Source organism: Lolium perenne, chromosome 5, assembly GCF_019359855.2.
Source record: "Lolium perenne isolate Kyuss_39 chromosome 5, Kyuss_2.0, whole genome shotgun sequence".
Classification (NCBI taxonomy): Eukaryota; Viridiplantae; Streptophyta; class Magnoliopsida; order Poales; family Poaceae; genus Lolium; species Lolium perenne.
In genome coordinates this window covers 239,549,015-239,621,103 of record NC_067248.2, presented here as the reverse complement: position 1 = coordinate 239,621,103, position 72,089 = coordinate 239,549,015, and the positions used below count along the sequence as shown (strand labels likewise).

The 72,089-nt window shown below is 43.5% G+C and overlaps 1 protein-coding gene and 2 long non-coding RNA genes across 5 annotated transcripts; all 3 read right to left on the bottom strand.

The window, feature by feature from the left end:
- Window positions 1-25,279: 25,279 nt before the first annotated feature.
- Window positions 25,280-36,157, bottom strand: LOC139831385 (uncharacterized). The gene is made up of 4 exons (XR_011746111.1): window positions 35,677-36,157; window positions 35,432-35,508; window positions 25,776-26,424; window positions 25,280-25,685 (listed from the first exon to the last, which is right to left on the bottom strand). It is a non-coding gene; the product is annotated as an uncharacterized lncRNA (long non-coding RNA).
- Window positions 36,158-36,940: 783 nt separating this feature from the next.
- On the bottom strand, window positions 36,941-50,671 carry LOC127302407 (uncharacterized). 3 transcript variants are annotated; one of them, XR_011745710.1, is made up of 8 exons: window positions 50,375-50,671; window positions 50,137-50,241; window positions 46,100-46,468; window positions 45,316-45,466; window positions 41,474-41,937; window positions 40,686-40,825; window positions 40,471-40,580; window positions 36,944-37,703 (listed from the first exon to the last, which is right to left on the bottom strand). It is a non-coding gene; the product is annotated as an uncharacterized lncRNA (long non-coding RNA). The 3 variants fall into 3 exon arrangements; XR_007852889.2 differs by having other exon boundaries at window positions 36,945-37,703; window positions 50,392-50,671; XR_007852888.2 differs by lacking the exons at window positions 50,137-50,241; window positions 50,375-50,671 and having other exon boundaries at window positions 36,941-37,703; window positions 46,100-46,596.
- A 1,974-nt stretch (window positions 50,672-52,645) lies between these two features.
- LOC127302406 (protein farnesyltransferase/geranylgeranyltransferase type-1 subunit alpha) lies at window positions 52,646-55,440 on the bottom strand. Its single transcript, XM_051332856.2, has 5 exons — window positions 55,092-55,440; window positions 54,376-54,485; window positions 53,999-54,119; window positions 53,632-53,727; window positions 52,646-53,306 (listed from the first exon to the last, which is right to left on the bottom strand). Exons 1-5 carry the CDS (start codon window positions 55,335-55,337, stop codon window positions 52,881-52,883), a joined length of 999 nt encoding a protein of 332 aa, XP_051188816.1. The 5' UTR covers window positions 55,338-55,440; the 3' UTR covers window positions 52,646-52,880.
- Window positions 55,441-72,089: the final 16,649 nt, after the last annotated feature.

Sequence of the window (72,089 nt, the reverse complement as noted above, 5' to 3'; positions counted from 1 at the left end):
AAATACATAGAGCTTGCTAAAATCTGATTTGCATGTTTGGTTTCTCTAAGGTCTAGATAATTTCTAGTATTGAGTTTGAACAACAAGGAAGACGGTGTAGAGTCTTATAATGTTTACAATATGTCTTTTATGTGAGTTTTGCTGCACCGCTTCATCCTTGTGTTTTTTTCAAATAAACCTTGCTAGCCTAAGCCTTGTATCGAGAGGGAATACTTCTCATGCATCCAAAATCCTTGAGCCAACCACTATGCCATTTGTGTCCACCATACCTACCTACCACATGGTATTTCTCTGCCATTCCAAAGTAAATTGCTTGAGTGCTACCTTTAAAATTTCCATTCCTCTACCTTTGCAATATATAGCTCATGGGACAAATAGCTTAAAAACTATTGTGATGTTGAATATGTACTTATGCACTTTATCTCTTATTAAGTTGCTTGTTGTGCGATAACCATGTTCCTGGGGACGCCATCAACTACTCTTTGTTGAATATCATGTGAGTTGCTATGCATGTTCGTCTTGTCTGAAGTAAGGGAGATTTACCACTCATTTATTGGTTAGAGCATGCATAATGTTAGAGAAGAACATTGGGCCGCTAACTAAAGCCATGATCCATGGTGGAAGTTTCAGTTTTGGACATATATCCTCAATCTCATATGAGAACATTAATTGTTGCTACATGCTTATGCATTAAAGAGGAGTCCATTATCTGTTGTCTATTTTGTCCCGGTATGGATGTCTAAGTTGAGAATAATCAAAAGCGAGAAATCCAATGCGAGCTTTCTCCTTAGACCTTTGTACAGGCGGCATAGAGGTACCCCTTTGTGACACTTGGTTAAAACATGTGTATTGCGATGATAATCCTGGTAATCCAAGCTAATTAGGACAAGGTGCGGGCACTATTAGTACACTATGCATGAGGCTTGCAACTTGTAGGATATAATTTACATAACTCATATGCTTTATTACTACCGTTGACAAAATTGTTTCTTGTTTTCAAAATAAAAGCTCTAGCACAAATATAGCAATCAATGCTTTCCTCTTTGAAGGACCATTCTTTTAATTTTATGTTGTGTCAGTTCACCTATCTCTCTCCACCTCAAGAAGCAAACACTTGTGTGAACTATGCATTGATTCCTACATACTTGCATATTGCACTTGTTATATTACTTTACATTGACAATATCCATGAGATATACATGTTATAAGTTGAAAGCAACCGCTGAAACTTCATCTTCCTTTGTGTTGCTTCAATACCTTTACTATGAAACTATTGCTTTATGAGTTAACTCTTATGCAAGACTTATTGATGCTTGTCTTGAAATACTATTCATGAAAAGTCTTTGCTTTATGATTCAATTGTTTACTCATGTCATTTACCATTGTTTCAAATCGCTGCATTCATTACATGTGCTTACAATAGTATTGATCAAGATTATGTTGGTAGCATTGTCACTAAGAAATTATCTTTGTTATCGTTTACCTACTCAGGACGAGTAGGAACTAAGCTTGGGGATGCTTGATACGTCTCAAACGTATCTATAATTTCTTATGTTCCATGCTACTTTTATGATGATACTCACATGTTTTATACACATTATATGTCATTATTATGCATTTTCCGGCACTAACCTATTAACGAGATGCCGAAGAGCCGATTCTTTGTTCTTCTTGTTTTTGGTTTCAGAAATCCTAGTAAGGAAATATTCTCGGAATTGGACGAAATCAACGCCCAGGGTCCTATTTTTCCACGAAGCTTCCAGAAGTCCGAAGATGAAACGAAGTGGGGCCACGAGGTGGCCAGATGATAGGGCGGCGCGGCCTGGCCCCTGGCCGCACGACCCTGCCATCTGGGCCCCTCGTGACGCCCCTTGACCTACCTCTTCGCCTACTTAAGCCTCCGTCGATAATAACCCCAGTACCGAGAGCCACGATACGGAAAACCTTACTGAGACGCCGCCGCCGCCAATCCCATCTCGGGGGATTCAGGAGATCGCCTCCGGCACCCTGCCGGAGAGGGGAATCATCTCCCGGAGGACTCTACACGGCCATGGTCGCCTCCGGATTGATGTGTGAGTAGTTCACCCCTGGACTATGGGTCCATAGCAGTAGCTATATGGTTGTCTTCTCCTCATTGTGCTATCATTGTCTGATCTTGTGAGCTGCCTATCATGATCAAGATCATCTATCTGTAAAGCTACATGTGCGTTTGTTGGGATCCGATGGATAGAGAATACTATGTTATGTTGATTATCAATCTATTATCTATGTGTTGTTTATGATCTTGCATGCTCTCCGTTGCTAGTAGAGGCTCTGGCCAAGTCATTGCTTGTAACTCCAAGAGGGAGTATTTATGCTCGATAGTGGGTTCATGCCTCCATTAAATGCAGGACAATGACAGAAGGTTCTAAGGTTGTGGATGTGCTGTTGCCACTAGGGATAAAACATTGATGCTATGTCCGAGGATGTAGTTATTGATTACATTACGCACCATACTTAATGCAATTGTCTGTTGTTTGCAACTTAATACCGGAAGGGGTTCGGATGATAACCTGAAAGTGGACTTTTTAGGCATAGATGCATGCTGGATAGCGGTCTATGTACTTTGTCGTAATGCCCAATTGAATCTCACAATACTCATCATGTCATGTATGTGCATTGTCATGCCCTGTCTATTTGTCAATTGCCCAACTGTAATTTGTTTACCCAATATGCTATTTCTTATGGGAGAGACACCTCTAGTGAACTGTGGACCCCGGTCCATTCTTTTACATCGAATACAATCTACTGCAATACTTGTTTTACTGTTCTCTGCAAACAATCATCTTCCACACTATACATCTAATCCTTTGTTACAGCAAGCCGGTGAGATTGACAACCTCACTGTTTTGTTGGGGCAAAGTACTTTGGTTGTGTTGTGCAGGTTCCACGTTGGCGCCGGAATCCCTGGTGTTGCGCCGCACTACATCTCGCCGCCATCAACCTTCAACGTGCTTCTTGGCTCCTACTGGTTCGATAAACCTTGGTTTCTTACTGAGGGAAAACTTGCTGCTGTACACATCATACCTTCCTCTTGGGGTTCCCAACATCACAAGGAAGCTACTACGCCCACATCAACTGTGTGCAAGCAGTAACCCTAGCCAATTTAGCATAACCCTAGCTTATGCCCATATACAAATAATAGTTGTGTATCACATGGGTGATCACAACTAAAACCCTAAGATCACATTTGAATATCAATCCAAATATTCCTTTTGAATTATAAGTAGAACCCTGCCATACCTCATGCCTATTTTATAATTCAACTAGTGAAGTATTACCCAAAACCCTAAACCTTTCACATAGGTTCCACTCCACATAAAATAATATGTCCTAACTTGTGCATCATGGATCACAACTATAAACTAAGCCATATGTACTTAGGACTAAATATCATTTGGTGAGTAGAGTGAAACCAATATCCAAATCATCTTCTTAAACCCTTTGAAATAACTATCCACATAAAATCCAACCTCATTACCAATTATATGAAACTCTAGCCATAATTAAAATATGTGAACAATCCATATTACTAAGTACTAGTAAAACCTAATCATGAGTTTATCATGTAGATGTTATAAATTTTCAAACCATTGAACTATATTTGGTTTCTAAATAAAAGTAATTGAGACAAACACTTAACCAATATCAACTTGAAATATTCAATACCCTTCATAACAACACAATTTAATCTAAGGTTACATATTTGTTTGAACAAAACAACACAATGAGTATCCTTATCAAATGGTTTTGATGTTCAAATAATTTAGAACCTGCAACACAAACCAGAAATCAATTTGAATTCAAATAGCAAATTCAAAACAGAAAATAGAAAAGAGAGAAAAAGAAAAGGAAGCTCACCTGGCTTACCTGGCCGTGCAGCCCACCAAACCAACCCAAGTTCCAGCCCATCCCACGAACTAACTCACCCACCATCGCCACTTACCGTTTCGTCGCTGTCAAAATACAAACGAAGGGCGTCGTCTTCCTCCTCTTCTCCACGCTCGATAGCGAGCCGGCGCAGCTCTGCCACGTCCTCGACGAGGATAAGAACGCCGCGGACGCCACTCACCACTCCTGAGCCGAGGAGAATTTCATCTGCATCCGCTGCTAGTCGGAGCATCAAGATTCCCGCACAGAAACCCTAATAGAGAGCACCGCCGTATCTTGACCGCTCGTCGCCGACACTCGTCGTCGTTTCCGAGTACCTCCAGCCCTATAAAGACCACCAGGAGGATCGCCGTGCTCCTGTTGTTCACCTCCGCCACTCCAATCCCTCGCATTCACTCTCTATCTCCCGATCTCTTCCACAGCATCTCGCCGGAGTCGATCACGAAGCCAGCAATGGAGACCACCCCAGGATCTAGGAGGTGGCTGAGCAGCACCACCGTGTCTCAGGGAGCCTTCTGGCAGAAGGAATCGAAGAGGGGAGCTTCCTATCAGCGCAATCGACTCGATTCTTTCCGCTCGGGTTCGCCCGAATCCATGTCCTTGTCGTCGTCTCCGACCATCTTCTTCGCCTCCGACCACTGCAATTGACTCAAGGTGAACCAGCGCATCTCTGAAGCCCTTAATTACATCCTTGCGCATCCCGTAGCCACAGTTCGTTAGTTGGCCGGAGTTCTCTGCCGCGGAAGTGCTCGTCGGAGCTAGCTCCGGTGATCCTCTCGCAAATCCATGACCACCAGCAGCTTCAGCGAGTCGAGGGGAGTCGAAAAATCCTAGTCGCGCGTCCCGGGAGGTCATAAAACAGCGGCGCCATCCTCAGCAGACCGCCGGCGGTTAAACGCCGGTGAGGTCAAACACGCGGTCAAGGTTGACCGGTCCTTGCCGCGTGGCTGCTGAGGTGGACACACAGGTCTCACCTGTCTGTCTCTGTGTGTGTAACTTGAATCGGTACGATTAGTATTTTTGCTTTATTTTCAAATTCCAGAAAATGCTGAAACTTTGTAAAATCATACAAAATTCATTTCAACTCAGAAAAATATGAATAATATATCAAAATGCTCACAAAAATAAACTCTATTCAAATAAAATGTAAAACAAAAATGTGTGACAAAATAAAAATTCACTTATTTTTATCTTTATTAATTATGTCCTTTTCAATTGTTTAAAATGCAAATTGAATTCAATAAATAATTAAGTTCCACAATTAAATTTTAACTATTCAGTAACTAAGTAAAATGTTAAGATTAATTTTCTTTACCATAATAACATTCACTTAAATATTAGTGATAATTCATAAACCCTAATTGCAAATTACTATTTTCTATTTTCTTTAAATAACAATAAAGCAAGAAAATATTAAAATCCAATAATATTTTGGTAGCTCAACAATTATTTACTTAAACATTCTTTAGTTAACAGGTTATTATTTTTGAACCTAATAATCATAAAACCCTAGTTTCTAATTAAACCCTAATTGTTAAACCCTCTAAAAATTAATAGCATGTTAAAATTTTTAATAACTTTATTTCAAGTACTTAATCACATTAATTCTACTACCAAGTATTACTTTAAGAATTGGATCATAATTTAGAAACCCTAGTTTTATTATAAGTTAGAATGTGGATCCCATTACTTTATGTGATCATTTGAAAATGCTTTACACCTAAAACCCTAGTTGCTTATCACATGTGATCATATGAATTTCCCCTTACATAGAGAACCTTATTATGTGACCAACAAATACAAGTCATGATCCACCAACATAGAACCAATTCACATGAGACTATCATTTCATGTTACTATTCTTAATTAAAACCTATATGATCCACTAATGTAACATAGGTATAAACCCTAGCTTGCTAATCCCACATTGACACCATTGATCACCATACCATACCATTGAAATCAACCTCAATCATCAAACCCTAGTAGAACCATAAGATAAACCCCAGTACCAACCTTGTGTAGTAATTCACATTACATGCTCCTATCCAACTAAACCCTATTTAAGAAATAATAAACCATCTAGTTTAGAAGCCATTAGAAGTTACTTAGTGAAGCAATTGTGAGATCTTAGTAAACCCTAACTCATAGCAACACCTTGATAATCATCCTTTGATATGATGCTTAGAAGAAACCATGGTAATAACCCTACCAATACTTGTTACATAGAAACCCATTCCAAGTTAAGAACCAACTAGTTCCTATTAGTGAAACTAAATGAATCCATTAGTAAACCCTAGAAAGCCATAGCTCCTATGTATAGTAGTTCATATTCTTATTTAACATGTTCTTCAAAAGTTATTCTTTTGAAGTACAAATGTTAATCAAACCTTAGAAGCCCTAATCCTTCTTTGAAATACTCATCATTTCTTAAACAACATGTTCTTCAAAAGTTATTCTTTTGAAGTATAATACAAGTAATCATCAACCATGTTCTGTAGAACTTAAAATTGACAAATGTTCTTTACATATTGTTCCACCATTATTCTTTATGTGTATGATTGTTATGATGTATTATATCACTTAATTATGATGCTAATATAACCAAACCCTAATAAGAACCTTGTTTGAGAACCATTCTAAAAGTGCAACACACCCTAAATAAATCTTTACAACTCATCAATCCTAAATCATCAGGATTAGGTTACGCTCGGGACGATTGCATCTCATACTATGCATTATAGCATCTTTGCCAGTTCTTTAAACATTGTCCTTACCGGACGATGATGGTATTTCAGAATTTGGAGTTCTCACGTATCGAAGCTTTTGCCTGCATAATCTTGCAGTCAAGAAAGGCAAGTTCATAGCTTGCTCATGTCATTTGATTATGTTTATCAAACTATATGCAAAGTACTATACTTATCACTCATGCATTGAAAAGCAAAGTATTATTTTGTAATTATGAATATGACTATGTGGTGGGCAATGTAACCATGGTATGTGTTGATATGGTGGAGGTTCCATTGCACGGGTTTTATTAATCTAGGATTAAGTACCAATGTCGTCCAGTGATTCTAGCGCCGTACATATCGCGTTGACCATAAGATCTATAATGGCTCTGGGGAAGCCAGCCGTATCTTTTCCCTTCTGCACGCCAACGGACTGGTAGAGCTGCGGGGTGTTGGAGGCACTGCCGTATGTTTGGATAGCCTTTTAAATCCCCATCCATTAGTGATGTTAGCTCTACGGTCTATGATGGATTGTCCGGAGTACACCGTGAGTAAAGCCGTATTATCGGAAGAAGTCTACTGGGGGTGTACGGTCGGACAAAAGGGTGGGTTTGCAGTCGCGGAGAAGGCGGTGTGGGCTTGGATCTTACACCTGGCCTCACACCAAAGGAAGTGTGGACGGGAGAGTATACGCCTGGTTGGCAACAAGGATAAGGTCTCTTATGGGAAAAGTAACGCACCTCTGCAGAGTGTATCAAATTGTGGCTGTCACTCCCTGTTCCGGGAAGGGAACTGCGAACGCGGCAGGAAAGGAACTCCATGAAGTTCTGGTCAACCTGTGAAGACTGACGGGCATAGTTTTCAGAATAAAATAAACCATTTGAAAAAATGTTTGTGAAAACTTGCATTCGCCTATGACTTTCTGGTCTATGGTTGTATCTAGTGCATGATACACCTATTTCCTAATATGGACTTGCTGAGTACGCTCGTACTCATTCCCTCCCATTTGAACCCCCTTCTTAGATCAAGGCACCGAAGGAGAAACTACCGTGGAACTCGAAGACAACGGAGTCAACTGCAAAAAGATGAAGAATCCAATCAACGGAGTCAATGGAGTCAACTTCTGCATCAACTATAATGGAAACCTAGATTAGTAATAGAAGGGAATCTTTTCCCTAATTCTAGCACCTAAGTAGCTAGATTTCTATAGCAAGCCAAGTAGCTCTCAAGCTTGGGTTAGCAATAAGTTAGACTACTAGTCGTTCTTCTGGAGATTTATTTGAAGTTTTACCTCACTGTAAAGTAGGAGGCTGTGTTGATCTTATGTAAGCAGTTTGTGTATCCTTCTATAGACATACCTTGGACTCGCATATGTTTCTGTTGTACCACTCTGAGGGATGTAATGTGAGTGGAACGGTGTTTCACTTGTGTTATGTCAACGACTTGTGTACTACATCATGCAGTGGTACGCTGGGTCACCACAACCGCCTGCACTCAGGCGCTCTAGCTTGCTCGGCTGCTTGGTGATCTCCTCGGTCGAGACATTGGAGTTGTGAAGCTCATGGTGGACAACAAGTCCGCTCTAGCCCTGGCGAAGAACCCTGTTTTCCATGAACGGAGCAAGCACATTCAGTTGAGACATCACTTCATCCGAGGCTGCTTGGAGGATGGGAGCATCAAGGCAAGCTACATCAACACCACGGATCAGCTCGCAGATCTGCTCACCAAGCCTCTTGGGAGGATCAAGTTCCTCGAGCTCTGCCCCCGGATTGGGATGGCTCAGCGCTCCCGCAAGACTGCTTACAAGACTTAGGGGGAGAATGCTGAATAAGTCATTGTATTCTGGTCTCTGTGGAGAGGCTGTTGCACATGGTCCTGTGGAGGACTGCTGCAGCATACATGGTCCTGTGAAGGACTGCTGCTAGGATAGGAAAGTATCTTTGACTGCCTTTAGGGCATCAAGTACTTGCAGTTAGCAGCACCCTTTAGTGCTTTTAGGGGTATCAAGGACTGGCAATTAGACTAGCATCTTAGCATATTCGTGGCTGGCTAGCAGCTATATATCTGTATCCCCAACCCTCAGGATGGTTATGGCATTGTGTGAGACAGTGTGGCTCCTCTCTTTAGATATAGATGAATGACATCTAAGGAAGTGAATAGTGCAAACTTTCACACCTCCACATTTTGTCAGATTTTATCATTTTTGTTAATCCTAGAATATAACGTATTTTGGAGTCCAGATTTGGTATGATTGTCGAGTACAACTTTATCTACATCAAGATTTTTTAGAACTTTTTGAAACTTTGAAATGTTGCAAAATTTTGTTTGAAAAATACTGGGCTACCTTTAGCCCGGGATCCAACGTGATTTTTTGATGGATGGTGTGGCTCCTCTCTTTAGATATAGATGATTACCCCTAACACTAGGATTTAATATTAACCGGCTCATCCTTTCCTGACAATAAGAATATACTTAACCTAGTAAGCTTCTTTTAATTAATCTAAAATTATTCTTTTTTTAAAGGGGAACAACCTTAGATTATTCATACTACAAAATCCAGTAGCCGGACAACTTTGACCTAGAAAGAAAATCGATCGTATACCTGACGATACTAAATCCACCAGGCAATCAGTTGGCCTATGGTAAAAGGCAAAAACAAACGAAAATTACACAGCTCCTAGGCTTCCCCCCCTCATCCTAATCCCTAACACAAGAAGTGTGTACCACACTTTCCAAAACATTCACGTGGCAACAAGTGGTAGCCTAAAGCAGATGCCCCAAGACACTGGTAGAAAAAGAGGCTTCCGTCCAGCCCCATTAGTCGCGAAACTGTAGGAACCGCGACTAATGGAGTCTTTAGTCGCGGTTCGGCAGGCGAACCGCGACCAAAGGCCTGGGCCCAGAGCGCTCGGTGGCCAGCTGGTGCACGTGAGGGGCTTTAGTCGCGGTTGGCCAGGCCAACCGCGACTAAAGCTCCTCCCCTATATATACCAGTTCAGCACACTCACTTAGCCATTTGGTGCCACTTCTCTTCACAAACTTCACAAGGGGTATTAGGTTTGCTTTTGGCTCTTCTTATGCACACAAAGTGTTTGATGAAATGCCCCAAGAGCATGAAACAAACATGATATGAAGTGTCGGAGCCACACTTGAGCTTCCTCATTTATTTTTTCCTCCTCGATCGCGGTTAGCAAGTTGAACCTTTCATATGTGTCATTGATAAAATATGCATGTGTGTAGTTTATTGTTTAATTTCTATTGTTTATAGTTAGTTAGTTTAACAAATACATGATGGTTAATTATATATTTTATATTATAATAATGCAGATGAATCGGCAATGGATGTACGGTAACCGACTCTCCGGCGAGTTCACTACGGGTTTGAAAGATTTCCTCTTAGTGGCTAATGCGAACAAGCAGAAGGGTTTTGTTATCTGTCCATGTGTTGACTGTAAGAATCAGAAGGGTTACTCTTCCTCAAGAGAAGTTCACATGCACCTGCTTCGTCACGGTTTCATGCCAAGCTATAATTGTTGGACCAAGCATGGAGAAAGAGGGGTTATAATGGAAGAAGATGAAGAAGGGGATGATTTCATCGATGAAAGCTATCTTGCTCATTTCGGTGATACTTTCATGGAGGATGCTGAAGGTGAAGGGGAAGGTGAAGGTGAAGAAGAGGCACGTGATGAGCCCGTTGATGATCTTGGTCGGACCATTGCTGATGCACGGAGATGCTGCGAAACTGAAAAGGAGAGGGAGAATTTGGATCGCATGTTAGAGGATCACAGAAAGTCGCTGTACCCCGGATGCGATGATGGTCTGAAAAAGCTGGGCTGCACACTGGATTTGCTGAAATGGAAGGCACAGGCAGGTGTAGCTGACTCGGCATTTGAAAACTTGCTGAAAATGTTGAAGAATATGTTTCCAAAGAATAACGAGTTGCCCGCCAGTACGTACGAAGCAAAGAAGGTTGTCTGCCCTCTAGGTTTAGAGGCTCTGAAGATACATGCCTGCATCAACGACTGCATCCTCTACCGCGGTGAATACGAGAATTTGAATGAATGTCCGGTATGCACTGCATTGCGTTATAAGATCAGAGGCGATGACCCTGGTGACGATGTTGAGGGCGAGAAACCCAGGAAGAGGGTTCCCGCCAAGGTGATGTGGTATGCTCCTATAATACCACGGTTGAAACGTCTGTTCAGGAACAAAGAGCATGCCAAGTTGTTGCGATGGCACAAAGAGGACCGTAAGTCGGACGGGGAGTTGAGACACCCCGCAGATGGAACGCAATGGAGAAAGATCGACAGAGAGTTCAAAGATTTTGCAGCTGACGCAAGGAACATAAGATTTGGTCTAAGTACAGATGGCATGAATCCTTTTGGCGAGCAGAGCTCCAGCCATAGCACCTGGCCCGTGACTCTATGATCTACAACCTTCCTCCTTGGTTGTGCATGAAGCGGAAGTTCATTATGATGCCAGTGCTCATCCAAGGTCCGAAGCAACCCGGCAACGACATCGATATGTACCTAAGGCCATTAGTTGATGAACTTTTACAGCTGTGGGGCAGACCTGGTGTCCGTGTGTGGGATGAGCACAAAGAAGAGGAATTTTACCTACGAGCGTTGCTTTTCGTAACCATCAACGATTGGCCTGCTCTTAGTAACCTTTCGGGACTGTCAAATAAGGGATACAATGCATGCACGCACTGCTTACATGAGACTGAAAGTGTACATTTGCCAAATTGTAAGAAGAACGTGTACCTTGGGCATCGTCGATTTCTTCCGAAAATTCATCCAGTAAGAAAGAAAGGCAAGCATTACAACGGCCAGGCAGATCACCGGCCGAAGCCTGCAGAACGCACTGGTGCTGAGGTATTTGATATGGTCAAGGATTTGAAAGTCATCTTTGGAAAGGGTCCTGGCGGACAATCAGTTCCGAAGGGAGCTGACGGGCACGCAGCCATGTGGAAGAAGAAATCTATATTCTGGGAGCTAGAATATTGGAAAGTCCTAGATGTCCGCTCTGCAATCGACGTGATGCACGTTACGAAGAATATTTGCGTGAACCTCCTGAGCTTCTTGGGCGTGTATGGGAAGACAAATGATACAAAGGAAGCACGGCAGGACCAGCAACGTTTGAAAGACCCTGATGACCGGCATCCGGAATGGTTTCAAGGTCGTGCCAGCTACGCTCTGACCAAAATGCCTGAGCAGTATGAAGGTCCCGTCTGGATTCTCGTCCAATATAAAGGGAATAATAAACATGGTGGAGAAAAAGTTCCAAAACCTGAAGTCTCACGACTGCCACGTGATTATGACGCAATTGCTTCCGATTGCTTTGAGGGGGCTCCTGCCGGAAAATATTCGAGTAGCCATTGTGAAGCTATGTGCATTCCTCAATGCAATCTCTCAGAAGGTAATCAATCCGTAAGTTCTACCACGGTTACGTAACGATGTGGTCCAATGTCTTGTCAGTTTCGAGTTGGTGTTCCCGCCATCCTTCTTCAATATTATGACGCACCTCCTGGTTCACCTAGTCGAAGAGATTTCCATTCTCGGTCCTGTATTTCTACACAATATGTTCCCCTTCGAGAGGTTCATGGGAGTATTAAAGAAATATGTTCGTAACCGTGCTAGGCCAGAAGGAAGCATCGCCAAGGGCTATGGAAATGAGGAGGTAATTGAGTTTTGTGTTGACTTTGTTCCTGACCTTAAGCCGATTGGTCTTCCTCGATCGCGGCACGAGGGGAGACTAAGTGGAAAAGGCACGATCGGAAGGAAATCAACGATATGTATGGACGGCCATTCTATGACTGAAGCACACCACACAGTTCTAACCAATTCCAGCTTGGTGGCTCCGTACTTTGAGAAACACAAGAATATTTTACGCTCGGACAACCCGGGGAAGCCTGAATCCTGGATTAGGAAGGCCCACATGGAGACTTTCGGCAGTTGGTTGAGAAAACATTTAATGAATGACAATGATGTTGCAGATCAGCTGTACATGTTGGCCAAGACACCATCTTCGACTATAACGACTTTCCAAGGGTACGAGATAAATGGGAATACATTTTACACGATCGCCCAAGATAAAAAGAGCACCAACCAAAACAGTGGTGTCCGCTTTGATGCAGCAACCGAGAATGGGCAAAAGGTCACATATTATGGTTACATAGAGGAGATATGGGAACTTGACTATGGACCCTCCTTTAAGGTCCCTTTGTTCCGGTGCAAATGGTTCAAGCTAACAGGAGGTGGGGTAAAGGTGGACCAGCAATACGGAATGACAATGGTGGATTTCAACAATATTGGTTACCTTGACGAACCATTCGTCCTAGCGAAAGATGTCGCTCAGGTTTTCTATGTCAAGGACATGAGTAGCAAACCGAGGAAACGGAAAGATAAGAAAACGATCAGTACATCATGCGATGATCCAAAGCGCCACATTGTTCTTTCAGGGAAAAGAAACATCGTGGGAGTGGAGGACAAGACAGACATGTCAGAAGATTATAATATGTTTGCTGAAATTCCGCCCTTCAAAGTGAACACCGACCCAAGCATTAAGTTAAATGATGAGGATGCTCCATGGATACGGCACAATCGTAAGCAAGCAGGGACACAAGGGAAGAAATAATGTGTAATAATTTTTTGTACCAAACTTTATTGAATGGATCATGTGAATTATATTACCCGTGATGTGTTTGGTGTCCATTTTCGAATGATTCGATTGATTCGAGAAACCACACTGATGATACATGAAATTTGGAGTGATTTAGTCATACTCCTGCCTAGGCGTATAATATGCATACTCGCAGTCTTCATAGCCGCCGCCGTTGTACTGGTAGTCGTCGCCTTCTAAGTTGCCGCCGTCGTCGTCGCTGTTGTCGTCGCTGTAGTCGAGCGGCGCTCGTGGCTCGAACTGAGGGTAGCGCAGGCGGGGGATATCGCCGGCCGTGATGTAGTCCATGACGCTCTGCAGAGTCCGACCGTACAACCATAGCCGACGGCCGGCCTCGTGGAAGTTCCCAGGAGGCAGACCGTCCTCCTCATACCTGGCGAGCGCCCTGTCACGCCGATTGATGAAGAAGGCGTCCCAAGTATGCTGGTTATCGGGATGCCAGCGGGGATTCATCCGCTGCTCCGGCGTGAGGTCGAGGTAGTAGTGGTTCGTGATGGCCGCCCGGCGCGCAGTACCCTGAGGGACGGGAGGGACCGGCACGCCTCCGGCGCTTAGGCTCCAGCCGGCGGGGACACGGTAGCCCGGTGGGCAAGGGTAGTTCGAGGCGCAAAGCTCCTCCACCTGCTGGTAGGTTAGAGTGGGTGCGGTGGAAGCCATGTGAGAGTGATGAGAGATTGTAGAGATGTGATAATGCTGGCCAAGCCGGGCGACATATATGTAGTGAGAAATGGCGGGAAAAATGGGAGCGGGAAGACAGGAGGCGGGAAGAAAGTGGTGGGAAGAAAGAGGCGGGAGGAAAGTGGCGGGAAGAAGAGGAATCCAGAGCTGGTCATCTAACCTTTAGTCCCGGCTGGTGGGTGCAACCGGGACTAAAGGTGGTTTTGTATCATCTAACAAAACTGTCGGTGGGATAAGGACGTCTGGGTAAGCTTTAGTCCCGGCTGGTGGGTGCAACCGGGACTAAATGTGGTTTTTGTGTCATCTAAGAAAACTGTCGGTGGGATAAGGACGTTTGGGTAAGCTTTAGTCCCGGCTGGAGACTGCAACCGTGACTAAAGCTGTCGGCAGGATAAGGACGCGTGGGTGGACGCACTGCTCGATGAGATAAAGCATGTAGCGCACGACACCCTGTCGGAGGAACAAGACAAAACAGCAGCGGCACCGTGCCTATAAAAGGAGCATCGATACGCCTTGGCAAGCAGACCAACAAGCCAACCTAGCAGGTAGGGAGAGTTTCATCCCCATGGATGGAGTAAAGGGTTGGAAAATCTCCCGTGGCGCAACTTCTCGAAGATGTCGTCGGTGCACACGCCCTACGACATCTTCGGAAGTTGCTCCTCGGGAAAATTTTCCTGCAAACCCGTGAAAGACTCCATCTCCTCTAAAAGAGATTCAAAAAGGGTTGGAAAATCTCCCGTGGCGCAGCTTCTCGAAGATGTCGTCGGTGCACACGCCCTACGACATCTTCGGAAGTTGCTCCTCGGGAAAATTTTCCTGCAAACCCGTGAAAGACTCCATCTCCTCTAACAGTGCTGGGTAAAGGGTTGGAAAATCTCCCGTGGCGCAGCTTCTCGAAGATGTCGTCGGTGCACACGCCCTACGACATCTTCGGAAGTTGCTCCTCGGGAAAATTTTCCTGCAAACCCGTGAAAGACTCCATCTCCTCTAACAGTGCTGGGTAAAGGGTTGGAAAATCACCCGTGGCGCAGCTTCTCGAAGATGTCGTCGGTGCACACGCCCTACGACATCTTCGGAAGTTGCTCCTTCGGAACTGCTAGGAAGAGGGGCGGGAAGACAGAGGCGGCCGGGAAGAACTGGTGGGAAGAGGGGGCGGGAAGACAGCGGCAGCAGGAAAGAACTGGTGGGAAGAACTGATGTATTATCTGTATTTTTAAGATTTTGAAATTAATTAGTTCTATTTTCTGAATTTTTTGATATATTATTTGTATTTTTAAGATTTTGAAATTACTAGTTTTATTTTTCTGAATTTTTTGATATATTATTTGTATTTTTGAGATTTTGAAATGAATTAGTTTTATTTTTCTGAATTTTTTGATATATTATTTGTATTTTTGAGATTTTGAAATGAATTAGTTTTATTTTTCTGAATTTTTTGATATATTATTTGTATTTTTAAGATTTTGAAATGAATTAGTTTTATTTTTCTGAATTTTTTGATATATTATTTGTATTTTTGAGTTTTTGAAATGAAAAGTATTTTGAAAAAGGGCCTTTAGTCGCGGTTGGCCTGGCCAACCGCGACTAAAGGTCCTTTCCGCGGGAACCGTGGAATTCGGGCGAAAAGGCCTTTAGTCGCGGTTGGCCACACCAACCGCGACTAAAGGTGGATCCCTATAAAACGCCGCAGCGCCAACCGCCACGCTCATCTTCTTCCTCCGCCCGACGATGCCGGCCATCTCGCCCGACGAAGACGATGCCCAGACACGCCGTGAGGCTGCCCGACGCGCCCTCGCCGACCGCCGACCGCCGACACCGCCCTCGTCGTACGTCGCCGCGCCGTCGGCCGCGCCTCCTCCTCTTCTTCTTTCCGCGCCGCGCGCGCAGAGACCGCCGCCACGGCCCAGACCGCCGCCGCCGCGCAGACCGTCACCGCCGCCCAGACCGTCTCCGCGCGCACCCCGGACCGCCACCGCGCGCCCGCCCAGACCGCCGCCCGCCCAGACCGTCGCCGGCGAGATTCCGGCCGGTGCCGCCCCGTTATAAGGCCCCAGGAGGCCGTCCATCTGGACCGTCCAGATGGCATACGATCTGACGGCCACGGCCTTTCTAGGGGCGATCCGCGTGATCCCCCTAGCAGCCAATGGCATTGCGCCACGTCGCCTGCACAGTCAGCCCCCTAGGCAAAAGCAGTTTCAAATCAAATTCAAATTTCAGATTATGTCCCTAACTTGTAAAATCTATATAAAATCAACCATAGACCCAAATTTAGCAAATTTTATATGGTTGGAAAGCTTGAAATCTGTAGAATGCAACCATGCCATAATACAGTATATGTTCTGTGATTAATTTTGCACCATAATTCAAAACAGAAAATTAACCCTTTGACACTATAAAAATTGTTTAAATTAATTCAGTGGGCCAAAATTTACAAATTTGTAGTCTCTGAAATCCTTAGAACATGTAGTTCATCATGGACCCATAGTTGACCAAAGTTAACACGTGCACAAACTTGCTTTTACAAATATGCTCAAATTAGTAATCTGACAATAATTCAAATTCTATAAACTATTTTTGAATGAATCCAATTGATATGGTCATGTATTACTGTACCCCATCCAGAGATGTTGGGTTTAGATTTTTACAAAAAAATAATTACAAAAACCTTTAATCGCCGTCAACGCGCTCGTCCTCGCCTCCCTCTCCGTGACGCCGTTAAAAAAACCTTTAATTGCCGCCAACGCGCTCGTCCTCGCCTCCCTCTCCACAGTACACGGGCGAGGGTTATGTGTCCTCGGCACCGCCACCGCCCTTTCGCCACCGCCCTTTCGCCACCGCCACCGGTCTCTCGGTCACGCGGTCACTGCGTCCCCCCTCTCGCCTCCCTCGTCGCCCTCTCTCTTTATATGTAGAAGAGTTGTGATAATGCTGGCATATACACAATTAATTTGTTTTTACTACATGTTTTCAGGACTGACATATGGCGGACGATAGAGCTGACCCGATTATGGACAACTATGATCCGGACGGTGAAGCCCATATGTTCGGCATCATAAATGGCGATATTCTATATGTGCCGACCGGACAAGAAGAAGATGATATCTCTTCTTATCTGAACCTTGACGGTGAAGATGAATGGCGCCGTCAGCAAGATGATGCCGAACAAACGTCAATAAACGACGATCTTCAAATGGAAGTAGCAACCACCTCCGGCGCCGAGGTATATATATACATTGAGCCTCTGGTGATACAAACTAACTGATTTGAATAAATATGTGTGTACTAACGCGCGCGACTCTCTTTCTTATTTTAGCCCTCGGCCGGATCGTCGAAACAATCGAGTACGTCGTCAAAGCGTGGCGCAACCAAGACGATGAAACAAGGAGAAACATGCACCATCGAGGTTGTCGACAGTGCAACCGGCAGGCCGCTGGAGCCCCGCAAGAACGCCACCAAGTTTGTCAGCCAATGCGGAGCCGTTGTAAGAGACAACGTCTCGATCACCGTCCAGGAGTGGAATGCGCCAAAGAAGGCACGTGTTGGTTTCACTTTTGTCAATAAGAGAACAAAAAAAGATTGCTTCAACAAGCTTATGGAACATTTCGTTCTACCTCCGGAATACAACAAATTTGATGAGGAGGGTAACAAGATTGAGGAAAACAAGGAGAGGAGGAGGCTAGTCAAACGGTTCGCTCTTCATAAGATGGCCGACGCATTCCGAAAATTCAAGCAAAATCTAGCCCATGACTTTGTCAAGCAGAACAAGACTCCGGATTTCAAAGGACAATATGAGAAACTGAAACATGATTGGCCAAAATTTTTGAAGCAAAAGAAATCGGAGCAGTTCATTCAAATATCGAAAAAAAATAAGGAAAATGCGGCTAAGAAGGAGTACAATCATATTATGGGGCCAGGAGGGTATCGCCTTTGGGAGCCTAGGTGGGAGAAGATGGAGAACGAGCTGAGGGCGCGAGGAATCCGTCCAGGTACGGAGGGATGGGACCCAAGGGCCAAAAGCTGGTGGTACGGGCATGGGGGAACGCTGAACCCGGAGACAGGGGAGTGTGTTTACCGGGGCAAAATAATTAAACCCACCCAAGCCCTTATTGACGCAATGAGGGATGCTCAAGAGGGGAAGATCAAGTTCAACAGAGAGAACGACGCGCTGACAAAAGCCCTCGGGAATCCTGAACACGCAGGACGTGTACGAGGCATGGGGCACGTTCCGTGGAAAATAGGGTTCCCCCAGAACGATGACCCGTACGGTTACAGAAGCCGTAAGAGAAAGATGGATCGGGAAGCAGATGTTGTGGTGCGGTTGGCATCGCAAATGGATGTATTGAAGAAAACCGTGAATGTACTAGTAGCCGAAAGAGATGCAGCTCGGGCGCAGCATGAAGATCATCCAGTGGATCTCGGAAGCCAGCAGCGGAGAAGCAGCGTGGCTTCCACGGAGGCCCCACCGGCTGGTGCAGATGCACCGACGATCGAAATTACTGCACCGGAGCCTCTTGAGGTCGAAATTACTGCACCGGAGCCTCCTCGCTACCCCGTGGACGATATAAAGGAGATGAAAGAATGTCATCTGTATTATCCTATCGGGAACATGTCCATGAAGGTAGCCATCGGCAGTGCTTTACCATGTTTACCTGGAGCACTCCACCACAACAACCCCATTCAAGATGGCTATGCTCGTGTCACGGTGGAGGACATAGTTAAAGGGTTTGAGGACCTGGACATTGACATTGCTACACCTGAAGGGGAGAAAAGACTTGGAGATGTCAAGCGCCAGTTCATTCTATGGCAAAAGAAGTTTATCAAGTTTCCAGGCGAGGCGCCAAGGACAACAAGTCCACCCCCCTACGGTGGTGGTGGTGGTGGTGGTGGTGGTGGTGGCGGTTCACCTACACCTCCGTCACGTCAGCCGACGCCGCCCCCCAGTCCACAACGTCCGGCGGGTGATCAGCCGCCGCCCCCCAGTCCTCGTCCGGCGGGTGATCAGACGCCGCCCCCCAATCCACCTCCGGCAAAGAAGCAGAAGCAGTCCTGGATTATTAACCCGGACCCTTATGTACCTAAGACCACAAAGGTACCGGAGCCATCACTAAAGCCTCTCCCCACAAGGCCTTGGGAACGTAGTGCCGAGGAAGTCGACGCGGCCGCGGCTGCTGATTTGGAGAAATGGAAGGCGGCCTGCAAGAAGAAAAGAGAGCCCGAGCCCAAGCCAGTATTTTCTGATGAGCAAAAGAAGTGGGCTAAGTCATTTTTGAGCACACCGTCCCAAGCCGCGAAGAATCTGCCTGACGACTATGCACGTGAACTTCGCAGGCAGACACTCATGTTCAAGGAGAACAAAGAGCGGGAGAAGGCCGAGAAAACGGAATTAGAAAGTAAAAAAGCGGGAAACGAGTTGCCCAGCTCGGGGAACAAAGTAAACAATCGATTGCCCCGCTTATAGTGAAAGCCGCCGGTCCGGATGCCCCCGAGATCATAGAAGCTGCGGCGGCACAGGGATTGACTGTAACGAGTGCCAGAGAACAAGCGGCCAACTTAGGTATTACTCTTCGTGAACTGTTAGGCCTTGATGAGGCGCCAGTGAAGGAGGTAGTAATTACATATGTGAAGAATGGGCCTCTCGTCGAGCCTGCGCAGGAAGAGGATCTACCTCCACAAATGAAAGGTCTGCTGAAATGGTACAAGGGTTACATACAAAATAAAAACGCCAAAGAATATATTTATGCGGAAGTTAGACATGAGCATCACTTCAAACATTACTATGTAACAATTCATCTGAGTGAATTGTTCCAGCTTTTCAATCTGCGCGAGCTCGACAAATCTATCATCAGTTGCTACGTTCTGTAAGTGATTTATTTCTACCCCATCTCGTTCATATTGCCTGCACTATATATATGTCCTAACTATATTGTTGTGTCCGCTATTATACATGCAGAATGAAGATTAAGGAATGCAGAGTAAGGAACATCCATGATGTTGGGTTCATTGACCCACACATCGTTAATAGATATGTGTTAGAGCATCACCCCGCCGACGTGGAGGCAGATCTGTGGCAGTTTCTTACAAAGCAGGAACTCAAAAGTGATATTCTATTTCCTTACCATTTTGGGTGAGTGTTTCTGTCTTGAGCACATTCTCTTTTGTTTACTCCATGCATGGTATGTGGCCGGCTAATCGATGAGTTATGCATGACGTACTGTGCATGTATCGTGTCCGCAGGTTCCACTGGATTCTGCTAGTAATTAAATTTGACACCTCAGAATGTCTCGTCCACGACTCTCTGAATATGGATCCAAAGCTTTGGGGCGGCATGAGAAAAACCCTGCAGAAGTAATTATTTTCATTCATTTGCGCTCTATATCGATCGACCTATTTCGTTCATTTCCTAATATCAAGTAACTAATAACTCTCTTGTTCATTTAATTTTCTTTGCCTCGTAGGGTTTGGAGACGGTTCGTAGATACAAAGGTCGGTGAATTCAAAAAAGAGCTAGAATTCAAAAGGTCAAAGGCTAAGAATGGTGGGGATATTCAGCCAGCGGGGACCAATCTATGTGGATACTATGTCTGTGAGATGATCCGGAGATACACCTCTGAGCGGGTTCCGAGTGATACCAATGCTCAGAGGAATAGCCTCCGGATGATGCTTAGTCCAGAAGCTCGCTTCCTACCACTTCAAGAGGAACTAGCTGGATGGTTCAGGAGGGAAGTCCTCCATCCTAAAGGAGAACACCATTACGAGGACTTAGAACTTTATATGCGTTAAATTATGTAAGGAAACTTGGTCAAAATTGTATATGGTCACCCGATGATATTGAATATATATTCCTCTTGAATTCTTTTTGGTTCTAATTTCAAATTTGTTTGAAATTGTACATTCATATGCATGTATGTAGTACCGTAGAATATGTGAAACTCCTTCAAAATTAAAATAAAGCACAAAAGAAATAAAACAATACAAATTAAACAGAAAACAGGTTTAGGGGGGGCAGGTTTAGGGGGGGCTAAAACCCTAAACCTGCGGGCGGCCTTTAGTCGCGGTTGGCCAGAAGAACCGCGACTAAAGGTCCTCCGCCCCGATGGCCGCCTGGCGCCCACGTGGACGGGCCTTTAGTCGCGGTTCTTAAGCAACCGCGACTAAAGGGGGGGCCTTTAGTCGCGCTTATTTGGTCGCGGTTGCGCAACCGCGACTAATGGCAGTTACGAACCGCGACCAAAGGCCCTTTTTCCACCAGTGAGAGTATGTTATTTACAATAATAGAGTGAGTAGGAAAACACAAACAAATAGAATAAAGCACAAAAAACATCACAATAACATTTTTATAAATAAGGACATAACAATAATATTAAAGTTATAATGAGGTCATCATATTTGAAAGTTTACCTCTATAACCATTTCAGAGGGTGCATATGATCGTAATGCGTGTTACCAGTGCAGATTTTCAGTAATTATACGTTGTATTTAGCTTACCGTAGGTAAGACACCTTGGGGAATAGTGACACACATAGAGTGCATATGTGTTTTGTTCTTGTCGACTTGTACACCTAAAGTTGTATCAGATGACAAATAACGAACGTTGGATCAATTATATATAAATATAGTTAGAATGACTCACCGGGATAGAGGACTCTAGATCCTCCGGTTATTGATTTTGTTGCTTTTGTATTATTTGACTGAGCCACGAGTTTTGGAGTTCCACATCACAAACAATAAGTGATTCATTTCTTATTGTGGGAAACTCACCATTTGGGCCCTCTAATGTTGTAGCCCTGGTGGCTTCAACTTTTCTTTTGCATGAAACATGGACAGTGTGGCCCCTCTTTTTATATTGAGATGACTAGCCCCTAAAACTAGGATTAATCTTAATACAATGATCTATTCCTAACATTAAGGATATCCCTAACTAGTAAGATGCTCCTAAGTAATCGGATATTATTCCTTATTTGGTAGGCTTGGATTGGGCAAGCTTCCTCCCCTCGCCCTAATCCCTAACAAACGAAGTGTGTTGTATCACACTTTCCAAAACATTCACGTGGCAACATGACAGATGCCCCAACTCCATATTACTTATAATAATAGTGTGTAGGAAAAAAAACAAATACTGTAGAATAAAGCACAAAAGACATCACAACAATATTTGTAAGGATAAGGACGGAACCATAAAATTCATAATTATTACCAGGTCACCACATTTGAAAGTTTGTGAAACCATTTCAAAGTTATTCATAATGGGCAATATTATTGTAGTTCTTCAATACTTACAAGTTGTAATTTTGCTTACCATTCGAGGACAAACATCATGGTGCATATTGTCATTTTGATTGTACCGGAAGACTAATAACGAACGATGTATCAGTAATATCTAAATACGGTTAGAATGACTCACCAGATTGTAGAATTATGGGTCCTCCACTTACTCCTGTTGTTGCTTTTGTATTTATTGACTTAGTCACAATTCCCGAAGTTTTGACATCAGAAACAATAAGTGATTCATTCTCTATTATGGGGCTCTCACCATCTCGACCCTCTGCTGCTGTAGCCCTGGAGGCTTTCAGCTTTTCTTTTGCAACTTTTCTTGTGCTTGCTAATTCTAGAGTTCTGGTCGTTGCGTTTACTGCTCGTTTCTTTTGCTTTGGAGTTGACAATTTTGCAATTTGTTTTCTCACCTTAGGCATGCTATTCTCGTTCTGCTATTCCAATTTTTCATCTATCATAGAGTGCAATCCATGTTGGGGGACAACATGCCATTTCCTGAAATATGTCAAGTGTTAGACCAATAATGTTACCTATGGATGAGTCCTAGTTTCAAGCATAAATAGTAGAGAACAAATCTTATGTTACCTTTGAAGGAGTCCTTGTAAAATCTCCTTATATGGAAGAATGTGATAGTACTCAACTACAGATGGTGTTTTCGGGAACGGATCATCTACAAATACTGGATCGATCTACTGTCGAAGAGGAAAAACTGAAGAATGTCAGTATTGTCGAGATATAGCAAAAGCTAACAATCATACAACATTGAGAAAACCATCCTTATTTTAGAGGAAAATGGAAAACAAACATGATTAACATAGTAAGCATGAGCAGAACAATATCACATATACCTAGAATGTGTTACCTGCAATACAAAAAGGGGAAGAGTTATAGCAAAGCAACTTGTGACGCCATACGCAATATATGTGTTATTAAGCAAGCACATATTTTAAAGGGTGCCACTTTACATAGAGACGCACCATGCAATTGTTTCTTTAATAAACTAAGGAGTGGTTTGATCAGAAGGGCTCTAACCTACAACCATAGAACTATCTAGTACGTAAATGCAAACCTTCTAGAGACATTTCCACAAGTTTGCCCATCGTTGTTTTCTTATATTCCACAATGAACAACTTGGTAGTCGTCCTTTCTTTATTCAATGAGTATGCCAAATCTTTGTCGAGAACAAGCAAGTCTGAGCCATCCATACCTATTAAGACAATAAGTTTACCATAATGAGCAGAAACGATCATTGTTTACTTATATTCCACAATGAACAACTTGGTAGTCGTCCTTTCTTTATTCAATGAGTATGCCAAATCTTTGTCGAGAACAAGCAAGTCTGAGCCATCCATACCTATTAAGACAATAAGTTTACCATAATGAGCAGAAACGATCATTGTTTACTTATATTCCACAATGAACAACTTGGTAGTCGTCCTTTCTTTATTCAATGAGTATGCCAAATCTTTGTCGAGAACAAGCAAGTCTGAGCCATCCATACCTATTAAGACAATAAGTTTACCAAAATGAGCAGCAAACGATGCATTAGCTGGATTAAACAAGAAATGCACAAATCAACATCAAGTTAATATATCATACTTTTACACCGAACTGCTATTTGTTCATGTACAAGGGAATTAACCATTATAGTGTCCAACATTATTTCAGTCTGCTAGTTGATAAAATAATATCAAGTTTCATTATTAGCAGCTTGTACACAACCAAAACAAATGAGAAGTACAGTGCCATGAGAAATAATTAACCAATTTTCTTTGCTGATGTTATTGTTTTGACAGAGACTAAATGGTTTTACATGAATCAAAAGCAAGTGAGAGGTACATTTTTCAGGTACATTCTCGGACCATACACTTGTTCTTGTTTTCTGTACACGGCAACTCTTTTTTGGGTTCATTAGCAGTTCCAATTTATCACAATTCAGAATTTTAACTCGCGTAAACCTTTGTTTGATGACATGAAAAATATTTTTGACAATACTACTAATAACCTGATCAAAGCGAGGAAACCTCACCAACTCAAAAAAAGAAAATGGAAAATATGGATATATAAATTAAAGGTTGTAGTGATAAAACTGACATGTTCTATGCTGCACCTCTAATATTGCCAGTTGTTGAAGTATAAATGGACCATCCAAAGCACCAAATATTGTTGTATTTGTCGATTCCTGGCCTATTGTGTGAAATCAGCTGCTGCATCATATTCCTTTTCTATGATTGACCAGACACCCTTGGTGTCGACACCATACTCAATCAAACATTTTTTTCGTCTGGTCCAGAAGAAGCATAACAACTTTCCCTATTGGTAACATTTCCATGTGTGGATAATCTTTAGTCGTATCGAGTTCTTCAGAGATCTCACAAGCTTGTATTCCTTCTCTAATAGATAAACTGAGATCGTCTCCAGAATTGTTCTCACGCGCATGGAAAGTATGGGAACAAATCTTTTCCAACAGAAAGAGAAGCGCACATAAAAAACTGCTTGGCCTCAGCGAAAGCAAGCTTGTGAGCCGTGTGAGCCTGCAAAACGACCCAGCCGTGTGATGTGTTAGCAGCTGAGGAACACCGTCTTCAATTTATTTAAGCAGGAATAGAATAAAAAAACAAATTACAATGCACATAATCAAAAGGCGATGAGCATTTCCTGGTGACACTGGGGGATATTGTCATGGTTAGCAAAGGAAAATACACTAATAGAACTACAATGGTCAGTTCGCACGGAAACTGTAAGCATGACCTTAATGGCAAGTGCTGCAGTCCATCAGACCAGGTAATTTACATGGACAAACCAAACACATATTTAACTATCTCACGTAATCCCAATCCAAAGTCATAGAGAAATTTGGTGGGCAGATAATTTCCTTGGTATCAACAATTTCACGGCTACTTTTTTTCCAAGGATATGCCCTGCGAGACATCTGTCACACAGAAGAACTGGCCGACGACTACTAGCAAACAGATAATTTTATTGGCGTTTTGCAGGGCTACTAGCAACAATTGTATAATCTGAACAATAAATTGACAGATCTGGCTCCTCCAATTTTGCAACTAGACAAACAAACAAAACAGAACTGGTAAATTTCTACTAACAATGGTGAGAAGAGAACAAAATTCGGGGTGCTGGCGGCTTGCCTTTGCTGCCTAGCGGCAGCTCCACCACCGCACAGGCGTAAGACCCTGTGTTGCTGCCCATCTCTCCGCCTCCAACCAGCCCCCTACACGGCCGACCAAGAAACCAGACAACACCGCATCTTCGTTTCGTTTTGGAGTTGACACTTTTGCAATTTGTTTTCGCATCTTTTGCATGCTATTCTCGTCTTGCCATTCCAATTTTTCATCTATCATAGAGTGCCATCCATGTTGGCGGACAACATGCCATTTCCTGAAACATGTAAGTGTTACGGCAGATTATGTTACATGTGGAGGAGTCCTAGTTTCATGCATAAATAGCAGAGAATAAATCTTATGTTACCTGTGGAGGAGTCTTTGTAAAATCTCCTTATATGGAAGAATGTGATAGTACTCTCAACTACAGATGTGTTCAGGAATAGATCATTTACAAATACTGGATCGGTCATGCTGTCGAAGAGGAAAACTTGAAAAATGTCAGTATTGTCGAGATATAGCAAAAGCTAACAATCATACAACATTGAGCAAACTATCCTGGTTCTAGAGGAAAATGGAAAACAAACATGATTTACATAATAAGCACGAGCAGAATATCACATATACATGGAATGTGTTACCGCCAGAAGAATAAAAAAGTGAAGAGTTATAGAAAAGCGACTTGTGCCGACATATGCAATAAATGTGTTATTGAGCAAGCCACAAATTTTAATGGGTGTCAGTTTGCATCAAGATGTACCATGCAATGGCCTTATTTAATAAATTAAGGAGTGGTCGATCAAAAGGGTTCTACCTGACAATCATAGATCTATCTAGTAGGTAAAAAGCAAATCTACTAATCAACTCTTCAAGAAACATTTCCACAAGGTTAACATTCATGGTTTGGTTATACTCAATTATGAACAACTCCTTTCTTAACTCAATGGGAATGCCAAAGTTTTGTTGAGAACATGCTAGTCTAATCCCTCCATGCCTACTAAGATAATAAGTTTACCCTGTTGAGAACCAAACAAAGCACTAGTCGATCAAACATAAAATGCACATATTATTAACAAAATCAAGTTCACATATCACACTTTTACACGATCATATATGTAGAACCATATAAATAGTGTTCTCAAGCAAACAATCAGCTTCTATCTGCTCATGTACAAGGGAATCAACTTCCAAGTTACTTTCAATCTGCTAGTATAAAATTAAATCGATTTTCAGTTATTAGCAACTTGGACACGACCGAAACAAATGAGAGGAAGTGTCGTGACAAATAATTTAACATTTTTTTCTTTGTTGATGTTATTGTTTTATCTTGAAACTAAATGGCTTACACCGAGCTAAAAGCAAGTGAGAAGTGCATTTTTTGGTACAATCTCTTGGACAATTCGGGACAGCAACTCGTGTAAAACTTTTTGTACAAAATAACGGAAGCTCTGATAAAGATTCTTGTTAGCTATACTACTAATCACCTAACCCATGTGAGGGAATGTTGCTAATAAAACTTAAAACGACAGATATGGATGCATAAATTAAGGGCTCTAATGATAAGTTGTTCTATGCCTCGCCAATGAAAAATGTTTGATTAGGAATATGATGCAGCAGATGGTATTTCACACAGGACCAACCAGCCAGCAGGCCAGGAATCGACAAATAAAAGAACCTTTGGTACTTTGGACGGACCATACTAGAGTATGTGAACAAATCTTCTCCAACAGAAAGAAGAGCACACACAGGAAAATCGTTTGGCATTAGTGAAAGCAAGCTGCGGAGATTGCTTCCTGTGGTAAAAATTATTAAGAAGGACAGCCGTGTGAATCTGCAAAACCACACAGGTGTAATGGTTTAGCAGTTAACCAGCTATATACTGCAATCCTCCTGTACATAGAGGAACACTTTCTTAATTGTATCTAAAAAATATAATAAAAATGTATTATGCATTTATGCTGCACACAAAGAAGTGTTGGGTGAAAAATGTAACTAGCACTTTATAGACATTGGCTTAGGAATAAGAAATCTCAAGAGTCGGAATTAGCATTAGCAAAACCGTAAAGGCAATGGAAAAAATGAAACACATAAAAAATAGGTTAACCACCATACAAGCCACAACAAATCAGGAATAGTGTCATCTGGAGGAGATAATAATTGTATAAGAAGTAACAACACAACATTTCTTCAACAAAGTAGAAAGGGAACACAATTACAGAACTAAATAGCATAATCAAATGTGAAAATAGTACAATAAAGGTTCATGAAATTAGCAAACTGAAAATAATGTGTATTGGGCTTGTGTGGTTGGATTCCTCATCGAGAGATAGATTTGTAAGGCCAGCTTCTATAGTTGACATATGTGATTGAACTTGATAAGAATTTTACAACAACATATATAACATATGAAAATAGCCAGCTACCCATAGGCATAGCTACGCATATTAATCCAACTAACGGCAGCGCATAAAGCCACACCGGATAACAATGTTTTATCAAAAGCAAGTGCAATTTTAGATAGCAGAATTACTAGCAAAATAAGATATGTGTTTCTGCGACAACTGAACGCACACTTGTTACCACAACCTTAGCCATTTGTTTATCTACAAAACCCCGCACACTACACATCAACAAATCACACAAAACCATCTGGCCCCTTGATGTGGGTATAACCCATTGGGTACTCGCCGTTAGTGTACCTGGCTCAGCCCAACCGGAGTCCCAACTGATAATCTGCTAAGGACCACGAAGCCCAAGAGAAGCTGGCAGCTTTGGAGCTTCAAGGGCCTAGATTCTTGGCGTACGGAACAAGGACAAGCCCAAGGATAGGAAACCTTAGGGATTTCCCATACCATTTAACCGACTCGGTCACGGTACCTAAGACCAAGCCTCTTATATAAAGGCTAGGAGGGGCCGACAGAGAGGCTCTTGAACTCACGCATAATCTACCATAGGCAAAATTCATCGCGGAGACATTGTAATCTCCATCAATAATCAAGATCAGACAAGCAGGAGTAGGTCTTTTCCTCACCGAGAGGGGCCGAACCAGGGTAAATCTCGCGTTCTCCTTGCTTGTTAGCCAACGAATCTGCCACCGCCCTCTTTCCCTAAAACCCAAGTCCATCATCCATGGGCATTGCCATGGATACCCCACGTCACCCCTCTTCAAGTTTTGCATGTGTAGAAACACACCATCCCCCACAAGGATGCCCCCGGCTTCCATGGAAGGAAAACTCCAACTGCTACTGTTTTGTGGCCTCGGTGATGTGATATGGAAGCCACCCGAGAAGGTAAAAGGCTGCAGCTTTGCAGCATTATCAACACTCAACACCAAATAATCAGGGAGCATGGCGGCTCCCGGGGGCAGGCGCACACGATAGTAGGCCGAGAGCACATGCAAGAAAACCACAGCCTCACTTGGTGGCTGTTGTGGCACTGGCGGCCACAGTAGGTAGTAGCTTTATCCCACACAATTCTCGACGAGGAAACGCGTTCCTCTAGGACTAGACGCCAAAGTAAACGAAATCCACGAGGTAGTAGAGATCACCGCCACTGATGGCAAACACGAGACGCCCGCCAGCAAAGCTTGGTGAGCCCCATCTAAAACGCCGAGCACAGGGAAGAAAACATGAGGGCAAACGAGGTGTGAGATGGCCGCCAAGGCTAAACCCTCGAGGCATGCGACCAAGGAAATTCACGCAAGAACGGCGGTGGCTCGAACGTAATTCCAAGACCGACCGGACCACCAGGCCACCCGAATGAGAACATAGCAACAAAGGACTTAGTCGACGATGCGACACGAGGATTGGGCCACTCAGTGAGTAGTGGCGCCAGCATAGGAAGGTTGTGGGATGCCAGTGCGTGGGGCGTAGACATGAAAGAGAAGGGTAGATCGAGAACAAAATGAAAGGAAAATAAACCAGAGAGGCAGGGTGCTAGAAAGAGAACTCACATGTGTGGTGGCACTTGACGAAGGTGGAGGCCTCCCAAAGGAGAATCTGGTAGAACTGCCACATCAAGCAGTCAGTGAGCGCATATCGCCATGCATGGACCACCCCCTGCTCTGTCCCCATCTCTCAGCACGCGACCGAGCGTGGGTACACCACATGTCTACACATCATAGCTTAGAAACGACAGCTTGCGGGAGCAATGAAGTGCACCATTTTCTCTTTTTCTTTTGTGACCGTGTTTAGGTGAAGAAACAAAAATAGATAAATAAAGGAGCGCTACCAAATGCAATGCATCGGCCTACCAAACTGCATTGTTTCACCTAGCGCAGTGACCTGCCCCGATTGAACGCAATACACTACCCAAATGAACACACTGCCCTACCCAAAAGACCAAACGTAGTGACCTAGCCGATCAAACACAGTGTCTACCCAACTGAAGGTAGTGCACTACTTGACTGGAAAAGGAAGGCATTGTACTACAAAACAGAAGGAACTACACTACATAAAGAGAAGGGCAGGAAAACCTACACACTCAAGGCGATTACCAAAAAAAAAGTTCGGTGAAACATATCAACGCGTGCAGCCGGGAAAAGAGTTCGTATTTTGATGCCCAGTTTAAAATTTACTTCGTTTTCGTATTCAAATTAACAAAGAAAGGGAAAAGACCTAGTAGCACCTTAGGCAACCGCCATGTGTCGCGCATGCGAGGGGGGCGGGAACCGCAGGATGCACCACGAGGCGTGTATGCAGGAGAAGCGGCACGGGGCGAGGGTGCCCTTTTCCAAGCCAAATAGAAGGACATATTGCCCAACCGACAATGTTGGAACATCGCCTCTTCTTCCTCCTCGAAATAGGCTTTCGCCCCGCTATATTAATATAGCAACCAACCGATACAACGAAACAGTTGGGGCCGCAGCACAACCAAGCCCAAACGAAAAGACAAAGAAAAGAAAACGAAACTACTGCCAACACCGGCAGATTGACGAAAACAAGGATGACTCCGCAACCGCTGCGCCCTCCGGAGAAGTACCACCACGCTCCTAGCACGCCGAGACGCCGCATACCAAGCAGCACCTTCAACAAGGGAAAGACGACGACGCCGCTGCTGCCGGACTAGGCCTAGGGTTTCCCCCGTTACGCGAAAGGGATTGGGGAGGGATACATCCGACGCCCTTTAGGAAGGAAAGCGGCACCCGCAGGCGTCGCCGCGTCGGAGTCGGACATGCCGACACGGATTTCTCCCGACCACCAAAACCACCACCCTGAACGCTCCAACGTGCTCCACCAAACATGCCACCCACCAGCACACGCCACCACGGTCTTGTAGTCACCCTCGCCGTCGCACTGTGGTCATCGAAACAGGGCCTAGAGGAAGAGACGACATGCAACAGGGACGGGAGTAGCGGCACCCCAACCGGGCGGGAGGGAACTGCCTCCACCGCCTTCGCGGTAGCCAACCGGACATGGCAAAGAGGGCAAACCAGGCCCGAACTGGCCCGGCCGGGCCCAAACTGGCCCGTAAAGCCCTACTGCCAAGCTGCAGCAGGCCGACCGAAACACCGCCGCCACCCATCCACCGCTGTCGCACCATCTCTGCCGCCAGGGAGCACCGCCGGCGCGCCGAAACACAGGCATCCCACCCAGCCCATCTGGGCCCCGAACTGGGCCAGATCTGGGCCGAGCAGGCCCTTCCCGCGCCGCCCGCCTTCGCTGCTCCGCCTCCAACTGGTTGCGCCGCCGTTCCTCCTCCCACCCGACGTGCGGATCTCACCCCGCCACGCCAAACCGCCGCTGGCCGAAGAGCACCTCCCGGCCGCACCTACCCCGCGCAGGCGCAGCGCCGAGAGGGGAAAGTCGAGGGGCCGCCGCCACCGGCGCCGCCCGGGCCTTGCCCGGCGACGCACGCCGACGACGGCGGAGGAGAAGAGGAGGAGGGGGGAGCTGGACGAGGGAGGTGGCGGCGCGGCCCCGTCGCCCGCGGGGGACGACGCGGGAGCCTTTCGCGAGAGGGGTTTTTTCAAGGTGTCGGTCATCGCCTCTTCTTCATTGTCACTAGCAACAACTATCAGAGTGGTGCATAATGCATCATTAGTTTTTTGTCTATCCAAGTACCATAGTGCCTTATACCTAATACTGATCCCAATCCGCCTTCTAGTATTCCTCTTAGTTATGCAATTCTATCAATCACAGATTCAAATGTCAATATCATCAACTAAGCGAGCTCATGAACACCAAGCTAACGGGAAACAATGGATCATATAATACTGAAGTGAAGAATATAACAGAAGGGGTGTATTTCACGATGTCGACCCCTTCAACATCTGTCAAAGTTAAATTATCCATGTTCTTCACTTTCATCAATTGATCCAATTTTTCAGTAGCTTCTCAATTTGTTAAATGTCTCCCATTCTTGCTGCACCACTCTGCCCAGAAACTCACTCTCGCGTCACCTATGATGAGCTGACGAACATATCAAGTCAAACTTCAATCATATTTCTCCTTGCTCCTCACAACACTCTAGTACAATAGCTCTCTCTCCTGGAGTTGTTCACCTCCGTTGTAGTTATAACAAATACAGTTGCTACTCGCCTCCCCCTATTAGCACATAAAGCAAGCTCATCTACTTCCTTTTCCATTCCCACAGTTAGCCAACCCAAATCAAGCCCAGTGGCTGCTACCTCCTCGACTCCTCTTCTCTATCATGAACTACTTCCTGCCTACAATACCACGACTCCTATTCTCCCCTCTACGCTCGCCGCACCACAACGACGCGATGCGTCTCGGCCCTGCACCTGTTGTTCAGAAGCCACAGCTCGTTGCACTCGCACCAGCCGTCGTCGTTCCCACATACCAGTCATGATATTGGTCTCCTTGCTGCACACGAGCTTCTCCCCTGCAATACCACCATGTTGCCACCCTACATTTCCACTCCACTACCAGCAAGATCATGCACCATCTTCAAGACCCGCCATCGCTGCATACTCGTGCATGCTGCCAGCCCCCAGCTCTACACCACCCCAACACCTCTGCTGGGGCAGCTGCCCTTGCCTGGAGCTCGTCCCTTCCATCACTTACGCTACTGGGCGCCCGGAGCTCCACCAAAATTTGCCGATTGACCGTCGGCGAGGACCGACCACTGTTTCGGCTCTAATCCCATGTCGACTCTAGTGGAATTTTCTGGAATCATTATACTCTCACACTATGAGTACAAGTACATATACACTCGTATGGGCCTAGCACAAACACGACCCAACACTATTTGGTCACCCAAGATGCTATGGTCCCTGATCATAGGGTAGATGAGACAAGGCTCAAGAGAAAAACTGGCCTATGGAAAGGATAAATACTTCCTTGGTTGATTGAGCAAGGTCAGTGTGGCTTCTCTCTTTATATAGAGATGATAAGGCCCTAAAAGTAGGATTTGGTCTTAACCGATTGGTACTTTCCTAACAATAAGAATACACTTAACTAGTAAGATGTTTTTAATTAATGAGATAATATACCTTATATTTAGTACTCCCTCGTCCCTAAAAAGTTGCTTAACTTTGTCTAGATACGGAGGGTTTTTTTTAGAGTAAATGCAAAGGACTCTTTGCGTTTGATTTCATTGAAAAGCTAGAGGCTGCTACATGCCTCCTAGGAGGTTAACTTCATTAAAGAAAGTTAGAACTAGAGTACATCCCAGGTTGTGGATACAACATCTCTCAATCCTTCGGCATCGGCTCTGCCCATGCTGTTGCTTCTTCTTTGATCTTGCCTACCAGGCCTCTCACAGATGGTCGTGCTCGTTCGAAGACACAGTCGTTTCGATGTTTTCAGATCATCCAGTGCCGAGGCAAGACCTTTGTGCATCGGCTTCAGCGTGTGCTGTCACGCGGTAAACTACCAGTCAAACAGGATGACCTCGTCAGATGGCGCTCTATAGGTCATACACAGCCAGGACGGGATTTCATGACAAACCTGCAGGGAGAACGGGCACTGGATGATCAGATGTCGCATCGTCTCAGGCATCTGGTCTTCGATTAAGCAGCGTGGATGGTGCGGAAGGCAGGCCTTGCAAGTCGCTCTTCGGTCCAGCAAGGGTCAAGGTTCGCAAGCCAGTGAAGAATTTGACCCGGTTGGGCGCCCAACTCTTCCATATGAGATTCCAAGCCTTGCGGTTTGTTGAGCCGTGGAAGTATTCAGATTTGGCAGTATACCGTCGATGCTTCACTTCCAGATCAGCTTGTCAGCTTCATCGGTTAGCGTCGTCTGCTCAATCAGGAGCCAAAGTAAGAGGTACTGTCCAATTTCATGAATGTCAAGCACTCCATCATGCGCCCACTTGTTCACCGTCAGACCATCAACAACCGTGCTTAGCTTACGGCGGCGCTTCAGAATGCAGGATATCGTGGACTGATCGCTCCTGTATCCAAGTCGTCCCAGAATTGTGTTGTTTCCCCGTTGCCAAGCGTCATGGTGGAGGCGAAGAAAAAACCTCGCTCCTCGGTCATGAACTGGAGATCAAAGCCGCTCCAAGCGTGGTTTTCATCAGTTCGGCGGAGCCAAATCCGCCGTAGACGTAGCGCCAGTCCAGTGCGCTCCAGGTCCTGTATGCCAACGCCGTCGAGGGCATTTGGACGACAAATGTGGTACCAGTTCACATGGCAGCTTCTGCCATTGCTTGTGACTCATCCTTCCTATAGGAAACCCCTTTCAATTTTTTCCATGAGCTTGAGGGTTTTCTTTGGCGGCGTCAGGACAAGCAGCTGATGTAAAGGGATGCCTCCCAAGACTGATTTGACGCAGGCCAATCTGTCGGGCTTCTGCATTAGCCGTGATTTCCAGGATGGGAGCTGGCTTGCCATTTTGTCGACGAGGGGCTGAAGTTGTGCAGTTGTGGGTCGCCGTATCGTGAGTGGCATCTCAACAATGGGGCATCCCAGGCTCTGCACAACTGGTGTGGCCTCCTCTGACCCTCTGCAGATCAAGGTGGCTGAGCTCTTTGCGAAATTAACTCGCAGACGTGATGCCGTTCCGAAGATTGTGAGAATTTTTCTTAACCGCAGGGACATCATCAGCAGTTGGGTCGTAGAACAGGATCACATCATCCGCATAAAGCGAGATTGATGGAATGTTGCATCGATGCTGAAGTTGTTGCATGATGCGCATGTCCACATCACGTCTGATCAGTCTTCCGATGATGTCAACAGCAAGGACAAACAGTTCTGGTGACAACGGGTCCCCTGGCGCAAGCCATGGCGATCAAATTGGCGGCCCAGGTTTGCTGTTGAGTAGCACCTTGGTGTTCTCATACAAGAGTTGGATTGCGAGCCAGCCGAGGAATCTACTACTGAAGCAATATTGCCGCAACACTTCGAAGAGGAATGGCCGTGAGAGCGAATTGAAAGCCCTTGCCAAGTCAAGCTTAAGTAGGGCGCGAGGGAAGTTTGTGCAGCAAACGCGCGGACTATCTGACGAGGACGAAGCTGTCGAGTAAGCTGCACCCGGGGATGAACCCATTCAGCACAGGGCTGACGAGGTCAGCGAGCTTCGGAGCGAGTCGCAGTGACAGCGTCTTGGCAAAGAGCTTTGCGGCAAGGTGGATGAGGCTTATGGGTTTGTAGTCACTCAGTAATCTCGCATCTGCGCGTTTTGGCAACGGACTTAGGAGTGCTTGGAGGTATATAGGCATGTTTTAGTTATAGATACATACTATTTAGAAAAAGTTGAGCAGTTTTTTTAAATAGAGGGATATTGGATTGGGTCGGCTTCCCCCTCATCCTAATCCCTAACACAAGTGTGTATCACACTTTCCAAAACATTCAAGTGGCAACATGTGATAGCCTACGACAGATGCCCCAAGTTCATGTTACTTATAGAAATAGAGTGAGTAGGAAAACACAAGCAGATAGAATAAATCACAACAAGCATCACAATAACATTTGTATAGATAAGGATGAAACAATAATTTTTTAGTAATTACCAGGTCATCATATTTGAAAGTTTACCTCTATAATCATTTAAGAGGGTGCAAGTGATCCTAATGCTAATATAGTGGTTTTTCATACCTACAAGCTGTAATTTAGCTTACCTATGTAGGAAAGACATCTTGGGGCATATTGCCACATATAGACTGCTTCTGGGTTTTCTTCTTGAAAACTTGTCCACCTGGGTTAGTAATATCTGAATATGGTTAGAATGTCTCGTCAGATTGTAGGACTACATGTCCTCCGCTTACTGTTGCTGTTGCTTTTGTATTCATTGACTTGCTCATAAGTTCTGAAGTTTCTAAATCAGCAACAGTAATTGATATGTTTTATATTATGGGGCTCTCACCTTCTGGACCCTCTACTGCTGTAGCCCTAGAGGCTTCAGCACTTTTTATTGCTGATTTTCTTGTGCGATGCCAGAGTTGCTTTGGCACCGCTTGTTTCTATTGCCTGTATATTTTGCTTTGGAGTTGGCACTTTTGTAATTCATTCTCGCATATTAGACCGTGCTATTCGCGTCTTGCTGTTCCAAATTTTCATCTATCACAGAGTGCAATCCATGTCGTCATGTTTGTTTAGTGAAGAGCTATCAGGCCATTTCTGAAACATGACAACTGTTATGACCAATTTCCATCAGACTCGACAAATTCTATTTCCCTAGTTTCACGCATGAATAGCTGAGAACAAACCTTACGTTGCCTTCTATTTAACTAGTTTCATGCATGAATAGCTGAGAACAAAGCTTATGTTACCTGTGGAGAATGTGATAGTACTCAACTACAGATGTTGTTTTAGGGAACAGATCATTTCAAGTACCAGAGCAGTCATACTGTCAAAGAGGAAAAACTGAAAAATGTCAGTATCGTCGAGAAATAGCAGAAGTGAAAAATCATACAGCATTTAAGAAAAACATCCTCATTTTAGAGGAAAATGAGCAACAAAAATTTACATAATAAACACGAGCACACCAGCAGCACATATACATGAAATGCATTACCACCAGAGGACAAATTGATGACATAGTACCCAATAAATTGAAGACACGTTACTAAGAAAAAGCCAAACATTTTAAAAGGGCGCCACTTTCCATCAAGATGTACCATACAATGTGGAAATGGTTGATTAAAGGGATGCAAATTACAATCATAGAACTATCTAGTATGTAAGAGCGAACCTGCTAATCAATTCTTATAGAGACATTTCCACAAGGTTGCCATTCATGGTTTGCTTATACTCAATGATGAAACAACTTGGTAGTCGTCATTTCTTTACTCAATGAGTATGAAAAAATTTCGTCGAGAACACGCAAGTCTGAGCGCTCCATATCTCTTAGGATGATAAGTTTACCATAATGACCAAACGATACATATGTGGATCAAACAGAAAATTTACATATTATTTGCAAAAACAAGCTGATAGATCACACTTTTACACAACATATTTATATAACCATGTAAATAGTCTTCTCTAGCGAAAAATCAGCTGCTACCTGCTCATGTACAAGGGAATTAACGATTATAGTGTTCCAGGTTATTTTCAATAAGCTACTTGACAAAATTAAATCAAGTTTCAGTTATTAGCATCTCGTACACAACCAAAACAAATGAGAGGAACAGTGTCACGGCAAATAAGTTCTCGTTTTCTGTGAAGCAAGTGCACAACTTGAACTCATATTTTAGGTTTATTAGCAGTTCAAATTTAGGACAATTTGAAACAGACACTCATGCAAACCCTTATGAACAAAATTAAGAGAAACTCTGATCCTCCTCTTCCTTTGATCAGTATGTTTGATGACATACAAATTCTGGCTGGAAGCCCAAGTGAGGAAACCTTGCTAACTCAACTGAAAACGACTGATATGGATGTATAAACTAAGGGTTGTAATGATTAAATCTGACATGTTCTACGATCCAACTCTGGAAATACTAGCTGATGAAGCATCTATGGTCCACCCAAAGTACCAAAGGTTCTTTTATTTGTCGATTCCTGGCCTGCTAGCAGGTTGTATTGTGTTAAATACCAGCTGCTGCATCATATTCTTTTTCTATGATTGACCAGACACCCTTGGGGTTAGCACTATACTCAAATCAAACATTTTTTCCTTGTCGGGTCCAGAAGAATCACAACAACTTCCAATATTAGCCACATTTCCATGTATGGATAACCTTTACTCACATTGTATTGCTACTCACAAGCTTGTATTATTGCTCTGTCACATCCTTTCTGGAGTTGTTTTCATGCTCATGGACCATACTCAAGTATGGGAGGAACTCTTCTACACAACTGAAAGAGGAGAACTCATAAAAACTGTGTGGCCTCAGTGATAAAAAGCTGCCTGTGGTAGTAATTATACAAAATGACAGCCGTGTGAATCTGCAAAACAATGCACATGTGTGATGGGTTAACAGCGAACCGAACTATATATTACAAGCCTGGTATACACAGAGGAACACTTTCTTAATTGTATTTTGGAAATATAATAAAAATGTATTATACATTTATGCTGCACACAAACAAAATGTGACAAGGATTTCATGGATAAACCGAGGGATATTGTCAGGAATACCAAGGAAAATACACTAATATAATTCCAATGGCAAACACCGCGTCCTCCATGTGTTCCGCCTCCTCACCACATCTTCGTACGCCACATACCACCCCGATACAATTCTTCGTGCCTCTGTGAGTCAGCGCAACGTCTCACCAAAGAATCTCTAGGGTTTGGGGATTAGTGTGGTCGCGGCGGCTGGGTGTCTGGCCGTGGATTGCATAGTTTGGATTTTTTATGTTTAAGTCAATTATGAAAAGTGTAACTTCGGTTTATTAATTGCAGTTTTCCAGAAAAGTGGTAGGTGAAAAGTGTAACTTACACTTTTTAGAGAATGGCTATGGTATAAGAAACTCAAGACTCCAGCGCTCTTCCGAGACCGACCTGATCACCAGGCCACCCGAACGATAACACAGCAGCATCAGAAACAGACGCCAACATGATGAGACACGAGGATAGGGGCGCCCGGTGCATAATGGCGACGACGTAGGAAGGCTGTGGGACGCCCGTGCGTGGGATGCATACATGAAAGAGAAAGAGTAGAGGGAGGACAAAAAGAAAAGAATCCGGAGAAACGGTGGGGTAGAGAGAAAGAGAACTAACATATGGGATGCAGACATGAGAGAGAAGAGTATAGGGAGGACAAAAAGAAAATAAACCAGAGAGGTGGCAGCGTAAAGACAAGAGAACTAACGTGTGGAGCCACTAGGAGAGGCCTCCTGAAGGAGACCCTGGCAGAGCGGGCGTGTCAAGCAACCGGTGAGCGCATCCCGCCGCACGTGGACCACCCCCGCTCAGTCGCCATCCTCTTGGACAATCCTCGTCGACCTCCTCCTCGATCGGCCTGCTGCAGAGGAGAATCACGAATACGTGGAGAAGGACGATTGCTTGAATGGCATTGACCGGTCGGGAGAAGGCAGCGGCAAAGTTCCGACGAGGCACGAGGTTGGGGGGGGTGGTTACAAAAATACAGCAGAGAAAACGGGGTGTTACAGAACCTAACGTCCATGTTTGCCAACGCGAGTAAAGGGAGCAAGTGGTCTCTAGAGCGAACGACTAATAGCATTGTGTACCTAGCAATGTAGGTACTAAATCTGTGTTGCTATAACACATAGCTTCTTCCATTGCAACATCTTGCGCTGGCTCATTTTTCATTCGGGATTCATGTTTGTCACTGCTAGGAGTAAGCCCTGCATGGTCAGAAACCTTGTCACCACAATCTATATTTTCTTGCATAACTCGAACAAGAGTAATGTGATAGCAAGGATCGCAGCAGCCTCTGGCGACCACAAGACACCCGCCTGCATAGCACGGTGCCCTGATTAGAACGGCGACTACGGGGGAAGCAAACATGAGGGAAAACGCGATGATAGCTGGTCACCAAAGCCAGACCCTCGAGGCACGCGACAAGAAGGCAAGGAAATTCACGCCAGAATGGCAGCGGCTTCGGCACTATTCTGGGACAGCATCGAACACAAACGCCAACGCGACACGAGGATAGGAGCCCAGGTGCGCAACAACGCCAGCATAGGAAGGTCGTGGGACGCCAGCGTGTGTGCAAACATGAAAGAGAAGAGTAAAGGGAGGACAAGAAACCGACGAGGCAGAAGGGTAGATAGAAAGAGAACTAAAAATGTGTAGAGGCATTCGACGAAGGCGGAGGCCAACTGAATAAGCCCTCACAGAGCGGGCACAACAACCAGCAGCACATGGAACCCCCTCCCCCCACTTGGCCCCCATCTCTCCCCGCCACTCACAACCACCACAACCTCCTCCTTCTCTTGGTCAATCCTCGTCAACCACCTCAACGGCAGGCCTGGTGCGGCAGAGAATCATGAATACGCATGGAAGCAGGGCAATGGCATGAAGAGCTTGGCCAGTCAAGAGAAGGCAGCAAGAGCGGCAGCGACGGAGCTCCCGCAAAGCATGTGGCTGGGGGCAATATGTGGACAGCAGAGATAACAGTGTTTACATAACCTACCAGCCACATTCACTTCCTAGTAACATAGGTAGTAGATCCGTGTTGATATAACATGTATCTTGTTCCATTGCTACATCTTCCACCGGCTCATTTTTCTTTGGGGATTCATGTTTGTCACTGCTATGAGTAAGTTGAGCCCCTCCATGGTCTCACACCTTGTCACAACAACCTATATCTTCTTGCATAACTTGAACAAGTGTAGCGAGGTAGCAGGGATCGCAGCCGCCGACGGCAACCACGAGACGCCCACATGAAGAGCATGGTGAGCCCCAACTAGAACGACGGTCGGGGAAGCAAGCGCGAGTGAGAATGCGGCGGGAGCTGGCCACCAAAGCTAGATCCTCGGGGCACGCGACCAGGAGGCAAGAATTTGCCCGCAAGAATGGCGATGGCTCTGACACACTTCCTGACCGACCTGATCACCAGGCCACCCGAACAACAACAGAGCAATGCCGGACACAGACGCGACACATGGATATGAGTGCCCGGTGCATAGCAGCAGCATAGGAAGGTTGTGGGATGCAAACACGAAAGAGATGAGTAAAGGGAGGATGAAACGAAACGAAAAACAAAACTGAAGAGGCAGCGGGGTAGATAGAAAGAAAACTCACAGGTGTGGAGGCACTTGATGAAGACAAAGGCCTCCTAAAGGAAGCCCTAGGAGAGCGAGCACGTCAAGCAGCCATCTCTCCCTGCCACCACCTCCAAGGTCAACAGAGGCCTGGTGTGGGGGAGAATCACGAATAAGCGGGGAAGGGCCAGCGAGGCACAAGATTAAAGGGATGTAAAGTACAATCATAGAAATATCTAATATGTAAGAGCAAACCTGCTAAGCAATTCTTGTAGAGACATGTTCAGAAGGCTGTCATTCATGGTTTACTTATGCTCAACGATGAACAGCTTGGTACTCGTCCGTTCTTTACTCAATGAGAATGCCAAAGTTTCATCGATCTGCGTCCTCCATACCTATTAAGATGAGAAGTACACAATAATAAGAACCATAAGATGCATATGTGCATATTATTGGCAAAACCAAGTTCATAGATAACACTTTTACACGATCATATTTATAAAACCATGTAAATAGCGTTCTCTAGCAAACAATCAGCTGCTATCTACTGATGTATGAGGGAATTAACCATTATAGTGTTCCAGGTTATTTCAATCTGCTACTTGACAAAATTAAATCATGTGCATTATCAAAACAAATGAGAGGAACAGTGCCGCAACAAGTAATTAAACAAAAAAAAATTGTTGATGTTATTGTTTTGTCCTAAAACTAAATGGCTTTACACTAGTTCGTACATCCTTGGGGTACACTCTGGGACCATGCACTTGTTCTCGTTTTCTGTAAAGCAAGTGTACGGTTCGAACTCCTTTTTAAGGTTCATTTGCAGTTCGAATTAGGATAATTTGGAACAAAAACTCCTGTAAATCTTTATGTAGAAAATTAACAAAACTCTGATCCATGCGATTCTTCTGGTTAGTATGTGTGATGACATTCAAAAATCTTGCTGGCAACCTATGTCAGGAAACTTTAGTAACTCAAAACTGAAAATGGCAAACAGGAATGTAGAAATTAAGTTTTGTAACGATGAAATCACTACATCCCACCTCTGGAAATACTAGTTGTTAAGCATCTATGGTCCATCCATAGTAGCAAAGATGTTTTTATTTGTCCATTCCTGGCCTGCTGGCTGGTTCGTATTGTGTTAAATACCAGCGGCTGTATCATATTCCGTTTCTATGATTGACCAGACACCCTTGGGGTTAGCACTATAACCAATCAAACATTTTTTTCCTTGTCGGGTCCAGCAACTTCCAATATTAGCCACATTTCCATGTATGGATAACCTTTACTCACATCAAGTTCAACAGAGATCTCAGAAGTTCGTATTGCTGCAATGTCAAATCCTTTCCAGAGTTGTTTTCACGCTATTGGACAATACTCAAGTATGCAAGCAAATTTTCTACAACACAAAGAGTAGCGCTAATAAAAAACCGTTTGGCATCAGCGAAAGGAAGCTGTGGAGACTCCTCCTGTGGTAGTAATTGTACAGAATGACAGCCGTGTGAATCTGCAAAACCACACAGAGGTACGATGGTTAGCATCTAACCAGCTACATATTGCAAGCCTTGTATACACAAAGGAACACTTCCTTATTTGTATTCTGGAAATACAAAAATGTATTATACATTTATGCCCCTCCCCCATGACACACACACACAAACACTGGCTTCACCAGGTGATCCCATCACTTCTTCAGCGCATCCTCCATGTGTTCCACCTCCTCCACCACATCATCTCCTCTTCGTACGCCACATATACTACCCTAGTTCAATTCCTCGTGCCTCCACACAAATGAGCCAGTGAAACGTCTCGCCACACAATCTTTAGGTTTGGGAATTAGAGGGGTGGCTGGGTGTCAAGCCGTGGCTTGCATAGTTGGGATTTTCTTATGTTTATGCCGATTATGAAAAGTGTAGCTTCAGTTGTTGCACTTAGGCATAAAAATCTCATCTCAAGACTCAAAAATAGCAAAACCGTGAAGGAAATGGAAAAATGAAACACATAAAAAAGTATAAGTATAACAAGCATACAAGCCGCAAACAAATCAAGACTATGGTCATATGGCAAAGATAATAATTGGATAAGTACTGGGACAACAATTCTTCAACAAATGAGAAATGGAACACAAGTTGTAGAGCTAAATGGCATAGCCAAATGCGAAAAATAGTACTATAAACAATTCATGAAATGAACAAATTGACAAACAATGGTTTTGAGCCTGTGTGGTTGAATTCCTCATCGATAGATAGGTTTGTAAGGCCAACATCCAGCATAATGAACTGCGAAAATAGTACTATAATGGTTTCATGAAAGTGCCAAACTAACAAACAACGGTATTGAGCTTGCATTGCTGAATTCCTCGACCATAGATAGATTTGTACACCCGCTAGCATATCATGGGCCATGTAGGAAATTGCCCAATGGATGATTTGGAAGCACACGAACGACTGTGTCTTCGAAAGGGGCCGGCCCCACCTGATGAGCAAGATCAAGGAGAAGGCTTCGCTCTGGGCAAGAGCGGGAGCCATAGGCCTTGGCGTTGCTCTGCCAGCAACCTGGGACGTACACGAGGCATTTTTTGTCCCAAACCTGTAACCCACCTCCTAGGAGGCTTGTATACAACTTCTTCTCTTCAATGAAATGAAACGCAAAGAGTCCTTTGCATTTTCTCGAAAAAAAAGTAACTAAGACGTTCAACTCGAAACAATTTGCATGTGTGCATCACTCTAGTATTCACTAGAGTATGGGAAGCACATGACTTTACGAACTTTTGTTGACAACAAGCTCACCAAAGATCAGAATATGAATCCACGAGAATGCCCCTCTTCAAGTTTTGCATATGTATAACAAACGTCATCCCACGAGGATGCCCCCAGCAGGGAAACTCAAACTGCTATTGTGTTGTAGCTGTGGTGACGGGACATGGAAGACACCCAAGAAGGTAAAGGCTGAAGCATAGAAGCATTGTCAATACCAAAGAACAGGGGAGCATGGCGGCTCCGAACAGTAGACCGAGCAATTGGGCAAGCCTCACTTTGCAGTGGTGGTGGTGCCGGCGGCAACTACAGGTAGCAGCTCTGTCCCACGTGGCTGCCTGAGAGAAAACGCCTTCCTCCAAGACGAGACGCAAAGCAAACGCAATCCACAGGACGCCATGGATTGCTGGAGACAGAGTGAGAGAACTCGAACAAGATTCGACATAACAAGGTAGCAGAGATCGACCTAACTAGGACATCGGCCACGGGGGAAGGAAACGCGAGGGGTAACGCAGTATGAGCTGCCCGCTAAGGCCAGACCCTCGAGGCGTGGGTGTAGACACGGAAGAGAAGAGGAGATTGAGAACGAAAGGAAAAGAAACCGAAGAGGCGGCATGGTAGAGAGAAAGAGAACTCATGTGTGGAGGCACTTGACTAAGGCTAAGGTCTCCCGAAGGATACTCTAGTAGAGAGGGCAAGTCAAGTAGCCGACGAGCGCATCTAGCCGCGCGCGGAACACCCCCTGCTCGATCCCCATCTCTCTCCGCTGCCCACAACCACCACCTCCTCCTCTTGGTCAATCCTTGTCGACCCCTCCTCATCAAACTTGGCGCAGCGGAGAATCAGTGAAAGGCATTGGCTGGTCGAGAGAATGCAGAGGCAATGAAGGAGCTCCGGCGAGGCATAGGGTTCGGGGGACTGATAACAAAATGCGTGGACGGCAGTGTTTACGGATTCTAACGGACACCTTTGTCATCGCGAGTAAAGGGAGTAAATGGTCTCTAGATCGAACGACCCATAGCATATGCGTACCTAGCAATTTACTCCGTTCCAAATTAATTGGCGTGGCCTTTTTTCCAAATGAACGAACCTCCACACGTCTAGATACTACCGAATCTGACCAAAACTGCCTCACGGAGGTAGTAGGTAGTAAATCTGTGGGTATAACATATATCTTCTTCCATTGCTACATCATAAAGCGGGTCATGTTTTTCACTTCTAGGAGTAAGTTGAGCCCCTCCATGGTCTGACACCTTGTCACCACAACCTATATCTTCTTGCATCTCCACTTCTTCCCACATGTTCATTTTCGATAAGGCTTTAAGTTGAACCTCTTGTCAGCATAACCGATATCTTCTTCCATTGTCGCTTCTTCCAGTCGTTCATTTTCTGTTGGGGTTTCAAGTTGAGCCCCTTCATGAACATCCACATTTTCAAGCATTCCTTTGGTTGTTACCACTGGCGGCGCTACGAGGGCGAGGAGGGGCGGCCGCCTAGGCCACCAATTCAGGAGCAGAGTACCCCGCATGGCCGCCCGTGCATCTCCTGCTCGGAGGAAGTCGCAGTACAGGCATGCAGCGCCATTAGAGGATCGAGCAAAGCTTTTTTTGGGTAGGGAGTTGAACCAGTGACCAACATGGGCCTTATTTGGCAAGTGAAAGGCCCAATAGGCACCTCTACCCAAAACTAGTGCTGAAGCGAGTACGCGACGCTCGGGAAAAGGATCCCCTCTCCATGAAGAGAGCAAAAAAGTTATGTGTTGGTCAAAGCATGCAAGCCTTTTTTTTACAGACTTTTTTCGATGTAATTAAATAAAGAGGTATCAATTGTTCATTTCATTTAAATTTATTTTCATTGGTAGTAGGTATTTTTCATTTCAAATGACAAAGGGGGGAAGAAAAGGAATCCCTAGTTCCCTAGGGTGTGTTTGGTTTGAGCCCAACTAGCTTGGCCAAAAATTGAAGACATATAGCCCAATAAATGTGTCACTAAGCAAACCCACACATTTTATAGGGCGCCACTTTCCATCAAGATGTACCATACAATGGTCTTATTTATTAAATTAAGGAGTGCTTGATTAAAGGGATGTAAACTACAATCATGGAACTATCTAGTACGTTAGAGCAAACCTGCTAATCAATTCTTCTAGAGAAATTTCCACAAGGTCGCCATTTATGGTTTGCTTACACTCAACTGATGAACAGCTTGGTTCGTCATTTCTTTACTCAATGAGAATGCCAAAGTTTCGACAAGAACACCGCAAGTCTGAGCCCTTCATACCTATTTAGATGATAAGTTTACCATAGTGAGCAGCAAACGATGCATATGTGGATCAAACAGAATGCACATATTATTAGCAAAATAAAGTTCATAGATTACACACTTGACACAATCATATTTATACAATCATGTAAATAGCCTCCTCTAGCAAACAATTCATTCCTATTTGCTCATGTACAAGGGAATTAACCATTATATTGTCCCAAGTTAATTTCAATCTGCTAATTGACAAAAATAAATCAAGTTTCAGTTATTACCAACTTGTACACAACCCAAACAAATGAGAGGAACAGTGGCATAATAAATAATTAAACAATTTTTCTTAGCTGAAGTTATTGTTTTGTCCTGAAACTAAATGGCTTTACACTAGTTAAAAGCAAATGAGAGGCACATTTTTGGGGTACATTCTGAGACCATGCACTTGTTCCCGTTTGCTGCAAAGCAAGTGTATGACTCGAACTCATATTTTAGGTTCACTGGCATTTAGAATTTAGGAAAATTTGGAACAGAAAATCATGTAAATCTTTATGTTCAAAATTAACAGAAACTCTAATTCATGGTCTTCTTCTAGTCGGTTGATTGAGAACAGCAGATATGGATATTTAAATAAAGGGCTCTAATGATAAATCCAACCTGTTATATGCCCCGCCTCTGGAAATACCAGTTGTTGAAGCATCTATGGTCCATCCGAAGTACCAAATGTTCTTTTATTTGTCGATTCCTGACCTGCTGGTGGTTGTTATTGTGTGAAATACAAAATGCTGCATCATATTCCTTTTCTATGATTGACCAGACACCCTTGGGGTTAGCACTATACCCAATCAAACATATTTTCCTTACCAGGTCCAGAAGAAGCACAGCAACTTCCGATATTAGCCACATTTCCATGTATGAATAACCTTTACTTGCATAGAGTTCTACATCAATCTTACAAGCTTGTGGCTGCTGTCACATCCTATCCAGAGTTGTTTTCAGGCTCATGGACCATGTATGCGAGCAAATCTTCTACAACAGAAAGAGGAGCACTCATAAAAACCTTAGGCATCAGAGAAAAGAAGCCGCAGAGACTCCTTCCTGTGGTAATAATTGTACAGAATGACAGCAGTGTAAATCTGCAAAACCACACACATGTGTGATGGGTTAGCAGCTAACCAGCTATATATACAAGGCTCGTATACACAGGAGGACAATTTCTCACTTGAATTTAAGAAATCTAATAAAAAATGTATTATACATTTATGCTGCGCACAAACAAATTGTGACAAGGATTTCATGTATACACCGAGGGATATCATCTCCTCTTCTTCGTACGCCACATACTACCCTGATACAATTCCTTGTGCCTCTGCACAAAGGAGTCAGCACAGCGTCTCACCAACAATCTCTAGGGTTTGGGAATTAGTGTGGTGGCAGCAGCTGGGTATCTGGCCGTGGATTGCATAGGTGGGGTTTTCTTATGTTTAAGTCAATTATGAAAAGTGTAAATTCAGCTTATTGCATTTTTTCCAGTAAGTGTTGGGTGCAAAGTGTAACTTGCATTTTTTAGACATTGTCTTAGGCATAAGAAATCCCAAGACTCAGAATAAGCAAAACTGAAAGGAAATGGGAAAATGAAACAAATAATAAAAATAGTAAAAGTAAAACAGCCATGCAAGCCACAAACAAATCAAGACTAAATCTGACGAATTTAATAATTGGATAAGTACCAAGAAAACATTTATTCAACAAAGGAGAAAGGAAACACAATTTATAGAACTATAAAGGTTTCATGAAATTAACAAGCTGACAAACAATTGTATTGTGCTTCTCTGGTTGAATTCCTCTTCCGGAGATAGATTTGTAAGACTTGTTTGGTTAATTTTCTTATTTTCTATATTTTGGTGATAGGATGGCAATGAAAATTTAATGGGCAAGGGAATGACAAATGAAAGGGCCATGAGTCCTGGCGACGAACGACAGACGCTTGCGCAGCTGGGTAGGGTGATGAGGGGAAAGAGACTTGCACCCAATGCCTTCTTTGAGCACAAAACTGGAGAAGAAGAGGTGGGGAATCCTAGTTTCATTAATATTGGCTTGTTGTTGATCCTAGTCGATTTGAGTGATTGTGCAGGGAACTTTAAATTGCACTATCTGGAAAGGAGCATGAATCTATCCCTCCAGACATCAGCAATTAAACCCAGGAATCAGAAACTGGACACGACAGCTCGATGCATAAAAGGCTTGCTCTATATGGAGATGAAGGGTCAAGGTACGATGATAAGGGAAAGAGGGGCAAAAGGAAGGGGTCAATTGGTGGTGGGCCATGTTGGTGTTTTTTTTAGGGAAGACGCTAGTGGGAATGTGTGCCTGTAGCACGTGGAATGCACATTCTATATATTCTCCTTCTTCCTATGCCACCTCGGAGTTATGGAGCAAGTTTTATAGAGACAAAGTTGGAAGGTATGTAGAAGGGGTAGTGTTAGGTATCCCAAGAGATGCACATCCCTTCACATTATTAGAAAAATGTGTCATCATGGAGCACAACAGAAACTAGAATCTCAAGATCAGATCTAAGGACAAAACAAAGACATGCAAAAAAAAGTCCAATGACAAACTATATTCACCTCAGTCTTATTAATCGAAACCTATTAAAGTTGTTCACAACAATTTTATGAAAGAAGTCATTCTAGCATTTACCATTAGGATTCCAGCAAATGAGATCAACGTATACCAAATGGAAATAATGTTCAGACCATAGAAGTGCCAACTTTAATTAATAAAAACCATATTGAACATCTAAGCTACTAAATCTAGTAGTACAACTGAAAATGAACAACACAATTATGGCAAGACTTAATAGTAGAACTTCAAAATTTGACAAGGCATGACTTTCTTTTGAGAATAATCCTTGAAATTTCACTACTTTATCAAGAACATCATACCATATCTTCGAATATTGCTACTATCCCTAGCGTCTCTATAGTCAGGGAGATGAGACGCTAGGGACCAGTATGAGGGTTGTGGGAACTACATATGACTTGGTAGGTTGACGGAGGTCATGGCTGCAGATTCCTGGGTATGAGAAGTCTGATGCAATAAACTAGGAATACAGCTCAGAGCAAACAATGCAACAATGGCAAGAATAGATGACATAACTTAAGATCTGAGAACGCATGAATTTTTTTATAAGGATAACATCCTTCAAAATTCACCACCAAATCGAGAACATCAACTATTGTTAGGGTTCCTAAGATGATTGGGAAGCTTGACGATGTGTATGTGTTAGATATTTGTATCAACCAGTTGTCCCAAAAGATCGATCTAGGAAGTGCATATATAATATACTTAAAGCACCCTTCACATCCTTTGTGGATATGGAATGATCAACACCTCCCCTCATGCCAACGTGGGCGTGGACAAATATTTGGGTGAAATGCAGGGACTAAGACTTGAACCCGAGACCTGAACTATGATACTATGTTAGATATTCGTACCAACTAGCTATCCCAAAAGACCGATCTGATAGAAAGTACATATATAATACTACCTCCGTTTCAAGGAATAAGGCGCACGCGCATCCCAAGACGAACTTTGACCATAAAAATTGAGCAACAAAATCTTGATAATAATATATGTAATTGATATCGTTGGATTCGAATTGAAAAGCACTTTTTAATGATATTAATTTCATACAAACAATCTTTATCTATTTGAAGTAAATCTTGGTCAAACAAAAAGCTCGTAAAACGAGGGCGCCTTATTCCTTGAAACGGAGGTAGTATGTTTAACAGCCCCTTCACATCTGGCGTGGATATGGAATGATCAACAATATGGTTACGGGTTCAGAAACTTGACACATGGACTCAACGTATAAAAGGGTAAATCTAGATGGAGACTGACTATCAAGGGATAATGACAAGGGAAGGAGGGGAACAAAGGGAAGCATTTAGTTTCTAGTGGACCTTGTTGGCTATTTTTATCAGGAAGATGGGGAATGTGCCATGGAAACAGCTTGCAAAAATTGCAAGGAAAGGCTACGTGCAATGACCCAATGTGGTCCGACCCTTCCCCGGGCCCCGCGCAAAGCGTGAGCTTCATGCACCAGGCTGTCCTCTTTCTTTAAGAGGGAGAATGTGCATTTTGGTTCTCTTTTTTTATGCAAACATTAATAGAGACTAATTGGGAATATGTAGCTAGAGATGCACATCCCTCGAGTAAAATTTGTGCCCATGTGGATCACGGTAGAAAATAGAATCTCAAGATCAAAGCTAAAGAGAAAAGAAGGCTTGAAAAAGTTCCTACAAGAATCTATATTCACCTAGCTATGTCTTAATCTAAACCACCCAAATGCTTGATCAAACGACAAAACAAGGATAGGCAGAGGATATGATTCCACGTCGGGAAGAGCACTGGTTGTCCACGCGGATATATTTATGTTATTAATTATCAATGTGAATCAGATGTCCAATTGGAAGGTCTCAAAATACCAAATGGCCACGTCATGTACGTTCTGCCAACATATAAACGTCAGTTGACAAGCATTCTGGTAAGGTCTTCACAACAATTTGAAGAAAGAAGCCATTCTAGCATTTTCCATTAGGATTCCAACAAATAGAATAACATATACCAGATCTCCGTTCTCCATTCAAATAAGCCACAGAAGCACCACTTTCGATGAGAATAACATATACCAGGTCTCCGGTCTTCATCCAACAAACGATGAGACCACAGAAGCACCACTTTCATCCAAATAAGCCATGACTCCGGACTCCGGTCTTCTTCATTCTTCAACAATTCTACAAAAAAAAAGGTAATCTATCAATGATCAGTTCTACATTTAACTAAAAGTCGGTTGACAGCAAACCTGAACTCCTAGATAATCAATCAGCTTATCAGCGTAAGAGAAGAAATTTTGCAGCAAGGGCAGACCGTGTCACCGTGAGCACCTGAGCACTGAGCCGTTAGCGCGGAGGATTTCGCTGTCCCTGCCGCTGCACGCCGCCGGTGACGGCCAGGACAGGAATGCCGCCGACGCCGGGATGCCGTGGCCGGGCGGGAGCCTGCCACACCTCCCTGCTCAGCTAGAGGTGCTTCCTTAGGGGGGAACCGGAAAGGCCGGAGGAAGCCGCGGAGTGGAACGACGAGCGGCGGTCTACTTTCGGCCTCTGGCCCTGGCGGCGGTGACTGGCTCCAATGAGGAGGCGGTGCGGCCGTGCGGGAGGACGAACGCGAAATTAGCCAGTGGGGAATATTTTTGGGCCGTAGCCAGGTTGGGAGAACAGGCCCAGCTCTGCAACAATTTTGCGCAGTGGCACCCCCAGCCTACCAGCGTTTAAATCCCAGATTTAACAATTTGATGTCTCATTAAAAGATAGAATATTCTTTAGTGGGAGACGACGTTCCGTCAACAGCGAGGCGCATGTATTGACTTCGTCAATCTCAAGACCCGCGGATGAAATTTCTTGGATGCAGTCTCTTGGAGGTGCTCATAGAGGTATGGTGTGCGTGTGTTTATAGGGGTGAGTGTATATGTGTATATGTGAGCGTCTATGTTTGTACTGTGTTTCACAAAAAACGTGGGATGAGAGAGAAGACAGGGGAGGGGAGGCTCAGATTTTCCTTTTTTTTCTAGATTTTCCTTTTCAAAATAAAATATTTTGTGAACCGTAAGTCAAAATTACGAACCGTTTTCACTTTAGAGATCCTTGCGTCGAGGCTTCAAAACTAGATCCCATGTTGATAAGTTTCGAGACACTTTTTCCGTAATTCCAATGATGTATGATTGTACTTGTGGTGTGTACCTAACTGTACTCGTGTTTCAACTGATAAGTACTTCTGTTTTAGTGCATTTGGTGCAATTTTTCTCTTTACTCAGTAGATGTACTCGCTCGTGTGCGTGAACCTGTACTTACTCGTGTGCACGACTATACATGCTCGTGCATGCCTCTCATGTGAACGACTGTACCTGCTCGTGTGCGTGACTGTATTTGTACTCGTCCGTGTGTTCCACTGTACTCATGTGCATAGTCCGCACGTGAGTACTAATCATGGTGCGTGCGGGGCGAGTACGCAAGCAGGCGCGAACGCGGGGCCGCACGCGCTGACACGTGTTGTTCTGTGGTGGTCTAATTTTCTCTTCGCGAAGGTCGGTCTTTATCTGGTGGTACCCGCTGACAACGTGTATAGATGCGGATTACGAGGAATCAGAAACTTGACACATCTCCATATGCATGCTCATATGTTTTGTAACTTCGGTAAAAAGTGGACTTTCAGTTGATTGAATCTCTTGCACATGGAAAATTGACTCAAGTTCTTGTGATGTTAGGCTATTTGGACCGCGAGGAGGAAAGCCATTCATGAGGCGATTTTCAGAGTCAATGACTATTAGTGGCTCTGTGAATAAGACGGATTTGTGTAGTGTTAAAGATGCTATAACAGCCAGAAGCCCAGAACAGCGGCAAGACCAACAGTGGCAGCTCCTAGATGGAATCCTCCCCCACTAACTTGGTCTAAAATAAATACTGATGGAGCTGTTGGGAAAGCTACAAGGAGGGGATCCTATGCAGCGGTATGCCTTGCTGACGGTGGCGTCAGCAGTGGTCTACAAGGTGTGAGCGATCCTGCTACTCTCGAAGCACTAGCATGCAAACGAAGCGTTGGCTCTAGCTGAACATCTTCAACTGTCGAAGGTGTGTGTGGCCTGGGATGCGGCGACGGTGGTACAGGAAATCAATGAAGGAAGTAGAGGCTGCTACAGCTCGATCATATGTGATACTGAAGCACGAAAGAATAAGTTCTCACAAATAATGTTTAGAGCCCTGGGATGCTTATTTTGTACCCTTTACTTTGAATGAATAAATAGACCACGTTCCCCTCAAAAACAACTTGACATATATTGGGAGTACACAACTCAGAAGATGCAACACAAAATGGCAAGATTAGCAATGGAACTTCAGTCTCTCAAAAAATATGATGTGGAACTTCAGGTCTAACAATGCTGTTTTGCCAGGATGAAGGGTCATATATACTTCAAAATAACAATACGCACAACACAATACAATACAATTATAAAATTCGTAGAGTGCACACGAGGTAAAAGTTGCATTCCTTCAATGACTTTCTACAAACGGACCATAACAGATTCAGGATTAACAAGATCTAACTTATGGTAATCAGCAGATTCAGGATTTCCTCAACACCTGTGTCAATTACTATAGCATTGAATTAGAATGTGAATACCTGGAAATAACATATTCACACAACTGAAACAAGACAATGTTTGGCATAATGTCACTGATCAATTATTCCCAGTAAAACTAGTGCACATGCTGCTCGATGCCAGGATCACATGAAAGGTTTACATACATTGTCAACCCCTACGATAGAGTTTGCATCATGCTGCAAAAACTATCTTGCATGTATCTTCAGGAGCTGTCTAAGAAGAAAGCGTGGTCCGGTACCACGACCAATAGTTTATCCGCAGGGGATCGCACTTCTGCAGGATTGAGCAGACGGCTGTCGCAAGATCAGTATGCTCAGTTTCAGGATCAGGATTATTTATTGCTTCAATGGTTCCCCTAAGTTCATCCGAGGGCTGCAAACCCATGCGAAGAAGCTCGAGCAGCAAGCCCAAAGCAAATACACATCGCCAGTCATTATTCAGGACCTTGAGGCAGGCATCAGATATGCGGTCATCAGCCACCAGCAAGGTATTATCACCCTTATATAGACCCCTGAGGTACCTCCAGGGGCTTTCGTTCTGAGGGTTCGCTATAATAGCTTCAACTGTGTAATCTACTTCCGAGTCACGCATTGCCACAAGACCCCCAAGAATTGGGGATCGTGTTACCACAAGGTATCTCTGTTGCAACAAAAAAAAATTAACATACTTCAGTATATGCCAAATATTTGACCTTAATTACTCCACAGAAAAAGGCACCCACGAGGAAGGAATTGGAGAAATTAAGAAGTAAAACTGACATCAGTTAAAAAAATGGTAACATATAAACAAAATCATCCAATAGCATATGCTCCTGTGTGCCAAATCGAATTACCAAACAGCTATGGAGATTGCAAGCATGGTTCGATTAAATTGAGGCACATTGATCCATTAAACTCTAATGGTGGTGAAAGAAGTGAAATACATATACACAAATAAAGCATCCAAAGAAGGGGGATTAAATGACCTGATTCCAAGCAGAATTATTGAAGACATCTTCCTCAAGCAGCTGGTTGCAGTACTGCAATTCACTCTCCCAGCCACCCAATGCTTGAAGAACCCACTGTGATTAGTCAATCAATTACATTAACCTAGACTCTTGATATTAAATGGCATCGGCTAGTACAGTAGCCAAGTACTCTCTCCATTCCAAAATAACTGTCGCAGATTTATCTAGATTTGCATGTATCTATACACACAGAAACGCGTCTACATACATGCAAATCTAGACAGATATGCAACACTTATTTTGGAACGGAGGAAGTATGAAGTAACGAGCTTAAAGGATATCAACATCCAACTTGCATTGAACATCAAAAGGAGATATTGCGTACCTGCCTATGGGACCAAGCATGGTAATTTTTAGCATCATCGTACAGTATCTTCCTTGTAAATTCATGTTCACTATTTGCAACATCCGGTCCTAATTTCTCAGCAAGCCATCTCTTGTGATGCCTGACGAGAAAAAGAAATCATCCCTGGAGGGTTAGATGGGATTTCCTCCATGAAGAAAAAAAAAATCTGCATTATGGAAGGCTAATCAACTGCTAGTAACTCATGCAGAACTCCACAGCCACCAAACAGGACATTAGTTTTTTTGTCGAACACTATAATGAGTAATATTTCCTCTGACCCATAATAAGTGTCGGGGATTTAGTACAAAGTTCTTATTATGGATCGGAGGGAGTATAATTTTACTAATGGGACTCACCAGACTTGGTAATTTTTTGCATTACACTCAGCAATCTGGTCCACAAAATTCATTTCTTGGATCAAATCAGCATCCAGTGCCTCTAGAATAACACGCCTGAAATGCCACACCTATCAAGCGAAGAAGAAAGCATAAAGTCAGAACAAAGTAATGCCCACGAAAAGGATTGATCTGCATCAAAAGGAAATGCACGACGCTAGCTACAAAACAACAGCAAAGTATACAGACAGGACATTTCCAGTCAAAATCATACTCCAACAGCATTCCCCTGTCTTCCATACACTGGATCGAGGGCCGCAAACTCAAACCGCTAAACATCAAGTCGAGATCATGTTCCTACATTAGGATCCACCATTTTTGTTCTCTAAAACATTATAGCTGTATCGCCCTCCACAAGGGTCGACTATCCACCTACCTACTGCAGTACTGTGTATACACTAATTTGAAGCCTCGTCTACTACAAGCCATGGGCCAGAGTTATACTGGATGAGAAATTGCTTCCATCACATCCAGCCAGCATCACAGTTCAAGCAGTTGCGAAAAAATTGGACCACCACCGCACAATTCCACAGCTCCCACACCAAAATTCACTTCAGTGAGGAAATAACCTTCCAATTCCAAATCTCCATAGAGCGCGCTACGGCAATACTGATTTTCTGATCCAGTCCAATACGAATACGAAGAGAGCGGGCGAACAGGGGACGGGGCAGTCTTACGGTGTAGTTGCCGGGGTTGAAGTCGATGGCATCGGCGGTGATGCGGAGCGCGCGGGGGCTGCGCTCGCCGGCGGCGTAGAGGGCGCGGAAGTAGTCCATGACCTCGCGGAAGTCGTCGCGGTAGGCGATGGCGACCACGGGGCAGGGCCCGTCGGCCTGCGGCAGCGGCGCCACGTCCGCCAGCTCCGGCCGCCGGCTCGGCGGCACCCAGTCGTCCACACCCTCCTCCTCATCCGGCGACGACATGGGTGCACCGCCGACCGTTCGTGTGTGACAGAGATTTAGGATTTTTTTTTTCTCCTTCCTTTTGGGCACGGTACTGGATGCACGCGAGTCTGGACTCTCGAGTTTTCCGTGCCTTTCCCGGTTTGGGTACTCTGCCTCGCGATCTGACTCCGAATTGGAACCAGAATCTTTTCCCGCTATAGGCTCTGCAGAAAGCAAATTTGAGGAAATGGGCCAATGGTATGCCCAACTTATCTACTTTATGTAAAATATGGCACTTAAAACAGGTGCACTATAATTTTTCATCACCAAAAACTGGCTTTTACATTAAAAAAAGATTTCCGGTTTACAAGATGATGTATTTTGAGGGCACATGTGCCGCAATAGATGATGTTAAAATAGGGCACATTGCATTAACTTCGATCTAATTTGTACACTTCGAATTCAGCATCCACACTCAAAACTTCGATCAAACTTGCATTTTAATTTCGATTAAACATCCATTTATACTTAGGGTGTGTTTGTTTGGGCTGCAGCTGTTGAGAAGCAGCTGTAGCTGGTGGACTGTGGAAAAGCAGCTGTGGGAAGCAGCTGTTGAAAGCAGAGATTTGATGTTTGGTTTAAAGGCTTTTCACAGCTGCTGCTGTAGGTTTTAGGAACGAAATGTCTGGAATGCCCCTGAGTGCTGAAGATGTTGTATAAATGCTAATTTAAAATAAATTAGTTATTTCTAGTTTTTCTATTACATAATTTCCGTGTTTAAGAGCTGAATTATCTGAATTTACCTACCTTTTGATAATATGTTTTTAAATACATTTTGTAGAGTGTTTAGTTAGAATTTCTTTTGACTTTTTGCTTATATAAATCAAAGTTATCGAGACCATTATATTACAAAATCCGGCATAAAAAAGAATTTTAGCCACTAAAATTGTCACTATACCTAACGTTATGTGAGCTGTTTTCCATTCCACCTTAATGTACCGTCCAGTATGAATAATTGGTAAGACATGAATCAGGAAATATGCGATTCTTTCTCTCTCTCAAACAGGAATCAGGAAATAGCCTGTACAGATCTAGAGAAACTAGGAGGCGGCCGTGGACGAGCTCTGCACGAAACTGTGAGACGGCCGTGGATGAGCTCCGCAAGAAATTGGGAGCAGCCGCAGTGGACAAGCTCCGCAAGAAAAAAGGGCGAGGCAGCGGCGGCTCGAACAGGTCCTCTCGCTGGCGGCTGATGGGTACCCATGGCCGGCCAGGGAAGGTCACAGGGGAATGACGGAAATCAAGCGGGGGAACGGCGGCGGCGCCGTGGTGGTGCAGCATGACGAGCTTGACGGGGACGAGCTCCTCCCCACAGTGCCCCGTGCCCGGCGACTGATGGGGACGAGATTGACCCGGCCGGTCGATTCGGGAACAACAGGAGGAGGCCGAGAACGGAGAGGATGAGCGGCGGAGAAAGGCGGCGGGCATCCAGTGGCGAGGCGGCCGGCGGCGGCGGGGCGTCCGATGGCGAGGCGGCCGGCGGCGGCAGGGCGGCGATGAACCATAGCCCTAGCTAGCCATGGCAGTGAGACGGGAGGAGGGGAAAATGTCCATTGGGGTTGTCAGGATGGACCGATTCAACTGGGCCGATTAGATTATATGGAGTGGCAAAGTTCTCGTAAATAGACAAAGTTAAAGAGGACAGTTTGGTCCTATGCCACTCGGGAAGCAACCGAAAGCTCGGGAAGCACCTCCCGAGCTGCTTCCGCTCGCGACGACTCGTGTAGTGTATTTTGGAATCCTGCTTCTAGCAAGCGCTTTTGTATTATTGGGTGTTTGTTTGGGCTTCCGCTTTTGGACCCTAAAAGCAGAAGCAGAAGCCCAAACAAACAGAGCCTTAGACATCGACACTAGATAGGACATTTCAACTAAAACAAGGGACATCGACAAAAACTAATCAACGACTAAAATAAACCAAACAACAACTATTTCGACTAATCCTCGACAAACGATGACACTATGTGTCCTAGAAATCTGAATCCAAGTTCAAGGACTCTGCACTGCCGTCACTGATGTTGTTCCAGAAATCGAAATCAAAGTCTGATGATTCGGACAAGACGATGATCGTGGAGGGCCCCACCTTCTCGATGTTCTCCTCGCCGCCTCATCGGCCTTTTTCTTCCTCACTTCTTCACTAGAGGCGAAGAAATCCTCATCCGCCAGCACGAGGCCTGGCTGCTCCCGATGGAGCGGCGCCATGGACTCCTCGTCGGTCTCTTGCGGCCAGAGCTGCACCCACGATCAGCCGTTGGCTCACTCGTGCTCCAGCGGAACCAGGCGAATGGCCTCTGACCTTTCCCTTTTAACAGTCTCGTAGCTCCTGGAAAGTCAGAAGGTGTTTTCTGCCAAATAAAGTTAAAACGAGAGGAGACGAGATTGTTTAGAAAATCTCCGAAAACAATATAAAACATGAATATAACATTATATAAGATAAAAATATGTGCTAATATGTGGCAATTGTAGGGATTCGTTGCATAGAAAACAAAAAATTTCCTACCGCGGGAACGCAATCCAAGCCAAGATGCAATCTAGAAGACGGTAGCAATGAGGGGATGAACGAGACTAACCCTTGAAGAGTTCCAAAGCCTACGAGAGGAGGCTCTCGTTGTTGCAGAAGATGATCACTTGCCGCTTTCAAAAGCGCGTAGAAGATCTTGACGGTGCCACAAACGGGCAGCACCTCCGTACTCGGTCACACGTTCGGTGTTGATGAAGACGACGTCCTTCTCCCCGTTCCAGCGGGCAGCGGAAGTAGTAGCTCCTCCTTGAATCCGGCAGCACGACGGCGTGGTGGCGGTGGCGATGGAGATCTCCGGCGGAGCTTCGCTAAGCGTTGCGGGAGAGGTGGAGGAGTGGGGCGGCTAGGGTTTGGGGAGAGGGGGTGGCCGGCCACTTAGGGGTGCGGCCAAGCTATGGGCTTGTGGTGGCCGGCCCCCTCCCCTTGCCCCTCATTATATAGGTGGAACCCCCAAGTGTTGGACTACAAGTCTTCGAATAAGACCCCAACCCAAAACCTTCCATGTGTAGGGAAACCTACTCAAGGTGGGATTCCCACCTCAAGTGGGACTCCCACCCTTCCATGAGAGGGGTGGCCGGCCACCCTTGGTGGAGTCCACCTGGGACTCCACCCCTCTAGGGTTGGCCGGCCATGGGAGGTGGAGTCCCTTCGGGACTCCGCCTTCCAAAGTGATTTCTTCCGGCTTTTTCTAGAACCTTCTAGAACCTTCCATAAATGCACCGGATCATTTTCAAACTTATAAAATGACTTCCTATATATGAATCTTATTCTCCGGACCATTCCGGAACTCCTCGTGATGTCTGGGATCCCATCCGAGACTTCGAACAAAACTTCGAACTCCATTCCATATTCAAGTTCTACTAATACGACATCAAACCTTAAGTGTGTCACCCTACGGTTAGCGAACTATGTAGACATGGTTGAGAACTCTCTCTGACCAATAACCAATAGCGGGATCTGGAGATCCATAATGGCTCCCACATATTCAACGATGACTTATTGATCGAATGAACCATTCACATACGATACCGATTCCCTTTGTCACGCGATATTTTACTTGTCCGAGGTTTGATCATCGGTATCTCTCTATACCTTGTTCAACCTCGTCTCCTGACAAGTACTCTTTACTCGTACCGTGGTATGTGGTCTCTTATGAACTATTCATATGCTTGCAAGCTATTTAGACGACATTCCACCGAGAGGGCCCAGAGTATATCTATCCGTCATCGGGATGGACAAATCCCACTGTTGATCCATATGCCTCAACTCATACTTTCTGGATACTTAATCCCACCTTTATAACCACCCATTTACGCAGTGGCGTTTGACGAAATCAAAGTACCTTTCTGGTATAAGTGATTTACATGATCTCATGGTCGAAAGGACTAGGTAACTATTGATACGTCTCAAACGTATCTATAATTTCTTATGTTCCATGCTACTTTTATGATGATACTCACATGTTTTATACACATTATATGTCATTATTATGCATTTTCCGGCATTAACCTATTAACGAGATGCCGAAGAGCCAGTTGCTGTTTTCTGCTGTTTTTGGTTTCATAAATCGTAGTAAGGAAATATTCTCGGAATTGGACGAAATCAACGTCCAGGGTCCTATTTTTCCACGAAGCTTCCAGAAGACCTAGGGAGAGACGAAGTGGGGCCACGGGGCGCCGCCACACTAGGGCGGCGCGGCCTACAGGGGGCCCGCGCGGCCCTAGCGTGTGGGGCCCCCGTGAGCCCTCCGACTCCGCCCTTCCGCCTACTTAAGCCTTCGTCGATGATAGTTTAAGTACCGAGAGCCACGATACGGAAAACCTTCCAGAGACGCCTCCGCCGCCAATCCCATCTCGGGGGATTCAGGAGATCGCCTCCGGCACCCTGCCGGAGAGGGGAATCATCTCCCGGAGGACTCTACACCGCCATGGTCGCCTCCGGATTGATGTGTGAGTAGTTCACCCCTGGACTATGGGTCCATAGCAGTAGCTAGATGGTCGTCTTCTCCCCATTGTGCTATCATTGTCTGATCTTGTGAGCTGCCTAACATGATCAAGATCATCTATCTGTAAAGCTACATGTGCGTTTGTTGGGATCCGATGAATAATGAATACTATGCTATGTTGATTATCAATCTATCTATGTGTTGTTTATGATCTTGCATGCTCTCCGTTGCTAGTAGAGGCTCTGGCCAAGTCATTACTTGTAACTCCAAGAGGGGGTACTTATGCTCGATAGTGGGTTCATGCCTCCATTAAATCTGGGGGAGTGACAGCAACCTCTAAGGTTGTGGATGTGCTGCTGCCACTAGGGATAAAACATCAATTCTATATCTAAGGATGTATTTGTTGATTACATTATGCACCATACTTAATGCAATTGTCTGTTGTTTGCAACTTAATACTGGAAGGGGTTCGGATGATAACCTGAAGGTGGACTTTTTAGGCATAGATGCATGCCGGATAGCGGTCTATGTACTTTGTCGTAATGCCCAATTAAATCTCACACTACTCATCATATCATGTATGTGCATTGTTATGCTCTCATTATTTATCAATTGCCCAACTGTAATTTGTTCACCCAATATGCTTATTCTTATGGGAGAGACACCACTAGTGAACTGTGGACCCCGGTCCATTCTTTTACATCGAATACAATCTACTGCAATACTCGTTCTACTGTTTTCTGCAAACATCATCATCCACACTATACATCTAATCATTTGTTACAGCAAGCCGGTGAGATTGGCAACCTCACTGTTAAGTTGGGGCAAAGTACTTGGATTGTGTTGTGCAGGTTCCACGTTGGCGCCGGAATCCCTGGTGTTGCGCCGCACTACACTCCGTCATCAACAACCTTCAACGTGCTTCTTGACTCCTACTGGTTCGATAAACCTTGGTTTCTTACTGAGGGAAAACTTGCTGCTGTACAACATCATACCTTCCTCTTGGGGTTCCCAACGGACGAGTGCTTTACCGTCACAAGGAAGCTACTTTCTGGGGCCGTTGCAATTCAACTCCCACGCCAGGAGCTCTTTTTCTGGCGCCGTTGCCGGGGAGATCAAGACACGCTGCAAGGGGAGTCTTCCACTTCCAATCTCTTTACTTTGTTTTTGTCTTGCTTCACTTTATTTTATTTACTGCTTTGTTTGCTTTCTTTATATCAAAAACACAAAAAAAAATTAGTTACTTGTTTTACTTTACTTAATTCCATGCATGTTTTTATTTCACTAGTTAGGCTTAATGGAAAACAACAAAAATATTAGAGATCTTTATAGTATTTATCTTGAGTTAGGACATGAGGTGTTTGAAGAGAAAATTAAAAAACCCATGGAACTTTGTTTGCAAAATAGTTGTAGCAATGTTATTAGCATGGACTCTTTGAACACTATTATTGCTAATGCTATGGAAGAATTTAAGCTAGGGGGAGCTGGTTTTGATGGGCATGATATTTTTAGTTCCCCAAGCATGGAGGAGAAAATTTACTTTGATGATACTTTGCCTCCCATTTATGATGATAGTGGTATTTTGGTGCCACCTACTATTGAGGATAAAGTTTATTATGATTATACTATGCCTCCTATATTTGATGAGAATAAAAATGATAGCTACTTTGTTGAATTTGCTCCCACTACAATTAATAAGAATGATTATGCTTATGTGGAGAGTAATGATACTTTTATGCATGAGACTCATGATAAGAATGCTTTAAGTGATAGTTATATTGTTGAGTTTGTTCATGATGTTACTGAAAGTTATTATGAGAGAGGAAAATATGGTTGTAGAAATTTTCATGTTACTAAAACACCTCTCTATATGCTGAAAATTTTGAAGCTGCACTTGTTTTATCTTTCTATGCTTGTTGCATTATGCTTCATGGATTTGTTTATTTACAAGATCCCTTTTCATAGGAAGTGGGTTAGACTTAAAAGTGTTTCATATTTGCTTTTTGATGCTCTTTTTTGCTTCAACTCTTATTTCTTGCGAGTGCATCATTAAAACTGCTGAGCCCATCTTAATGGCTATAAAGAAAGCACTTCTTGGGAGATAACCCATGTTTTATTTTGCTACAGTAATTTTTGTTTTATATTTGAGTCTTGGAAGTTGTTACTACTGTAGCAACCTCTTCTTATCTTAGTTTTACTGCATTGTTGTGCCAAGTAAAGTCTCTAATCGAAGGATGATACTAGATTTGGATTACTGCGCAGAAACAGATTTTCTTGCTGTCACGAATTTGGGTTGAATTCTCTGTAGGTAACTCAGAAAATTATGCCAATTTACGTGCGTGATCCTCAGATATGTACGAAACTTTCATTAGTTTTGAGTTTTCTCATTTGAGCAAGTATGGTGCCTCTAAAAAATACGTCTTTACGGACTGTTCTGTTTTGACAGATTCTGCCTTTTATTTCACATTGCCTGTTTTGCTATGTTAGATGGATTTCTTTATTCCATTAACTTTCAGTAGCTTTGCGCAATGTCCAGAAGTGTTAAGAATGATTGTGTCACCTCTGAATATGTGAAATTTTTGGTTATGCACTAACCCTCTAATGAGTTTGTTTCGAGTTTGGTGTGGAGAAAGTTTTCAAGGGTCAAGAGAGGAGGATGATAAAATATGATCAAGGAGAGTGAAAGCTCTAAGCTTGGGGATGCCCCCGTGGTTCATCCCTGCATATTTCAAGAAGACTCAAGCATCTAAGCTTGGGGATGCCCAAGGCATCCCCTTCTTCATCGACAACTTATCAGGTTCCTCTAGTGAAACTATATTTTTATTCCATCACATCTTATGTACTTTACTTGGAGCATCTGTTTGTTTTTGCTTTTGTTTTATTTGAATAAAGTTGGATCCTAGCATTCATTATGTGGGAGAGAGACACGCTCCGATGTTGCATATGGACACATATGTCCTTAGCTTTACTCATAATATTCATGGCGAAGGTTGAACTGCTTCGTTAAATTGTTACATGGTTGGAAACGGGAAATGCTATATGTGGTAATTGGTATAATATCTTGAATAATGTGATACTTGGAAATTTTGTGTCCATGTTTAAGCTCTTGCATCATATACTTTGCACCTATTAGTGAAGAAATACATAGAGCTCGCTAAAATTTGGTTTGCATGTTTGGTCTCTCTAAGTCTAGATATTTTCTGGTGAGGGTTTGAACAACAAGGAAGACGGTATAGAGTCTTATAATGCTTTCAATATGTCTTTTATGTGAGTTTTGCTGTACCGGTTCATACTTGTGTTTGCTTCAAACAACCTTGCTAGCCTAAACCTTGTATCGAGAGGGAATACTTCTCATGCATCCAAAATCCTTGAGCCAAACACTATGCCACTTGTGTCCACCATACCTACCTACCACATGGTATTTCTCCGCCATTCCAAAGTAAATTGCTTGAGTGCTACCTTTAAAATTCCATTCTTTGTCTTTGCAATATATATCTCATGGGACAAATAGCTTAAAAACTATTGTGGTATTGAATATGTACTTATGTGTTCTATCTCTTAATAAGTTGCTTGTTGAGCGATAACCATGTTCCTGGGGACGCCATCAACTATTTCTTTGTTGAATATCATGTGAGTTGCTATGCATGTTCGTCTTGTCTGAAGTAAGGGTGATTTATCATGATCAAATGGTTTGAGTATACATATTGTTAGAGAAGAACATTGGGCCGCTAACTAAAGCCATGATCCATGGTGGAAGTTTCAGTTTGGACAACAAACCTCAATCTCTTATGAGAATATTATCTGTTGTTGAATGCTTATGCATTAAAGAGGAGTCCACTATCTATTGTCTATGTTGTCCCGGTATGGATGTCTAAGTTGAGAATAATCAAAAGCGAGAAATCCAATGCAAGCTTTCTCCTTAGACCTTTGTACAGGCGGCATAGAGGTATCCCATTGTGACACTTGGTTAAAACATATGCTATGCTATGATAATCCATGTAAATCCAAGCTAATTAGGACGAGGTGCAGGCACTATTGGTAATCTATGCATGAGGCTTGCAACTTATAGGATATAGTATACATAATACATATGCTTTATTACTACCGTTGAAAAAATTGTTTCTTGTTTTCAAAATAAAAGCTCTAGCACAAATATAGCAATCAATGCTTCCCTCTGCGAAGGGCCTTTCTTCTACTTTTATTGTTGAGTCAGTTTACCCATTTCCTTCTATCTTAAGAAGCAAACACTTGTGTTAACTGTGCATTGATTCCTACATACTTGCATATTGCACTTGTTATATTACTTTATGTTGACAATATTCATGAGATATACATGTTATAAGTTGAAAGCAACCGCTGAAACTTAATCTTCCTTTGTGTTGCTTCAATACCTTTACTATGAAACTATTACTTTATGAGTTAACTCTTATGCAAGACTTATTGATGCTTGTCTTGAAAGTACTATTCATGAAAAGTCTTTGCTATATGATTCAGTTGTTTACTCATTACATTTACCATTGTTTCAAATCGCTGCATTCATTACATGTGCTTACAATAGTATTGATCAAGATTATGTTGGTAGCATTGTCACTTAAGAAATTATCTTTGTTATCGTTTACCTACTCGGGACGAGTAGGAACTAAACTTGGGGATGCTTGATACGTCTCAAACGTATCTATAATTTCTTATGTTCCATGCTACTTTTATGATGATACTCACATGTTTTATACACATTATATGTCATTATTATGCATTTTTCGGCACTAACCTATTAACAAGATGCCGAAGAGCCAGTTGTTGTTTTCTGCTGTTTTTGGTTTCAGAAATCCTAGTAAGGAAATATTCTCGGAATTGGACGAAATCAACGCCCAGGGTCCTATTTTTCCACGAAGCTTCCAGAAGACCTAGGGAGAGACGAAGTGGGGCCACGGGGCGCCGCCACACTAGGGCGGCGCGGCCTACAGGGGGCCCGCGCGGCCCTAGCATGTGGGGCCCCCGTGAGCCCTCCGACTCCGCCCTTCCGCCTACTTAAGCCTCCGTCGAGAATAGTGATACGTCTCAAACGTATCTATAATTTCTTATGTTCCATGCTACTTTTATGATGATACTCACATGTTTTATACACATTATATGTCATTATTATGCATTTTCCGGCACTAACCTATTAACAAGATGCCGAAGAGCCAGTTGCCGTTTTCTGCTGTTTTTGGTTTCAGAAATCCTAGTAAGGAAATATTCTCGAAATTGGACGAAATCAAAGCCCAGGGGCCTATTTTTCCACGAAGCTTCCAGAACACCGGAGGAGATACGAAGTGGGGCCACGAGGTGGCGCCACACTAAGGCGGCGCGGCCAAGGGGGGGCCCGCGCCGCCCTGTTGTGTGGCCCCCTCGTGAGCCCCCCCTGACCTACCCTTCCGCCTACTTAAAGCCTTCGTCGAGAAACCCCCAGTACCGAGAGCCACGATACGAGAAAACATACTGAGACGCCGCCGCCGCCAATCCCATCTCGGGGGATTCTGGAGATCACCTCCGGCACCCTGCCGGAGAGGGGAATCATCTCCCGGAGGACTCTACACCGCCATGGTCGCCTCCGGATTGATGTGTGAGTAGTTCACCCCTGGACTATGGGTCCATAGCAGTAGCTAGATGGTTGTCTTCTCCCCATTGTGATATCATTGTCTGATCTTGTGAGCTGCCTATCATGATCAAGATCATCTATCTGTAATGCTACATGTGTGTTTGTTGGGATCCGATGGATAGAGAATACTATGTTATGTTGATTATCAATCTATTACCTATGTGTTGTTTATGATCTTGCATGCTCTCCGTTGTTAGTAGAGGCTCTGGCCAAGTTTTTGCTAGTAACTCCAAGAGGGAGTATTTATGCTCGATAGTGGGTTCATGTCTCCGTGAATCTGGGGGAGTGACAGCAACCCCTAAGGTTATGGATGTGTTGTTGCCACTAGGGATAAAACATTGATGCTATGTCCGAGGATGTAGTTATTGATTACATTACACACCATACTTAATGCAATTGTCTGTTGCTTGCAACTTAATACCGGAAGGGGTTCGGATGATAACCTGAAAGTGGACTTTTTAGGCATAGATGCATGCTGGATAGCGGTCTATGTCCTTTGTCGTAATGCCCAATTAAATCTCACAATACTCATCATGTCATGTATGTGCATTGTCATGCCCTCTCTATTTGTCAATTGCCCAACTGTAATTTGTTTACCCAATATGCTATTTCTTATGGGAGAGACACCTCTAGTGAACTGTGGACCCCGGTCCACTCTTTACATCGAATACAATCTACTGCAATACTGTTTCTACTATTTTCTGCAAACAATCATCATCCACACTATACATCTAATCCTTTGTTACAGCAAGCCGGTGAGATTGACAACCTCACTGTTTCGTTGGGGCAAAGTACTTTGGTTGTGTTGTGCAGGTTCCACGTTGGCGCTGGAAACCCTGGTGTTGCGCCGCACTACATCTCGCCGCCATCAACCTTCAACGTGCTTCTTGGCTCCTACTGGTTCGATAACCTTGGTTTCTTTCTGAGGGAAAACTTGCTGTTGTGCGCATCACACCTTCCTCTTGGGGTTCCCAACGAACGTGTGTGTTACACGCCATCAAGCATATTTTCTGGCGCCGTTGCCGGGGAGATCAAGACACGCTGCAAGGGGAGTCTTCACAATCCAATCTCTTTACTTTGTTTTTGTCTTGCTTTATTTTATTTACTACTTTGTTTGCTGCACTAAAACAAAACACAAAAAAATTAGTTGCTAGTTTTACTTTATTTACTGTCTTGCACTCTATATCAAAAACACAAAAAAATTAGTTACTTGCATTTACTTTATCTAGTTTACTTTATTTACTGTTGCTAAAACGGCCACTCCTGAAAATACTAAGTTGTGTGACTTCACAACCACAAATAATAATGATTTCTTATGCACACCTATTGCTCCACCTGCTACTACAGCAGAATTCTTTGAAATTAAACCTGCCTTACTAAATCTTGTTATGCGAGAACAATTTTCTGGTGTTAGTTCTGATGATGCTGCTGCCCATCTCAATAATTTTGTTGATCTTTGTGAAATGCAAAAGTATAAAGATGTAGATGGTGACATAATAAAATTAAAATTGTTCCCTTTCTCATTAAGAGGAAGATCTAAAGATTGGTTGCTATCTCTGCCTAAGAATAGTATTGATTCATGGACTAAATGCAAGGATGCTTTTATTGGTAGATATTATCCCCCTGCTAAAATTATATCTTTGAGGAGTAGCATAATGAATTTTAAACAATTAGATACTGAGCATGTTGCACAAGCATGGGAAAGAATGAAATCTTTGGTTAAAAATTCCCAACCCATGGACTGACTACTTGGATGATCATCCAAATCTTTTATGCAGGATTGAATTTTTCTTCGCGAAACCTATTGGATTCAGCTGCTGGAGGTACCTTTATGTCCATCACTCTTGGTGAAGCAACAAAGCTTCTTGATAATATGATGATTAATTACTCTGAATGGCACATGGAAAGAGCTCCACAAGGTAAGAAGGTAAATTCTGTCGAAGAAACCTCTTCCTTGAATGATAAGATTGATGCTATTATGTCTATGCTTGTGAATGATAGGATAAATATTGATCCTAATAATGTTCCGTTAGCTTCATTGGTTGCACAAGAAGAACATGTTGATGTAAACTACATTAAAAATAATAATTTCAACAACAATGCTTACCGAAACCATTCTAGTAACAACTATAGGCCATATCCTTATAATAATGGCAACGGCTATGGTAATTCTTATGAGAATTCTTACAACAATAATAGGAATGTACCCTCTGGTCTTGAAGCCATGCTTAAAGAATTTATTAGTACACAAACTGCTTTTAACAAATCTGTTGAAGAAAAACTTGGGAAAATTGATATACTTGCTTCTAAAGTTGATAGTCTTGCTGCTGATGTTGATCTTTTAAAATTGAAAGTTATGCCTAATAGGGATAATGAAAATAAAATTGTTACTACAGCAAATGCCATCCAAGTTAGAATTAATGAGAATATAAGATTAATGGCTGAACTGCATGCTAGGTGGGAAAGAGAAGAAAATGAAAAACTAGCTAAAGAGAATAATGTAGTTAAAGTTTGGACTATTACCACCACTAGTAATGCTAATGCTCCATATGTTGCTGCACCTCCTACTATCAATAGTAAAATAATTGGTGTTGGCAATGTTTCTACTCCTAATGCAAAGCGAGGAAAACTGCCTGAAACTGCTAAAACTGCTGAAACTGCCTGTGATAAAACTGCTGAAATTTTTTCCAACATTGGGGATAATGATCCCATTGCTTTAGATTATAATGGTTTGGATTTTGATGATTGCCATATCTCTGAAGTTATAAAGTTCTTACAAAAACTTGCTAAGAGTCCTAATGCTAGTGCTATAAATTTGGCTTTCACGAAACATATTACAAATGCTCTCATAAAAGCTAGAGAAGAGAAATTAGAACGCGAAACTTCTATTCCTAGGAAGCTAGAGGATGGTTGGGAGCCCATCATTAAGATGAAGGTCAATGACTTTGGTTGTAATGCTTTATGTGATCTTGGTGCAAGTATTTCTGTTATGCCTAAGAAAATTTATGATATGCTTGACTTGTCACCATTGAAAAATTGTTATTTGGGTGTTAATCTTGTTGCTAATGCTATAAAGAAACCTTTGGGGAGAGTTGATAATGTTCGCATTACCGTTAACAATAACCTTGTCCCCGTTGATTTTGTTGTCTTGGATATTGAATGCAATGCATCTTGTCCTATTATATTGGGAAGACCTTTTCTTCGAACTGTTGGTGCTACCATTGATATGAAGGAAGGTAATATTAAATATCAATTTCCTCTCAAGAAAGGTATGGAACACTTCTCTAGAAAGAGAATGAAGTTACCTTTTGATTCTATTATTAGAACAAATTATGATGTTGATGCTTCATCTCTTGATAATACTTGATACACACTTTCTGCGCCAAGCTGAAAGGCGTTAAAGAAAAAACGCTTATGGGAGACAACCCATGTTTTTACTACAGTATTTTTGTTTTATATTTGAGTCTTGGAAGTTGTTTACTACTGTAGCAACCTCTCCTTATCTTAGTTTTATTGCATTGTTGTGCCAAGTAAAGTCTCTAATAGAAGCATGATACTAGATTTGGATTACTACGCAGAAACAGTTTTCTTTACTGTCACGAATTTGGGTCTAATTCTCTGTAGGTAACTCAGAAAATTATGCCAATTTACGTGAGTGATCCTCAGATATGTACGCAACTTTCATTAGTTTTAAGTTTTTTCATTTGAGCAAGTCTGGTGCCTGATAAAAATTCGTCTTTACGAACTGTTCTGTTTTGACAGATTCTGCCTTTTATTTTGCATTGTCTGTTTTGTCATGCTTGATGGATTTTTCGATTCCATTGACTTTCAGTAGCTTTGTGCAATGTCCAGAAATATAAAGAATGATTGTGTCATCTCTGAATATGTGAATTTTAGTTGTGCACTAACCCTCTAATGAGTTGTTTTGAGTTTGGTGTGGAGGAAGTTTTCAAGGATCAAGAGAGGAGGATGATACAACATGATCAAGGAGAGTGAAAGCTCTAAGCTTGGGGATGCCCCGGTGGTTCACCCCTGCATATATCAAGAAGACTCAAGCGTCTAAGCTTGGGGATGCCCAAGGCATCCCCTTCTTCATCGACAATATTATCAGGTTCCTCCCCTGAAACTATATTTTTATTCCGTCACATCTTATGTACTTTGCTTGGAGCGTCTGTTTGCTTTCGTTTTTGTTTAATTTGAATAAAATGGATCCTAGCATTCGTTGTGTGGGAGAGATACACGCTCCGCTGTTGCATATGGACAAATATGTCCTTAGGCTTTACTCATAGTATTCATGGCGAAGGTTGAATCTTCTTCGTTAAATTGTTATATGGTTGGAATTGGAAAATGATATATGTGGTAATTGGTATAACATCTTGAATAATGTGATACTTGGCAATTGTTGTGCTCATGTTTAAGCTCTTGCATCATATACTTTGCACCAATTAATGAAGAAATACATAGAGCATGCTGAAATCTGATTTGCATGTTTGGTTTCTCTAAGGTCTAGATAATTTCTAGTATTGAGTTTGAACAACAAGGAAGACGGTATAGAGTCTTGAGTGCTACCTTTAAAATTTCCATTCTTTACCTTTACAATATATAGCTCATGGGACAAATAGCTTAAAAAACTATCGTGGTATTGAATATGTACTTATGCACTTTATCTCTTATTAAGTTGCTTGTTGTGCGATAACCATGTTCCTGGGGACGCCATCAACTATTTCTTTGTTGAATATCATGTGAGTTGCTATGCATGTTCGTCTTGTCTGAAGTAAGAGTGATTTATCATGATCAAATGGTTTGAGAATGCATATTGTTAGAGAAGAACATTGGGCCGCTAACTAAAGCCATGATCCATGGTGGAAGTTTCAGTTTGGACAACAAACCTCAATCTCTTATGAGAATATTATCTTTTATTGAATGCTTATGCATTAAAGAGGAGTCCATTATCTGTTGTCTATGTTGTCCCGGTATGGATGTCTAAGTTGAGAATAACCAAAAGCGAGAAATCCAATGCGAGCTTTCTCCTTAGACCTTTATACAGGCGGCATAGAGGTACCCCTTTGTGACACTTGGTTGAAACATGTGCTGTACTATGATAATCCATGTAAATTCAAGCTAATTAGGACAAGGTGCGGGCACTATTAGTATACTATGCATGAGGCTTGCAACTTGTAGGATATAATTTACATAACTCATATGCTTTATTACTACCGTTGACAAAATTGTTTCTTGTTTTCAAAATAAAAGCTCTAGCACAAATATAGCAATCGATGCTTTCCTCTTTGAAGGACCATTCTTTTACTTTTATGTTGAGTCAGTTCACCTATTTCTCTCTACCTCAAGAAGCAAACACTTGTGTGAACTGTGCATTGATTCCTACATACTTGCATATTGCACTTGTTATATTACTCTATGTCGATAATATCCATGAGATATACATGTTACAAGTTGAAAGCAACCGATGAAACTTCATCTTCTTTTGTGTTGCTTCAATACCTTTACTTTGAATTATTGCTTTATGAGTTAACTCTTATGCAAGACTTATTGATGCTTGTCTTTAAGTACTATTCATGAAAAGTCTTTGCTTTATGATTCAGTTGTTTACTCATGTCATTACCATTGTTTTGATCGCTGCATTCATTACATGTGCTTACAATAGTATGATCAAGATTATGTTGGTAGCATTGTTACTTAAGAAATTATCTTTGTTATCGTTTACCTACTCGGGACGAGTAGGAACTAAGCTTGGGGATGCTTGATACGTCTCAAACGTATATATAATTTCTTATGTTCCATGCTACTTTTATGATAATACTCACATGTTTTATACACATTATATGTCATTATTATGCATTTTCCGGCACTAACCTATTAACAAGATGCCGAAGAGCCAGTTGTTGTTTTCTGCTGTTTTTGGTTTCAGAAATCCTAGTAAGGAAATATTCTCGGAATTGGACGAAATCAAAGCCCAGGGGCCTATTTTTCCACGAAGCTTCCAGAACACCGGAGGAGATACGAAGTGGGGCCACGAGGTGGCGCCACACTAAGGCGGCGCGGCCAAGGGGGGGCCCGCGCCGCCCTGTTGTGTGGCCCCCTCGTGAGCCCCCCTGACCTACCCTTCCGCCTACTTAAAGCCTTCGTCGAGAAACCCCCAGTACCGAGAGCCACGATACGAGAAAACATACTGAGACGCCGCCGCCGCCAATCCCATCTCGGGGGATTCTGGAGATCACCTCCGGCACCCTGCCGGAGAGGGGAATCATCTCCCGGAGGACTCTACACCGCCATGGTCGCCTCCGGATTGATGTGTGAGTAGTTCACCCCTGGACTATGGGTCCATAGCAGTAGCTAGATGGTTGTCTTCTCCCCATTGTGCTATCATTGTCTGATCTTGTGAGCTGCCTATCATGATCAAGATCATCTATCTGTAATGCTACATGTGTGTTTGTTGGGATCCGATGGATAGAGAATACTATGTTATGTTGATTATCAATCTATTACCTATGTGTTGTTTATGATCTTGCATGCTCTCCGTTGTTAGTAGAGGCTCTGGCCAAGTTTTTGCTAGTAACTCCAAGAGGGAGTATTTATGCTCGATAGTGGGTTCATGTCTCCGTGAATCTG

Bases quoted from the DNA above. Each gene is read 5' to 3' on its own strand.
- LOC127302406 (XM_051332856.2), bottom strand. From the start codon at position 55,337: ATGTCGTCGCCGGATGAGGAGGAGGGTGTGGACGACTGGGTGCCGCCG. The intron at 54,120-54,375 runs GTGAGTCCCATT...TTTTCTCGTCAG, and splicing joins GCAAAAAATTACCAAGTCTG to GCATCACAAGAGATGGCTTG. The intron at 53,728-53,998 runs GTACGCAATATC...GACTAATCACAG, and splicing joins ATGCTTGGTCCCATAGGCAG to TGGGTTCTTCAAGCATTGGG.